A 69,158-nucleotide genomic window follows, 5' to 3' on the forward strand; every position below is an offset into this window, starting at 1 on the left:
GAATTGTGATGATTAAGTGGGTGTTTGCTTTCATTTTGGGGTTTAAGCCAATTCTGTTTTGGCTGCCCTTTATTTCTGTTTTGTGTTTCTTAGTAAGGTTGGTCTTTTGCTTATTTGTACCTGTTATCCTTATGCTATATATATTATATTTCTTTTTTCTAACAAAAGGCTTTAAACTTTTAGCATGGTTTTAAACTTTTTGTATGGTTTTGTTCTCATTTTGTTAGTTGTGTGCTTGAAAATAAAATTGAAACGTTTAGAAATTGAGTTGTTTTTGGTAAAGCATGGAATGCAAGAGTTTGACATTTGATTGGTTAAAAATTTAGTTCATTGCAATGATTTTGTAGTATATTTGAAAGCATATAGACCGTTTACGTGATCTAGCATTCCTTGACGGTGTTTGAACTTGTCGCCAAAGGAAATTAGAAAAGTTGATATAAATGATACAATGTTGAACTAACATCCTCCTCGTCCACCACAGATACACGCCTTTGGCTTGTTTTTGCACCCTTTTGGGAGGCCCCTCTTTGATCCTCTAGCCGACGAAATTTGATTCTTCTTAGGCCGCCCCCTCTTAGGCTTATAGGCTTTGATTATGCCCTAATAATCTCCTCGTCCTCCACAAGTAGGCCCTCCATCGCAAGGGATCCAAGCGGTGTATCTTTTTTTTTTTTTCGCTTTACCTTAGTTTAGTAGCATTTGTTACTGATTCAAATTTCTCAATAGCGACCACTAAGAGCATATTGAAGTGTCTTATGAACTTGCATTGAGGAACAATGTCTCATCCTCGAGTAATCGCTTGATTAGAGAATTACTTTGTTGATTTTTCTCAGCTTTTTTTTTATAAGCCAAAATTGCATTCAACTAGCACAAGGGGTACTAACCCGAATACAGAGGAGGGGAACTAGTCAAAGAAAGACTAGAACCCACAAGAGTACAGTTGATTTTTCTCGGCTGACTCACACAACTACCTAATCCTCTATTTGTTAACCAGTGGTTTGGATATTTTGTTAGATGTTTATTTGTTTTCACTAATAGTTATAAAAGTGCCACAAAGTTATACAAGAGATTGTGGAACACAATAGGAAAATTGTTTTTACATATGGTTTTTATGTAAATCCTGAAATCAAGTAAAAAAACATGTTATTACAATTAGGGTTGGTTAAAACACTAAAACCCAAAGAGAAAATAAATACCCTTTTGTTTTTAGTCGTAGAGGTGCCGAGTTCCTAAGAATAAGAATCTGCAATCCATGTTCCCGAATGATAGTTTAAGTGGTAAGAGTTAGACTATATATGAGTTGAGAATGTAAAGGTCCAAAGATTGATCACTAGAAGTTGTAATTTACTAATTTATCTTTTCGATGTACAAAAGAAAAACTGCAATCCATAAAAAAAAAAACCCAGCCAAGCATTTAGGTTTACTTCACACTAGTATTGAATCTGTGTAATGCAAAGATGGAGAACGAAGGGCACGAATGTATAATTTAAAGATAAATTAACATATATACATCATAAAAACATTGAAAAATAATTAAATCAAATCATACTAAAAAACATCTTTGTAAACTACATTCGTTGTTGTTGAACATGTTTTTTCTTCATTATCAAGTGCAAGAATCTTCAACCATTGTTTGCTTGTCACGCCTTACGACAGTAGTCTTTTTGAAATTGAGTTTATAATTATGCTTTGTAGCCCTATATTGGCCGGTATTTGTACCTATGCCAAAATTTCGAAATTGATAAACATTCTCTTCTTGCAAATATTTGTCAAAAGATTTTACAACGTTATTGTCAATGGAAGCTTGAATTTTATCACCCTAAAAAAATGAAAAAAAAAATATTATAAGGAAATTGAGGAAACTGTAAAAACAATTTTTCTAAGAAAAAATAGAAAAATAACGGAAAGAGTGTCAAAACAACATTTGCATCAAGTAGAACCATGTCTATAATATGAGACATTGAAATTCTTAAATCTTGGAATAGGCCAAAGCCAAATCATTTTTGCTATGAGTTTCACATCTTTTCCAGGTTTGATGCTTTTGATATTTTTACATAAAAAAGCCATTGATAGAAAAACCAAGTTGCAAAAGAACGATAGAATAAATAAACTGATGAAAGAAAACTTGTTTGATAACTATCCTAGTGTACTTGTGTATTTATAATACCTTGATAGCAAAATATTTTTCTTTGTGAAATAGATAGAAAAGTTACTTTTTTTTCTTCTAATCCTAGTTACATTCTAATTCCTTTTTTTTCTAATTTGTTATACTTTTAATCAATATACCAAAATCATTTTAATCTTTTCATATGTATATACGAAAACATAAAATTCAGACTTTTCGAGCTCATTTTTTTCTAATCCTAGTTACATTCTATTTTTTTTTCAAATTTGTTATGCTTTGAATTAATATATCAAAATTATTTTAATCCTCCAGATATATACACGAAAAGTTAAATACAAAATATTTGAGTTAATTTTCAAATCAATCATTTAAAACTATTTGATATCAAATTTTTCTATGTCATTTTGAATGTAAAATGAATACATTTTTTATTTTTTAATATAAAAAATAGGGTTACCCTAAAAAATAATCATAATCAATAAAAAAACTTTGTATCTTTTTTTCTTCATCGAGAAATGAAGATATTATATAATAATAGAAGTCGAGTACAAAATAAGAAGCAGAGTTTGAACCACTACAAAAAAACAGAAAAAAGTCACAATTGACTTTTATTAAATATTATAATATCATTAATAACCATTAAATGCAATATTAATACATCAATTATTTTCAAAAAAAATTACAATTGAATTTTTTTTTTCTAGAAATGAAGATATTATATAATAACAGAAGTCTAATACTCCCTCCGTTCCTTATTATAAGGCAACTTTTGAGTGTTTTTTTTTGTTCGTAAATATAAGTTCATTTACAATATCAATGAAGCATTAATTATTTTTTTTCAAAACTATCATCATTTTTAATATGAAAGAGACAATGAGATTTAGAAATAATAACTTGGAGAGAGAAATTTGTAAGAAATTAAATAAGGGTAATCTAGGAAAGTGAATAAATTCTTTTACAAATTTATTGCTTGTAACTAATTTCCTTAATCTAAGAGAATTAGGTAAAATAGGCTTATATATAGGAATAGAGGGAGTACAAAATAAGAAGCAGAGTTTGAAAAAAGTCACAATTGACTTTTATTAATTATTATAATCTCATTAATAACCATTAAATGCAATATTAATACGTTAATTATTTTTAAAAAAAATTTACAATTGACGTTTGTTAATTATTTTAATATATTTGGTAGCATTAAATGCAATTCTAATACATTAAATATTAGAAAAAAAGTATCTTAATAATAGAAAAGTCACAATTGACTTTTATTAATTATTATAATATCCTTAATAACCATTAAATACAATATTAATACATTAATTATTTTCAAAAAAAATTACAATTGACGTTTGTTAATTATTTTAATATATTTGATAGCATTAAATGCAATTCTAATACATTAAATATTAAAAAAAAAGTATTTTAATAATATAAAAGTCACAATTGACTTTTATTAATTATTATATTGTCATTAATAACCATTAAATGCAATATTAATACATTAATTATTTTCAAAAAATTTATCATTGACTTTTTTAATTATTTTAATGTCAATGATAGCATTAAATGCAATAATAATACATTAATTATTTTTGTAAAACTTCATAATTTACTTTTATTAATTATTCTAATGTCATTAATAACCATTAATTAAAACAATATACAATAATTATTTTTGGAAATAGTCAATTGTGACTTTTGTTAGTTATTCTAATGTCATTAATAACCATTAAATGCAATATTAATATATTAATTATTTTCAAAAATATAAAATTATTTAATATTTAAATTACTGAAAAATAAAAAAATATAAATATGACGTCATCTACCTATTAATTATAGTATGAGAGAAAAAAAACTTATGAAAAAAGACATAAAATAAAGAGGTGACACTTGTCGGGATGACACCTCCAAACCATAAATGGTTCGTCATAATTGTACCATGCAATGGAAACACACACATTCTCGTTCTTCAATTTTTTTTTTGTAAATCAGAAAGATAAATTGCTCCCACCAGGAATTGATCCCTTGACCTCCCTCTACCCGACCCATATGTCCCCCATCTCCTACCACTTGAGCTATTTTTTATCAATTCTTCGTACTTGTTTATAATTAACTACCTTTCTTAATGGTATTCAATTTTCCAATGTAAACAAAAAACAATGTTTATCCGCTTATGCTAAAAATTTATTTGTGCTAAAAATGTATATTCACACAAAAAAAATATACAAATTATGAAATAATGTTTTTTTTTTACACCAGAAAGATAAATTGCACCCTTCAGGATTGATCATTGGACCTCCCCACCCAACTCATATGTCCCTTAGATCTTACCACTTGAGCTATCATTTGAGGATGAAAATAACGCTTTTAAATTATATATATTGAAATTAGTGAAAATAAATATTTTTAAATATCCATCATTACTTGAATTTCTTTTAAGTTCCTTTATTTTGCTCTTTTTGATATATTCGAGAGTTCAAGGTCAATTTTGAATTTAGTGATTAAAAAAGTTATAAAATATTTTGAGCAAAAAATTAAAAAATTTATGATTGGACAAAAATTAGTATTTATAACCCAGTAATACAGAAGCCATTGATTTTATGTAAGCTTCAAGATGATAAATTTATAATTAATTATGATTTAAAATAAAAAGAACTGAGATTAATTGGAATAATAATATCATAGTTATATGTTAAAAAATATTCATAGTAAAATTAAATTTCACTCAAAATAATTGAAAAGAAAGCTGTGGAGATTTGTAAACTCCAAAATTAATCTATCATAAATTTAATTATTTTTAATAGTATATAAAATTAATTAAATTGAAAAAATAGGAGTTTTTTGACAAAAAATTAGGAGATTACAACCGCAAAAAAAAAATTGGAAGGGAAAAAATACAATTAAGCGTAAATCCCATTAATTTTCTTAATAATAAAAATATTACTATTATAATAGTAAAAAAATTTGCTAGACTCATCATTTGACCCAATAATATTGATTAAGTCCAAACAACGCTTTTAAAGATTAATAATTAATGCAATATCTTCTATTATCAAATAACATCATATTTGTTTTAATTTACAATAATATGTTTTAATTTACAATAATATTCTTTTCAAATTTGTTACCATCCTAAGTATATATAAGAGGAGACATGTATCACCTCTAATCCATATCCTCTTTAGACTTCAGCCACATCTAATGAGTTAGAGAAGGAAGGAGAGCCATGGAGAACTCCACTCTCCCTGAGGAGTTGCTGGTAGAAATTCTCTTGAGGTTGCCAGTGAAGTCTGTCGTGCGTCTAAAATGCGTGTGCAAGTTATGGCTCTCCCTAATTTTCGATCCCCAATTCGCTAAATCTCATTTTGACCTAGCCGCTAAACCCACCCATCATGTTCTCACATCATTTAACAATGGATCCCAAATCACATCCCTGTCTTTTGAGGGATCACTAACTGATGTCTCTGACAAATTCCCACCCGCACCCTGTAAACTTGATGTTCCTCTCCCTTCTTACGGTCCTCATGCTCTTCGGCCTGTGGTTTGTTGTAGAGGGTTTGTGCTTTTAGCCAATGAGTACGGTCGTGATGTCACTGTCTGGAATCCAACAACTGGTACTCATAGGAAATTACCAGTCACCTATGATGATCGGACTCTCGTTGGTTTTGGGTATGACAAATCAACAGATGACTACTTGCTAGTTCTTATACGACAATATTATTGTAAGCAGTGCGTGCGCAGGCCTAAGATTATGAATTCGCATGTTCCGCATCCTCAAATTCAGGTTTTCTCATTGAAAGCCAATGCACCATCCTTGATTTCTGGTTTTAAATTTGATTTTAAATACGAACCTCCTAATACGGAGGGGTTGTTCTTGAATCAGTCTATTCACTGGTTGGTTGAATCTAACGCCACAAACATTCCGCTAATTGTTGCCTTTGATTTGATAGATAGAAGTTTAACGGAGATTCCTCTATCAATTGATTGTGTCGAATTGTGGCATTGTAAAGATCATTGTTATCTCAAGGTACTAGGAGGATGTCTCAGTCTCCACTACTTGGGTTTCCAGTACGAGGGTGGAGATGGTATTCGTGATCAGATATGGGTCATGAAAGAATATAAAGTTCCTTCTTCTTGGATTAAATGTTTTGTTCTGCAGGGTAACATTAGTGATAGGAAGAACCACTCGTGGCCCATATGCTTATCAAGAGATGGTGCTCTTCTTGCATCAAGGAGAGATGGAAGAATAATGAAATTGAATGACAATGGAGAAGTGTTAAAGCAACATAGAGATGATGGGCTGAAGAACAATCACTTTCCACATCATCATATGTATAGAGAGAGTTTTCTACCACTCCCTTAATTGGTGGAAGGAAATATCCCAAGAAGCGAACACAAGAGAAAAGTTATTATGCAATCTTCCTTACACTTTGTGGGAAAATTCGCTAACCTTCTATCCTAGTTCCCTGCTGGTTTTTCTGGTTATGTTTGCTGTTGTTGTAGGTTGGTGGAATCATCCCTGCTCTCCTGGGCCCTTTACTGTTGTGCACTGATGCTTCACCTTTCAGACTTGAAGCTTTCCTTGTCTTTGTCCTGCCGAGTTACTGTAGTTGTTGGTTGTGTTTTTATCTGTGTGTTTGTTGTTATTGTTTTTCTTTTGTTGTTTTCCTGCTCTTTTGTTTTTCTGGGCTCACTAGGGAGAGCCTTGTTCCCTAGCGTTTGTTTCATCAATAATATTTCCTTCATTTTCTATTTTTTTTCATAATCCTTTCTCTAGTTTCCACATGCTATTTACCATCCTAGACATTATTATAAATATTAGTTTTAAACGTTTTGTATGGTTTTGTAATCAAACAGGTGGCCTCTTCAGGTGGTTCTCATTTTGTTAGTTGTGTCCTTTGAAAAAAATTTGAAATGTTTAAAACTTAGTTGTTTTGGTAAACTGGGAAATGCAGAGTTTGACATTTGATTGGTTAAATATTTAGTTTTTTGCAAATGATTTTGTAGTATGTTTGAATGCATGTAGAAAGTTTGTGTTCAATTCGGTATATTTGTGGCAATAGTACACTTTTTCTCTACTCTGAGGGAAAATCTCTTGTAAAAGTCTCTTTTACACTTTGTTTGGTAGAATAGAAAGAGATAGAGAAGAGAGAGTAGAGAAGAGAGAAGTTGAGTAGAGAGAAATATGTGAAAAATATAGTAGATTTGTTGATTTTTTGGTATGATAGAGATGGAAGAGAGATGAGAGAAAGAATGAGGTGGATAATATAAAATAAAAAACTAAAAAATTTAATTTTTAGAAAAAAGACTATGATGTCCAGCAAAAGAAAAAAAAATTACAACTTTCAATGGCCTTGGAGAGAGAGAAGACAAGGACAAAATAGGAAACATCATCCACATGCTATCTCTTCTCAAATTGGAGAGAGAAAAAAAAGGAGTGGGGCCCGCGTTAAAAAGCTCTCTCTTCACTAGAGATGTAGCTACCAAACAAGGGTGGTTTGTGCATCTCTTCTCTATCTCTCTCTCCCCTATCTCTCTCTTGCCAAACTCTCTTCAAACAAATATAGTGGGTCAATTACGCACATACCTCACCGGCCGAGGATACAGTTGTGCGAGATTTCTGGTTTGGATCATGGGTCAGGCTGTGGTAGTAGGCTGCTTGTTTCTCTTTAGTGGTTGATCTGGGTCCAATTCAGTTTGAATAATAGTTTGTTTACACACCTTTTTCCACGTCCACCTTCATCAAATAGGAAGAAAATAGAGAAAAATGAGTGATGTGATAGATGATATTATAGAAAAATGTAGAGAAAGATAGGATGAAAAAAGAGTGAAAATGAGATGGAATAAGTAATTGAAGGTTTTATTAGGCATATTTAGTCACACATGTCAAGATCCTAAGTAACCATACTCGATGACAATAGGAGAAAGGTTATCTCAAGTTGGGCTAAGTTATTGGGCTTTGAATTCAGAGGTAGCTTGTTTGGGGATATCACACATATAAAAGATTTCGAAAAGAAATTTGAATTCCAATATTTTAGTTATAAAAGATTTTGATACTAACCGTTTAAAAATTTATGATTGGATAACAATTAATATTTATAATCCAGTAATACATAATCCATTGATTTTATGCAAGCAGGATGATAACATTTATTTATTATAATTTAAAATAAAAAATTGAGATTAGTTGAAATAAATAATATCATTATTATAGTTTCAAAAAATTAATATCATAGTATCGTATCTTATACTATAATTGCTGCCTTATGGCTTCTCTCTTTGAAACTATACAAAACATCAATCCTTAGAAGGATGCGAGTCTCATAGCCAGAGTCATTACACTTTGGTCTATTCCGGGTTGTAAGAATTCTAATGTCCCATATATTCCGTAGATGGTTCTGCTTGATGCAAACGTTGATTTTACTCTTTTTTATTCAAACCGAATCTCCAAACATCTCTTCACAATTCAGAAGTTAGTAGAGAATTAGAAGAAAAAAGTTGAAGAAAGAATGATAATTTATAATTTAAGTAATACTCTATTTTAAAAGAAAATATTTTATCGAATAATAATAATAATAACAATTTATAAAATATTTCATTGGAAAATAAATAAGATAACTTTTTTCTTTCTTAAAATCTCATCTCTTATTTGGTCAAATTTGTATATATAAAAATATTTGATTGATTTTTTTTATCTTATTTAGATAAAAAAATTATTCTTCATGATCATATATTTTTTTATCAAGGCTTATTTACCACAATCAAGACAGGGCTTTCTGTAATTAGGATTGTATAAACATGATTCACACAAGGATTTCTTGATTGGATAGAGATTGAGCAAGTTTGAAACTAAATAATCCCCGAAGCATAGATCATTAGAACCACATGGAGATTTTCAAGTTTCAAAAAAAAAATTTAACGTCTTCAATCTTCATGATCATATTTGATCAATTCTTAAAATTTAAAAATAAAGATAACTTGAAATTAATCATTTATTTCCTTTAAATTTTGATTTATTAAAAACAATGAAGAATAATTGAGGAGCTAACAAATTTATTTAAACCCTACATAATAAGATGAGAGACTATATTCTCAACCCTAATCCTTATTTCTCTTCATGCAATTTAACGGCACTCACCTCACGTGAGAAAGAAAGAAGGAAGAAAAGGATGGAGAACTTCACTCTGCCCCAGGAGTTGGTGCTGGAGATTATGTTGAGGTTGCCGGTTAGATCTCTTGTGCGTTTCAAATGCGTGTGTAAGTCATGGCTCTCCCTAATATCCGATCCTGAATTCGGTAAATCTCATTTTGACCTAGCTGCTGCACCCACTCATCGCCTTCTTCAAACATATAGTACTGGTTCTCAAATCATATCCCTGGCTTTTGAGGAATCACTTACCGACAACTCTGCTATTGTGCATCTCGAATTTCCGCCAACACCACCACAAAGAGATCCTCGTTATACTATAATTCACGTCCCTCACCTCTCTAAGCATGGTCTTCAACCTGTTGGTTATTGTAGAGGGATCATGCTCTTAGCCAATAGGCACAGTGATTTTGTTATATGGAATCCATCAACTGGTATTCATAGGCAAATATCACTCTCTTATAATGAGCTCGATCCATCTCTCCCAAATTATACAAAATATAGTAACAGTGAAGGAGTGTTTGTACTTAATATTCTGCATGGTTTTGGGTATGATGAATCAACTGATGACTACTTGCTAGTTCTTATACGACAATCATATTCGTGTAAGTACATTGCAAAGATGTTTTCTGCCGTGGTTAAGAATCTGCATCCTAGAATTCAGGTTTTCTCATTGAAAACCAATGCGCCCTCCTTTATTTACGACCTTGATTTTAAATATGAGGCTGCTTTTAATACCGGGTTGTTCTTGAATCAGTCTCTTCATTGGTTGGTTGAATCTAAGGCTTCTGGGCTTCCATTGGTTATTGCCTTTGATTTGATAGATAGAAGTTTATCAGAGATTCCTCTATCACTTGATTGTGCCGTATTGTATCTGTCTGAGGCTTATAGAGATCGTTGTCATCTCATGGTACTAGGAGGATGTCTCAGTCTCCATTACTACGGTAGAAGAGATGTTGCTGATGAGATATGGGTCATGAAAGAATATAAAGTGTCCTCTTCTTGGATGAAATCTTCTTTTGTTCTGCCGCGTAACATTAAGAACCGAGTTTCGCCCATATGCTTTACTAAAGATGGTGCACTTGTTGCATCAAGTGTCGATGGAACATTAGTGAAATTGAATGAGAAGGGAGAAGTGTTGGAGCAACACAGAGATGGGCTGAACAACAATTATTTTCCGAAATATCATTATATCTATAGAGAGAGTTTGCTACCACTCCCTTAGTGAAAGGAAATATCCCAAGAAGCAAAATGTAAGAGAAAAGTTATTATGCAATCTCCCCTAATTTTCTTAAGCTTTCTTTCAGATTTGAACTTTTTGTATGGTTTTGTAATCACACGGCACAGGTGGCCTGTTCATTGGTACAAGGAATAGAAGTTGCGATATTTATTTAACTTATTGAATGCCTTTTCACATCGGTTCTCATTTTGTTAGTTGTGTCCTTTGACAAAAAAATTGAAATGTTCAACATTTAGGTGAATTAATATGCAGATTATACTCTTGTTTAAGTATGGATCGCTCTGCAAATTACTCTTTGCAGAACTATCTTGTCCTCAGTCTCTTTTCCTGTTGCATCTTTTGGCCTTAGTCTTCTTTTATTTTGAAATTGATTGTAAATGTAGGTTCCTAATTTCAGTTAAACTCTTGTGGAAGTTGATGGAACAAGTTGATCTTATACCTCCAAGCATCCAACATTCTACATGACACTGGCCGCGTCATTAGCTGCGCACTAGGGAGCAACATCCATGGCTGCATTTCAAGTCTGTCTGCAAAATTTGTTAGCAGTGTCTCTTCTTGCTGATGGTCTTGCTGTTGCAGGACATAAAAGATATGATTGCAATGTCAATTAAACACCTTGTTGTGTTGATTCATGATGGTTTCATGGGATTGTTAATTACTTGTTGGTTTCACATTAGAAATTATCACACTATGCTGAACTCACAGCTTGATGTCTAGAAAACAACATGCTGTATCACATTTTCTTTATCATTGTATGAGATTTACATATTATTATATGCAAGTTGCTTAAGCAGAGAGCTTTCTTCTAACCATGTGCTTTGTATATAATATTGAAAGAAGGAGAGGAAAATCCTGAAAATTATTTCCAACAGCTTCATGCTCTCTTACTTTAACTCTTTTCTTGATTTCCTTCATTGAGTTTAACTCATTCTGCTAATAGAGGAAAATCTAACTTGAAGGAGAGAAATTATTTTGTCATATAACCATACGTTAGTAGTAACACAAATCATTAGACCATAATTAATTTCTCACTGAGAAAAAACAACAATAAAAGAAAACAAAAAATTAAAATAAAAAATACCTATGATAAATCGTACCTACATGTAAAGGAAATCATTCCTGCAAATGTCAATGAGCATAAGAAGCACAAGAAATGTGAGTAACAAAGCAGTAACATACGGCTAAGATTGAAAGGCACGGATGACCAAGATTTAATCATAACTAATCACATTAAGATTTACTGAATTCAATTCAGTGGCGGATCTAGGACCCCGGGGTCAGGGGGTTCAAAATTTTTAAATGAACACATCGATAAAAATATAATTAAAAACAACTTTAATATGTTTATACATCAGAAAGTATACAAGTCATAGTTGATACAAATAAGTAGGTTTTTGGTGCAAATAGGTGCAAAACTTAGTCTACTAGTATAATTTAAAATTTTCAGGGGGTTCAAAAAAAATTATATAGGGAAATAAGGGCAATTTTTTTTTTGTTCAGGGGGTTCAGTTGAACCCCCTCTGAACTCAAGGTAGATCCACCCCTGACTGAATTACTCATAGTGAGAATCTAGTTCATGTACAATGATATATAGAAGTATAAAATCTCCCTTAAGGCTGCAAAAACTTGCCCTTTATATAATATATATAGATAGATTACAGCATATAGAAACAATGTGCACACTATGAAGCCGTGATTGCTTATGTTTCTGGTGCGGTAGGGTGGTGGTGAATCCATTAATGAATTTTTGGTTTGATCCCTCTCTCTCTCTTTAACTCCTCATAAGAGATTCATCAATGGATTCACCACCAACGTACGGCACCATTAAAAATAAGATAAGGACATGTACGCCCGTAAACTTGACTTCATTGTCAAAATATCTTTCACATTCAAAGATAAAATTCATCTCTGGGAAATAGACATATTTATATTAATCTAATGCATGATGCAACAATATATAATCAATTTGTTTGTTTCCATGAGAATCTATTGAATGCTTGAAAGATTACAATTAGGAAAGGGCTGAATTTTTACAACTGAATACACCTGTATGTTAGATAGCTTTATATAAAGGTATCACAGGAAGGTGCTATCTGAAATCAAGGGATTTAAGAGATGATTGCAAGAAATTAGGGATTTGTTAGTACGATTCATAAGGAGAATTTGGAAGAATTCATAATGTTATAACCAGTTTTTTAATTGGTTTCGATTAATCAAAGGTTCAATTGTTCAAAGATGAATGTTAATAGAAGGATCTATTAACATATAAAGTTAGCTTATTAGAAAAATGTAATATAACAATGGAGAAGTGCTGGAGCATCATACATATGGGTTCAAGAACAATAAATTTCCAAAACATCTTTTTATGTATAGAGAGAGTTTACTACCACTTCCTTAGTGGAAGAAAATTTCCCAAGAAACAAGTGAAGACTTATTCTATATCCCATTCATCTTGCTTACCACATGCTAGCCAGAGGAGAATACTATGCAAAGATTCCTAATGTTCTTTTTTTTTTTTTTTTACAATAACTCCTAATGTTTCTGAGGTATTTGCTCTATATATGAATAATCTAATGTCTTATAGTTTTCAAATGTTATAATTCCTGAGGTATTTGCTTTGAGGTATAAGGTAATAAGCATGTTGGTTATCCATATGCATTAGCTCACTTAACTCATCAAAGGCTTCAGAAATATCAGAGTTTTTGTACAAATCAGTAAAACCAACCCCCAAACTAAGTTCTTGTGCTATAGATAAGAATTTTGCATAAAATGAATAAGAAGTCAGATTATATTCTGATGTGTTTCCTCAATGGGTTCAGCTCCACCATTCCATGACTTCCTCAATCAACATATGCATGCATTTTTCAAGTCCAACAAGTTTGAGCAATATAATTAACTAGTCTTTTAGTGCCAACCTATCTCCTCTATAAATATTAAATAGCTTAATTTTTTATGAGGAGATTAATGAAATGTATGGTTCAATCACTACTTTGAAAACAGAAAAACATAGCTTTTTTTTTCAACTCTAATAATCATTGATAATAGCTTCGTTTTCTCACCTTCCTGGGTCAGGCTTGATATTTGCTATTTTCTCTCTACAACTTAGTTAGCCGTGGATCCAAAATAATAACCAGTCATGTTTAGGCTTCATAGTGCATACCATCCTAAATTATATTTTGAAAATATTAAATACTTGTTTGGAAATTCTTCTACAATTGATTCTAAAATCAAAATCAATTCTACAAAGATGCTGCTTCTGAGTGTCTGAATGGATTCTGCGAAAAAATAAGTGGATCCAAGCATGCTATAACAGGGTAGTAAAATTAGATTAGGACTATAACCATAACGTGATCAAACTCCTTGGCACCTTGCTGAGAAAGCCAAGGTTTCCCTCACAGTCATTACACCAATATGAACATCATGTTCACTGATATATGCAGCAGTTCTCTGAGGGACAAACTCGTTCATTTTTCTTGCTAGCTAAGTAATATATGATGATATTGATATTTAAGGGAAATTTTATGCACCTGAAGAGTTTAATCAAGTTTTGCTTCCCACAAGAGCCTCAGCCTCAATATTCAAGTGCTCATATCGATTTTGGGGAGATGCTTTTATTCCTAATGCTTATGCTAATCTGCACTTTCCAGTGAAAGTTAAAAAGAATGTAGACACTAGACAACAACTTTCTTAGTTTATGTTGGATGAATTTCACAACTCTGTTATTTTTAATAAGGCTTCCTGTTGGTTTATTTCATTCTTGGATTGGATTATAACGAGGTTGAATCTTCTGGTTTGACTAGTAAACTTAACTTCAATGAGGTTAGTACTAAGTAAATGTCATCATCTAATCTATTCTCTTCTCAGATGTAACCAGCAATCAGCCTGTCTAAAACAAATTCAAATTTATGATGACTTACTTTATTATACACCCTTCACATATTACATTATATGTTCATATAGTATAAACTAAATTAAATTTTAAAAAATGTCTTACTTGCCATAGGCTTTGAGAACGGAGACCGGTGAAAGCTAAGAGGTTGGCGAACCTAGGTCGTCAATGACTATACACAGCTTTTCAACAAGTATTTATTATTTACTGCTAGATAAATTCGTCTGAAATCTGGCGATCAATTGTCGCGCCAAATTTTTTTTTTGAATTCAATCAAAAAAATAAAATAAAAAACTGTCGGTAATAACGCGTCAAAATTCCCCGCCAAATTATCAACTGTTTTGGTCGTTCATAATGGGCGTGCTAATTTTTCCCGCCAAATTACTGACGGTTTATGCATTTTAGTTTCTTTTTTATTATTTATTTGTGAAAATTCTTTTCCAACGGATTAGCCATCAATAATGGAGTTTCTTACTGACGGTTTTTTGCCATAAGTAAATCACCATATTCTTGCAGTGTAAGAACCAAAATTGTCGTAACGTCTCACTCCGACTTCCAAAGTTTCTTCTCTAGCCTCTTACGCATCTCCTATACTTCTCACCAAGTCTCTTTAAGTGTCTCTCTTAGTTTCTCCTAGTTCTGGTCCATTTTCCACTAAAAAACAACATTGCAACAAATCAGATCACTGAGCTGGTTTTCCTTGGCTCTCATCGCCCTGGCGCTGAGCGGCCCATGTGCCATGTCCTGAGCGCCCCTTAGTTGCATGGTACTGGATCCTTGTGAGGAGAAAAGGGGCTGAGCGCCCAACCACCCCAATATCTCAATTTTCACTTCAAAACTTGGATTTCCTTCAACCTTTTCCCTACGATCTAAAAAGCAGAATATCAGATATTAGCTATGGTTTTAAAATATATTTTTTTGAAACTGTTTTTCACTCTTTGAAATCTTACATTTTATTTCATAGCAAAAATTGAAATGTCTCCATTCCTATAGATAAAAAAAATCAATGAAAAATTCCTAATTTTTTATATGCCTATAATAATAATTGTTACTAATATTTATCTGATGGTGTCTTCAAATGATAGCTAAGTGATAAGAGTTGATGAACATATGAGTTGACCGGTTAAGAATGAGAGATCCAAGGATCAATCCTAACTCTGAAGGACTATAGTTTACCTTTGCGACCGATGTATCAACATGGCTATGATTTCTTTTTTGTTTCTTTCTTAATTTTAAACGAGATTCACGATGGCAAAATGACCCCACCAACACATATGATACGATTGAAGCTTAGCTTTCATGTCCCGTGAAGATTCTCAACCGTTGATCAAACGTTATTCTCATGGCATCACATCTTCTGATTTTAACGTTTCTTCTCTCTTTCTTTTCTCACACACTCACTCTCAGGCTCAGCTTCAGCTAGCTAGATATACATACTACTACGTGTTAACCATTGCTGACGTTTTATTTATTTTTTAATTTTTTATTTAAAGTTTAAACCTTTCTTTCATTTTTCTCTCTCTTTCTTTTGCGAAAATGGAAAATCTCCACAGTGAAGTTTCCGTGAACTGAATCAGGTGCATACTTTCTTCTCCACTCTCAAAATCTCAAACTTTTTCTAATGATATCATTGAAGTTTGTGTCTTTTTGAGGTTTAGTTCGATTTATCTTTGGTTTTGGTTGTCAAATGTTTTTTTTCTTGTCTGAATGTGTCAGAGAGACCCTTTTGTTCTGAACACACTATTGTTACCTAATTGTTTGTCAGACTAGATTTTAGCTCTTAATATCATGTTTTACCTGCTTAATCTGTGAATTTCCATGCTGAATTCAACTTTTTTTTGCATTAGATTCAAGTAGGAACAACAAGTCTTCATGTAATGATACTCAAGAATCAAAGCCTGCCTGCACTGTGAGATTTTAATGTATAGAGTTGTCTGTGTGTGGTTACCTAATCAGGATGGGAAGTTAATCCATTTCGAGGAGCGGTGCGAAGTTCTGCAAAGATCTTGGTTCATTTGTATATTGTAGCAGATTTATGTGTGGTTAGGAATCAAATAAGGAGAAGGTGCAGGTTGTTAGAAACCTTGTTAGTATCAATCTATGCTGTATTGCCATCTAGTTTGGGAATTTAGATGGATGTTACTTCTCTGAGTCCTAATAGCAACGCCCAAACCGACCAGCATCCTTTGCTGATGGAGCAGCCAGAAGCCCGTAGCGGCCGTCAGCATGTAATTGACATTGCAAGGAATGATGAAGCTTTATCCACATCGTCGCATACCGATCAACACTCTGAATTGCATGTACCACAGGACGAGGAACAACCAGCTGGGGGTACCCAAGATTCGACTCATCAAACATTATCGTCTACTGCATCCAGATTAAACTCTAGAAATTCCTCTTCGTTCCGAAGAGGTGAGGGGTACGGTCATCAAAGAAGGAGTCCATTAAATTCTGGACTGTGGATTTCTGTTGAGCTTTTTGTCACTGTGAGTCAGATCATAGCATCTATTGTGGTTTTGTCATTGTCCAGGAATGAAAATCCCCAAGCCCCATTGTTTGCTTGGGTTGTGGGTTATGCAGCTGGTTGTGTTGCCACACTTCCTATTCTATTTTGGCGTTTTCGAAACCGTTATCAAAGCACTGAACAACATACCTCTCAGCCATCTCAAGGATCTTCTGGAAGCAATCCTCCGGAGCGTACTTATACTTCCATCTATGTTTCTCATGAGGAGAATGGTCATGCTGCACAATCAGCAGCAAGAAACACTTTAATTCCCAGAGCCTTTACCTCTAGGTATTTTTTTAACCTTCACTTTTATTTCCTTGTCTTTTCTTTTTTTTTGGGGGGGGGGGGGGGAGGGGGTATTCACCTTTTGTTTTGATGAGTATTACATCTTTTCCCCTATTGATGTTATGATGTCCCTGATATTTTATATAGGATGCTGCATAACGAGGAAAAAGAATAATAGAAAATAAGTTTTCGTTATAGCAGGATGGATGATACATCTACATTATGGATGCGTTTCTTTTTGCCACCATTTTTCTTCTCGTATTCAAAACACTTTTATTTGCAGGTTTATTTGGTTTGTTTGTTGAACTTTTAAATATATTCGACCTTTTTTTTGGGATAAATTTTTTATCTATAATTCTCAAATAATCGCTTCAGGTGTTATTTGTTAATTGTCCATGCTGTGCATGCTTTATTAGTACATTATATTTTCCCAGCAAATAACCTTATTCTTACTCCATAAACATCATGGGTGGCAATGCCAATGGGATTGCCATTGAGCGGGGAAGTAAAATTGTCTTGATTAAAAGTGTCCAATATTTAACTCCAAAGAAGTCATTTGAGTTCATTTGTTTATTTACATTCTGTTTTGGGGTAGAGTGGGGGGTTGTATATGGATGCAAGCAGTACAGAACCCTGGGAAGGGGTAGGAGACGGACAACCACATCATAAGTTTTCCACTCCCATGCCACTAATCACTTTTTTAGACAAGGCTCCCTACATGACCATTGGGCTAACATGGCCTCAATTAATGCATAATATTGAAATATTATCTTCATCTTCTCAATTTTTTTAATTAAAACTCAGGCTCATGTAGTATCCATAACATGTGGCAGTAGACAGTAGTGGTAAAAGTATTATTATGGTTCGTTTTTTTGCGATAAGGTATTAGATTTAAAACAGACTTTCAGTAGTGACATTTCTTTTCACCAATGATGGTATTACCATGAATAGCATGTTTAGTTCCATGTTTGCAAGTGTCAGAATCAGTGTTATCAAATATCTGCCATGGCGGTTTGTTGCCTTTCCGCCATGGCCGATATCCCGCCATTATTTGTCATGTATGGCGGGATTTTGGCTTTCCGCCATCCGCATTTAACAACACTGGTCAGAATTGACTTTTCATTATCAGAATCATTTATAGGTGTTTGGATGTTTCCTTTTGCAATTTATTCTAGGCTTCTAGCTCTAAAATTAATTTTGGGATAAAGCTATAAACCCTATCTTCTGCAGTGGACATTATCAATTGTGGGATTTCATAGTTTGATTTGACTACATAAATGTATTCAAACATAAATCCTATCATAAATATATTCAAACATAAATCATTTCACCTTCAACTCACTTTTACCAAATCAATTATATCCACAATCAATTATGACAATGCTAATCCAAAGTTCCAAATACACACAAGAATTATTATTGCACCAGTTAAAGTACAAGACCTTGTTTCATGAAGTTATTGATGTTGAATTCCAGTCAGTACATAACCTTATCTAATTTTATATACGTTTGATAAATACACTGAGCAGAGGAACTTCTGGTTAAATTACTGGCTTGATTAAATATTTTGTGAGCTTCTTCTTGTTTTTGGTGAATAGGGGAGAAATGAAAACCTCTTGATGTTCAATCTGATTTTATCCTTGTTTATTCCAAAACTAGCACACTGAGCAGAAAAAATGTTTTGCTAAATTGCAGGCTCAATGGAATAGTAGACCATTTCAAGATGGCCTTGGATTGCTTCTTTGCAGTTTGGTTTGTTGTAGGAAATGTTTGGATCTTTGGAGGTCACACTTCTCCTTCTGATGCTCCCCAATTATATAGGTACCTGTCACACTGTTTTTGCACTACGTCTACCAGCATTTTAATTTCTCAAGCTTTTCAAATAATCTAGGCCTCATTGCTTGCAGGTTATGTATTGTGTTTCTTACCTTTAGCTGTATCGGATATGCTATGCCATTTATACTGTGTGCAACTATTTGCTGCTGCCTTCCTTGCATAATTTCTGTTTTGGGCATTCGGGAGGATTTTTCTCAAAATAGAGGAGCAACTGTAGAATCTATTAATGCTCTTCCAATCTACAAGTTCAAATTGAAGAACTATCAAAATGTTGATGATCATGATAACATCAATGCAGCTATAGATGAAGGTGGGATTTTAGCTGCCGGGACAGAAAAGGAGCGGATGATTTCCGGAGATGATGCTGTAAGTTTTATTGATGGCTATATTGTTTTGTAATTATAAACTGAAAATGTTAGCCTCAAGCCTATGCTTACACTCAACCAGAAGAGGAATGAATAATAAGTTATATATAAGGGCTTGTTTGACTTCTATCTTCATTCTCTGTTTTCAGCTTTCATTACAAAATTGTCACTTTGTTTTCAAAGAAGTATAGGAAATGTTGAAAACAAAACATGAAAATAGAAACCGCATGCCTTAAATAAATCTTACATAGTGTTTGATTGGAGGAGATAGGAGTGGAGGGTAAGGGAGGAGAAGGTTTTTTTTCTTTTTCTAATCTTGTTTGGTCAAGTTTTAGGAGGGGAGGGGGAGATGAATGGAAGGGGTCAGAACCCCTAATTCAATTTTGTCTCTCCTCCAAAAGTAGAGTGATTTGGAGGGAAAGTAATATATGACAAAATGTCCTTTCTCTTATTTTGAAATATAGAATTGTGTTTTTAATTATGGGTAGTAATAGTAAATTTGTTTCAAAATTCCCTCACTCTCCTCTTGAACCAAATAAGAAAGGGGTTACTTCCCTGCCTCCCCCCTCCCCTCCTCTTAACCAAACATGATAAGAATTGAAATTTCTCCTCCCTCTCCTATCCATTCCATCCATTAAAATCCCTCCATTTAAATTTATAGCTATAATTATGATTTATGCCCTTCCAAAATTTCTATGTTGCCTCTCTTTCAATGTAATAGCTTTTCTGAAATTTATTCCAGGTTTGTTGCATTTGCTTGGCAAAATATGCAGATGATGATGAGCTTAGGGAGTTACCATGCTCTCATGTCTTTCACGTGGGGTGTGTTGACAAATGGTTAAAGATAAATGCATCCTGCCCTCTTTGTAAAAGTGAAGTTGGTACAAGTATTGAAGAGTCACCTTAAGCCTGGGACTCCTGTCCTCATTAGATGAGGAATGGATTCCAACTCAGACAAAGTTTATCTTTGCTGATTGCACATATCCTTATAAAGCTGCAGCTTGCTTTTCAAGTTTACACCATCAAACCCTTGGATTATGCTTTGAAGGTGGGATCCGAAGAGATCCAAAGTTAGTTTGTGTATCTTAAGCATATCTGATGTACAAGGTGGTGGAAGGTTGAGAATGTGTTTTACCCTCCCTTGTCAAACACCCCCTCCCCTTTTCTCTTTCAACTCTGATATATTCGCATCCACTCACTTTCCCTTCTTATCTTTCTCTTCCTTTTCTATCACACCTCATCATATCTCTTACTTTTCTCTCTTCTATTTCTATCTCTTTCTTTTCTATAACACATCATAACTCTCACTCTTCTCTCCTCTATTTCTATCTCTTTGTAAATGTCAAGGTGGAATGGATGTGACAAAAGGGTTTTGATACATTCACACTCACTTTCTCTTATATCTCATCTTCATTCACTTTCTTCTTTTTCTATCACATTGTTTCTCATTTCTCTCTATTCCTATCTCTAGGTGAGTGGAATTGGGGTGTTAACAAAAATATTTCCAACAAAGATATTTCCTTTCTCTTTTCTACTTGTTTCCCAACCTCCCCACCGGTTCACATGCTCACGAAGTGTTGTTTTGTAGAAAAGGTTGTTTTAGATCTTCTTCGTTTGTGAGTTCTCCATGTGACCATGTGTATATATAACATAATTTAATTAAATGTTGATTTTTCTTGAATTTAAAATCGTAAAATAAGCTGGGAATATCCATAGAAATCAAGAAGTGTTTTTTCAAGCGCAGTTTGCCTTCATTGTAGTAACAATTATTACCTCTATTACTACCATCATCATCATCATGAGCAATACACAACTAGCTTGAACTAGGAGTTTATATTTTAGCATAAATGTCGAGTGTCTTGGTGTTGGACACCGACACTCTTACGAAACCAACACCTTCAATCCATAATGAAACCCCAACTCACCATCATCTCGTTCCAGCCACCAAAATCCTAAGTGAACCACTGCTCCACATTGAGCAGTATCATGACCTCCCCCAATATTGTGACTACCGAAACCACAATTGCAGCCCTTGAGACCTCCATCGTTTGTTTTGAAGCCACCGCAAGGTGATGGCTATGAACCAGGAGGATCTCAATTTGTTGTTGTTCTCGCCATAGGGGTTCATACTGATTAGGGTTTTGGGAGTGGTTAGGATCATATTTACATGTTGTACCCTTTAATCACAAAGTTCAATCATATCAACTGACCTAAAGAATATTCCTAGAGTATTATATTTAACAAATCGTAATTAAGGGTCCATGGCAAACCAAAATGTTATTGGTCCACCTATAATGACCAAGTTCTTAGAAAATACCTTGGCCTTGTCACTAGAAAATATCTTTAAATTCAATAAAAAGTTATTTAAAAAAGTGATTTTAAAGTTATGTAAATAATTAATTTTAAAAAATAGTTATGTAAACAAGTAAATTTTATGTAAAGTATAAGTTATTTTTCCTCGAATATAATCATAAAAGTCCTTTTATTTTAAATGATAGATATGATTTTTATATTATTTTTCAAGTGTAAAAATAACCAGAAAATTCACTTTCTGAATGGTTTTTTTTTTGGTCTCACACTTTCTGAATGTTTGAAATTATGGTTATCAAAACTTTTGTTTTTGGTCAAAAATTCATAGTTATTCTCTTCGACTCAACTTTGGATATCCCATAGAAAGCCCAATTTTACAATAAATTTCAACCCATATATGCGTCCAAAAAAAATTCCATCATACAAAAACACAAAAACGCCGTTGCCGGGGATCGAACCCGGGTCACCCGCGTGACAGGCGGGAATACTTACCACTATACTACAACGACCGTTTGTTGATGATTCAGACTAATAAATATATTTATATTTGACCATTCTAGGAAGTGTTCAACTCCGTACCCCAGTATAATAGAATTCTCTAAGGTCTAGCTTTATTCATTTTATTTTGTTGTGATGATAATAGATACTCTACTCTACCCATTAAAAACTCATTCCAATCACTTGTTTCATGTTTTTCCTCATTGAGAAGCATAAAAGAAATGTGGCTGCAGCACTTTTTTTGTCTACCATTCTTCCATGTTTTTCGTTGAGAAACTACTTGCTTTGTGCTTTTTTATCATATCAGCCATTTTTGTCTGCTTGTTGCATGCAGGTTCATTGGTATATCTTCGGCCACTTTAATTAGGACCTTTTCATGGTTATACCAACTTCACCAAAATGAATCCAAATCAAGATCGGGGAAATAAGTTACAAATTACAATAACCATTTTATTTTACTATCTACAACGTTAGTAACCATTGCACCTTATTTTTGACGTGTTTATAAAGAAACTAGAAGAATTAAGGGTTGAGTATATATATTGACGAGAGGTTAGGTGTGTGCCAGAGTGAACAAGTAACATTACCTATCATTGCAAACTTGAAGGATAAAAAACGAAGCTGGTTACCCTCAGACAACTCATTGGAGAAGTTATAAAAACTTTACTGTGACCAGTTAACATTTCAAGCGATACTTTTTTCCCTTAAGTTTAGTAAGGGAATTAGTTAATACATGTTAAAACTTAATTTACATCTCTTAGAAAAACATGTAATTGAACGATAGTACATTTGCATGTTTCCAGTTACAACAGAAAAATTGGAAAAGCAAAAAGTTAGACACATCATAATTTAATCCTTTTATTATTATAAATTTTAAAGAAAAGGCTTTATTAACTACCCCTAAAGTCCTAAATTAATCAATCTTTGAATTGTTAAACTTTTGTACACTTGTAGTTAAAAACTCTACCGAATTGCGTTCGTTTACAATTGGCTAGAATTCAACCGCAGGATTCACACAATGCATCAAATCTAAAGCAAAATTTTCATAGTTTAATATTTATACATGATAAATAAGCCAACAAGTAAGAGAAGTACAACACGCTCTCTGTGTATATATGCTGGCCACATGCAGTACCAGCAACATAAACTATCTGTAGCTCTCCCGGCTACCTCAATGGTGATGATGCAAATCCATTGAGCCTGCTCTCTAACATCCCTCAAGAAAAAGGGGGTGAACGAACAAAAAATTCAACCCTAAGAGGTAAAATTATACACATTTGCAAAAGGAATACAAATCAGTTTAATGTGGGAAAGAAAAATACATAGTGACTTGTGATTGAATTTTGATATAACCCGCACCAAAACTTAGCATGACCCTTGCTGGGAACTGCAACCTAATTAATTGTTTATACCAGGGAGAGCAGAAGGGAGAGGGGGACCTAAATGCAGCTTAAATTACCAAGCATCCATACACAACTTGCAACAGTTTCTCTAGCTTGTGTTGTACTTGCTCAAATAGTGAGATCTTTAAATGTATCTAGCTTCCCATTTGATGTAATAGATTCCACTTTGCAATTACCTACCGAATGGCTAGAACTTCCATTTTCAAAGCTTTTCTTGCATATCTGATTGAGAGCGGAGTTGGGAGAGGCAGAACTGTGACGACCCTCAAAGTATACAGAGTACGGGAAAATTTCAGCACACCGTACTTTCCATCCTGCAAAAAAGTTTACCGTTTCCAAATTTATTCAACATGAAAAATAATCATCTAACTTTGAGGTTTTTCCCCTAACAGAAGATCCCAATGATACTTACTCAATGCCGCATCCTTATCAACAAGGACGGTTCCAAGAAGTTTATGAACTTCAATACAATCTTCTAGTTTCCAATCCTTGACCAGTCCGATTGTGCCATTTCTATCATTAGAACAAAATATCGCATGATTCAATTAACATTACTCAGATTACAAAGCAAACATTAAGTCTACAAAGCACACTGCCATGAAAACAGATTCTTACACAGAAAATCCAAGATTTACGGGTTAAGCTATTTTTAATATTCTCAGATTTATTGAATTTCATCATTTTTTTTACTTAAGTATCCATTAGTTTGAAGTAGTCTGCATTTTATTTGATAAAGTACTTGTTTCCCTTATGCCTACGGACATTTGTCCTTACCTTCTTCCCTTTACTATGTTCTAATAATAAGGACTTTTTTAAAGAATATAATTAGAAACGTGACAAAGGGTTTGACATTTGCGCAACCAGCTACAGCAAATAAGGGGAAGCTAATTCTTCACTTTTCTCTTCATCTCCAAGACCCAGAATTATTTCACCTATTCGCTCACAATTTCATATCTTCTGAGCAAAGGGGAAGTTGGCACCACTAAAGATAGGCTGGTGGCAGCATCATCCCTCCAATTTCTATTTCCCCTTCGTTATTTCGAAAACATTCTACTGATAAGTCTCTAATCTACATAAGATTCTCTTCTTTCTCATTTCTTTCGTTGTTAGCAAGGCTCAATACAATCTAGGAAAGGCAATGAATTCCATCCAGTAAGCTCTTTCAGTCAGACAGCCAAAATTTGATTAGAAAGCTGAGCCATGCCAACCCATGCTAAAGCTATAAAATATTAAGCTTTACTAATCCAAAATATACACCAATGCATCGCATGCAGCATTACACTAGTTTGGATTGGAGGCACAAGGAATATGTCGTGTCATGCTTAACACGAAACTAGAGATGCTATGAGAACATTACCTTGACACAGGGCTATTGGTTGACCCTTCAATAATCTTGACAGCCTCAGACCTTCTGCTGGGATCTAAAACGTACATCATTTCTCCAAAAGCAGCTCTATGCATCAAAGAATCTGCAACAAGAGGGGAACAGAATAAGAAACCTTCATAATAAAGTTTGAAACATGATTGTCATCAAATGTTCATAGTAATGCTGAGAATGACCTTCATATTTTTCAAGGAATGACTTATTTGTCTCAAACAGAGATTTCCCCTGCAACTGACTGCAAAAAAAAGATTAACCAGAGAAAGTTAGGACTAAATCATAAAATAATGTTTCAAGAAAGTAGATACCAGCCGTCTGGAAGCAAGTAAAAGGAGAAAAATGTAAGAAGTTGCATCAGAGAACCTAATAGTTTGGCGTTCAGCTTCCACGACGCTCCAGACGAGCTTCTCGCTGTCATTCACAGGAGTGTTTAGGGATCCCACTTTATGGAAGAATTTAATCTGCAACGTAAACAGACTTGGAAATAAATAACAGAGAGAACAAATTTATATAATGGAGGACAGGAGTCATCCAAATACTGAGCAAAAAAATCCTAAAAAGGAGAGAAAAACAGGAGGGGAAGGGGGTGAACTGCTGGAACCAAATTCAAGGAATAGTTTTCATTTGATTATCCAAATTATCACATACTAAATATAATCAATTCAAAAAGATGACTACGAGCAGTAGAACATCAGAGTTCAGACATTATTATATATTATTTTGATATTTTAGAAAAACTAATAACCTACACTTTCTAATCCTACTAACATCAAATTGATTTATTTTTCAGAAGAAAACATACCAAGCAGCGATGAGAATCAGGGTGTTCGGCATCCAACCTCAGTAACTGCTTTACAGCCTACATATCCCAAGATAGAAAACACTACACATTAAACCGGCATCATCTTGAAAAATGACAGTGCAGTATAGATAGCCTAACCTTAAGATATGCAAAATAAATAAATATTCAATAAATCGAACAAAGGTTCTAAACTCTTTTAATGAGCTTTAAATGTAAAAGATAACCTTACAAAATCATTTAGCCGGGAATAAGATGCTGGAAAAAAAATATTCTGGCTCCTCATTTAACACATCAATACCTGGAAGGCTAGCAAAATTTTCTGTCTTCTCATATGTAATTCAAAAGAGAGCAAGTGTGTCTCCAATGAATCAGGTGAATTCTTCTGCAGCAACTTCAAGTACTTTGTAGCTTCCAACAGTGGGTCTTCAACCTAAAAGCAGGACAAAATTGATCAATAAACAGGACAATATCAGAGTTTTTAGTGGTTTCAAATGAATTCTTACAGAAAACTTTAAGTGTTGAAATTAGTATTAGATATATCAAATACTTTGTTCACCCATGTTGATGTTAAACATCTTGTTAATCATGACATGCACAGCAACAAAACAATGAAAGCCGTTGTTCTATTTAGCATTTTAACAAGAAAATCTAGTCCATTTCGATATTTTATATAATTTTTGTTTAAGTAAAATAAGACGGGAAAAAAATCCCCAACGAAACATAGAATATTGTTAGTCAAATTAGCATAATCTAACTTCACCTATTTTTACCCTACCAACACTATAGCCAGCAACATAAAGGTATGAGCTTGCAACACTACAGCCACAACACTAACCACCGGAATACTCTCGCTCACACAGACAAGCAAGCCCATACACACACATATCCTGCCAAACAACAGGAATAGTATCCAAACATTGTTTGAAGAAAAAAAAATTGAATTCATTACAAGGTAGAGTAGACATGGTCCTTGTCCACAATGAGTCCAAATAGCTCTTGCCTTAGGAGGCATGTTAGAGACAAAATATAGCCTTTCAAAGCCTTGACGGCTTCACATAACATCTCAAACTTCTGGTGAAGTTGGTTCTAGACAGGTTTCATCCATCTTCTACATGAATTTGTAGATGAAAGATTTATTTTGTATACTAAATGAAATTTAAAACAGGTCTCTATTATTCATGGAATGATATTTCAATAATCATTAAGGCACATATATATTGAAATTTAACCTGCAACAATTTTTCCCCACGTGGATCTGGATCAACAGGTTTTGCCTGTCGTTTCCCAGACTTTGATATCCCACTGGCACTTGATTCTTCATTCTTTTCTTCTGCCTCCTAATGGAAAATCAAATAATAGCATGAATATTTTCCAGCAAGAAGTGACAAAGAAGCTACAGAAATTGTTAATACTTTCTTAGCTCTTGCTTCCGCCTTTCTCTGTTTTTGCCTCAATTTCTTTTTCTGAGATGGAAGCAACTTAGACATATCATCATCTTCCTCAGCTGTAGACTTTGGAGGAGAATCGTGCAATTTTATGTAACATCTGCAGCACAAAACATTACAAGCATGAGATCATAAACACAAGATCAGAAGTAAATTATATTTGCTTATGCAAAATTTATGATGAATTGTTATGGAAGTCCCAAAGGGATGATGTTTTGAACAACATTATAAGATCATACTGGAATAGATGCAAACTTGACATACAAGAACTGTGATGCAGAGTAACAATTGGAGAAAACCCACTGTTCAATTTCCCAATACACTTTGGAACTCAAGTGTAGGAATAAAGGGCTTTGAACTTCATGAATGTGCCACGAAGTACTGCAAAACACTTACTAGCTAACAACTCTGCCGTAGACCAATTAATACGACATGTACTCACCTGATAGCACCAACAGCGGCTTTATGAAAATATACATGTGAATGCAACCGGTCTTGAAATTTAAGCATCTCCACATACGTACGCAATGTCATTTTCCTTAAGCAATATGAATGAAAATCAAATTGATCTTCAGTAATATCTGTATAATGTTTCTCCACTGCTAAAAATTTCTTGAGAGCCAGTCCAAGATCACCTTGGCGGAAATAGCTTTCAGCAGAGGCAAGCTCATACCTTTCAGACATAGATGTTACAATGTGTTACGAAATTAAACATCAAAATCACTAGAACAATACAGAATTCTACACATCATTAGATACAGACCACATGCACTGCATGTCATGCAGGTTGTTGTGCTGATCCCCTTCTTTTGTGAATAACACAGCAGTTTTTTCTGCCAAAACCACCTTGATATGAAAGCAAATCAAAGTCAGAAAAGGCAAAAGAGGAAGCTACACAAATTAAAACACTCGAAGTGAATCAAATTCAATCGTATAGATAGACAAAACCTGATCAGCTTGCAGCATGCGTTTAACGCATTCACTATTAACATAGCGATCTGAAAGATCCATGCATCTAGCTTCATCTGCAAATGCAGCAGCAGCAGCCAAGTCACCAGCATGCTTCAGTATCCTACTCTGTAATTCAAAGACACATAACAATCATTCAACAAGTTTTCCACATGCTATTGACTATCAAGGCATTTTATCAGTCACAACTACATTAATCCCAACTGTATTAAATCATTGTCACCCATCTTCGGTCTGAAACACATGACGTGATCATTTAACTTGCCTCCCTTTTCTCTATAATTATTTACCCTCAAACAGCACAACTTTTTTTGTTTTAAAGTTTTCTACGTTTAGAATCAATTTTATCGCGTATGAACTATCCCCTCCAGACTTCTAAATAATTCACAGTACATGTCAGCTCTCGAATGACCAGGGAAAATATATTCTTGCTGCCTTCATCAATAGTTAGAGTAGACTTTATGATATTATTAGATATCGCGACTTTTTAACAGGAACAGAAAATTAAACATGTTTTTACTGTCGTGTTTGTTTGACATACTAATGAATTGATTTATTGGATAAAAAATATAATATAGTACCTCATTTTGCATCATATTTATATTCAAAAAATAAATACATAACTGGAATTTGAACTTTTTTTATACAAAGCAAGTTCATCATATAATAAACGAGTGAAGCATTTACAAGAAATAGATAGATTAAAGTAATGTTCTATGCTAGAGGGCAAAAATGACAGTTTAGTCCATAGCTTTTTCACAAAGAAATACACACCAAATTGTACGTAATAGTTACTTGTGAATCCTGTTCAAAAAAAAAAATTACTTGTGAATCAAGGCACCAACATGCAATATTTCATGTTAACTGGTGATTTACATATCTCTGTGGTGACTCTGTACATTATTATGCTAATAGCACTTCTCAAAGTTAATTAAGCAAACCAGAGTTAGATGTTATTCCAAACATTCGGTTGAATAGAATACAAATGCACACACATAGCAGAATGACCAGTAGAAATGAAATAATCCTGAAACAAGCAGATAACTAGTAAGAAATAAACCTTGACAGAATATAGATCAATGACGGTAGGTGTGTGTTCAATAGCCTCATTGATTTTAGAAAGAGCAATTTCATATTGACTCCGCCTGTCATAATGCTGTGCCAATAAAATATCACTTATTATTAATAATAATAATAATAATAAAAATAATAAGGAGAAGAAGAAGCAAGGAAACCCACAAAAAATGCATTAACAAATCATCCCAAAATAGCCACAAACCTGAGACAACAAGAACAAAATCCACATAAGAGTTGAAGGGGGCTCTTTTTCCACCCTATATACAAGAAAAACAGCAGTTAGTTTATATCCACTATCCAGTACAAGGTATAAGCTGCAGAGCATCAAATTTTCAATGTAAACTATGAGAACCAACTTTGAATATTCTGGATCCTGACAACGAAAGACTGTTATGGAATCTAGCTTAGTTAGATATGCTATCAATAGTTAGGTCGTGTTCAAATCTTAGAGCAAGAATTGAATCAAACAACTCAGATAACTTTCTCTCGATTTTACCCTGTCTCTCTTTGCTTCTCTCAATATTTCTAGCACAACATAGATGTTAACGTGCATATCTTACCTCCCAGGGTATGTACCAGTAGTCCTAATTGAATTCTCTAACTCAAGAATAAGTTGTTCCAAAATGTCTGCCTGGACAAGAGTAAAAAGGGGGGATAACAGAACCAAGAATCAGAAATAGTATTTTTATAACTCTATAATATACAAAAATAATACATACCAAACTATTTAAGCAGTAAATAACTAAATATATAAGTAATAAAACTTGCCTTCCCAGGGTGATCGTACAAAGAAGAAAGATCAGAGAATAGAGATGGAACTCCCTAGAAAAAACAGACAACAAAATCCCAATTTAATTTTGAAACTAGTAAACCAGGTAGCATATCGCACCAAAAAAGATTTATGTATACCTTAGTAAGGAGAGGTCTCATATAACTATCAGCTGCTTCTCGAAATCTATCACCTTGTAGAAAATCCAGTGGTATTCTCTGACAAAAATTAATAATAAAGGATGAATTTCACTCTAAAATATTAGGCGCTAAAATAGTAATGCTCATGTTTACAAGAGCGAAAAGGCACCCAAATGCCAAACTGTTAGAGGAGGTAATCAAAGTGGGCCTTTGGTACAAGATGACGTAGGACCCAAGGTGTGGAAAGTGTATTCTAGAAGGGAGAAAGGGGGAAAAAGGGAATCTTCTGCTAACTGACTAATCCCTAACAGAATGGCAGATGGCAGAGAGAGAAAGGCTAGATTGTATTTAGATCTTGTATAAGAAGGACGTTGGAGAGGGGTTGAGGGGTTATCTAAATTCATACCTTCTTTAGAGAAATGGATAGGAAGCCATAAGCTTCCAATTAGGAGCTTGCTCTTGTCAGAATTAGGGATCATTCCCCTTCTCTGTAATTCACCCAAGTCAATCAATAAATAATCTGTTTCCTCTGCTATTCCTCTGTTTGTTTGCTTGTTTCATTGTTAGGAAAGAAACGTTTCCTAACAATTTGGTCCGACCTACCGGATCAGTCGCCGGAGCTAGTGAATGCCACCCAGGAAGACCAAGGGTGTAGTCGTTCCAATGGAAGCCAAGATCGATGCGCTGGAGAGTGAGCTGGCTGCTATGCGCACCACACTCACGGCGGTAACTTCCGCAATGAAGGACCTACCTACCACACTGGTAGCGATGGTGGAGAAGGCGGTGGGAAAATCTGTCGCCATTGATGTCGAATCTGGGGAGAAAACCCCTGAGTCAACCGGAGGAAAAGTGGTGGGTTCGAGCCAACCTGTGCTGCATGGCGAGGCTCTGAACGAGTTCCGTCACTCGGTAAAGAAGGTAGAGTTACCGATGTTTGATGGGAAGGACCCAGCTGGATGGATCTCACGCGCTGAGATCTATTTCAAGGTGCAGGAGACGTCGCCGGAAGTCAAAGTAAGCTTGGCTCAACTAAGCATGGAGGGAGGCACCATCCATTTTTACAACTCCCTCCTCGAATTGGAGGAGGAGCTGACGTGGGATCGATTCCGCGATGCGCTACTGGAACGTTACGGCGGCAACGGTGATGGAGACGTCTACGAGCAGCTTTCCGATCTCCGTCAGCGAGGCACGGTGGAGGAATACATAACGGATTTTGAGTACTTGACAGCGCAGATTCCCAAGCTACCGGAAAAGCAGTACCAGGGGTATTTCTTGCACGGGTTGAAGGATGAAATTCGTGGCAAGGTTCGCAGTTTAATAGCCATGGGTGGAGTGAATCGAGCTCGTTTGCTCGTAGTGACGCGAGCGGTGGAGAAGGAGGTTAGGGGTGATGGGGGATCGGGTCAGGCTCGATCTAACCAAATTGGTGGAACGGGTACAAGAACCGGGTTGGGAGGATCCAACAGGGCAGGAGGAGCTGATTGGGTGTGGGTCCGGGGGAATAAAGAAACAAGCCCAACAAGTGCCAGGCCCAAGTCTAATCCACCAAGGGCAGAGCAAACAAAAAATGTTGGAGAGACTCGTCGGGCTGGGCCAAGAGATCGGGGTTTCAATCATTTGTCTTACCCCCAGCTGATGGAGCGTCGCCAAAAGGGCCTTTGTTTCAAGTGTGGCGGATCATACCACCCAAATCACGTTTGCCCCGATAGACACCTACGTCTTCTTATTCTCGAGGATGAAGAAGAAGAGCTCGAGGATAGTAAAATTCTAGCAATGGAGGTCAAGGAAGATGGAGAGGACCCGGAATGCGAGCTTAGTTTGATGAGTTTGGGAGATTTTGGAGGGAAAGCTGGTGACATGCCTCGTACGATGCGCCTTAGAGGTACCATAGCTGGGATTCCGGTGATGGTACTTGTGGACAGTGGGGCTACCCATAACTTCGCCGATTGTCGAGTGGTGCGCAGGATGGGTTGGGAAACGGTGGAGACTCCATTGATGACGGTCAAGCTTGGTGATGGTTACAAAGCACAAGCCCAGGGTCGCTGTGTTGGGTTGCTACTCAACCTCGGTGGCTATCAATTGCAATGCGCACCTCAGTTGTTTGATTTGGGGGGTCCTGACATAGTGCTGGGAATCGAATGGTTGAGGACTTTGGGGGATACACTGGTCAATTGGGATGCTCATAGGATGAGTTTTTGGAGTAATCACAAGTGGGTCACGCTGCAAGGGGTTCGTGCGGAAGATGAGAAAATGGTCGCTTTGCAGAGTATTTTAGCACCAGGAGAGAAGGAGCAAGGTTTTCGGGGAGCAAAGAACTTTAAGCAGGCACCCTCGCAACCTCAGGAGAGTTTAACCCCAAGTCAGTTGAAAGAGCTTGAGCAGTTGCTGCAAGCCTTTGAGGAAGTGTTCCAAGAAAAACAGGGTCTACCTCCAAGCAGGGGCAGAGCACATGGAATCACGATCATGGAGGGGCAAGGACCGGTGAACGTGAGGCCATATCGCTATTCGCATCATCAGAAGAATGAAATCGAAAAGCAAGTGAAGGAGTTGCTCTCAGCAGGTGTTATCAGGCATAGCACAAGCGCTTATTCAAGCCCGGTTATTTTGGTTAAAAAGAAAGACCAAACTTGGCGTATGTGTGTAGATTATAGGGCTTTGAATAGGGTGACTGTGCCCGACAAATTTCCGATTCCGGTGATTGAGGAACTGTTAGATGAACTCCATGGTTCAGTTTTCTTCTCCAAGCTGGATTTAAAGTCAGGGTATCACCAGGTCTTGGTTAGGGAAGAGGACGTCCACAAAACAGCTTTTCGTACTCACGAAGGACACTATGAATACTTGGTCATGCCTTTCGGTTTGATGAATGCCCCTTCGACGTTTCAGAGTCTCATGAATGAGGTGTTTCGACCTATGCTAAGGAAGGGGGTGCTGGTGTTTTTTGACGACATTTTAGTTTATAGCAAAACCTGGGAGGCACACTTGCTGCAATTGGAGAAGGTCTTGAGTCTCTTACAGCAGCACTGCTTGACTGTAAATAAGAAGAAATGTCACTTTGCTACAAAATCAGTGGAGTATTTGGGGCACCTCATTTCTGAGCAGGGAGTGGCTGTTGATCCCAACAAGGTCCTTAGTGTGCAAGCGTGGCCAGTCCCCAAGAATGTGAAGGGAGTTCGTGGATTCTTAGGACTAACGGGGTATTACCGCAAGTTTATTCAGAACTATGGGAAGATCGCGAAGCCATTAACAGAGCTTACCAAGAAGGAAGCTTTCAAGTGGGGGGCACAGGCTCAGGAGGCTTTTGATATCCTCAAGCAAAAGTTGACTTCTGCTCCCGTCCTGGTTTTGCCTGATTTTTCTCAGGAATTTCGCTTGGAATGTGATGCATCTGGAACGGGAATTGGGGCGATTTTACTGCAAGGAAATCATCCTATAGCTTACTTCAGTAAGGCATTAGGACCAAGGAATTTGGCTAAGTCTGCCTAGGAAAAAGAGCTGATGGCTGTTGCTTTAGCGATTCAACACTGGAGGCCATATTTGTTGGGTCGTAAATTTGTGGTATCTACAGATCAAAGGAGCCTTAAGGAGTTCTTACACCAGAAAATTGTGACAGGGGATCAACAAAACTGGGCTGCAAAGCTTCTAGGGTACAACTTCGATATCGTGTACAAGCCTGGGAAAAGCAACCGTGGGGCAGATGCTTTATCTCGCAGGGAAGAAACAGGGGAACTTTGTCCTCTAATTTCGTATCCTCGATGGGAAGAGCAGGGGGTGGTGCATGACGAGGTTCAACGTGATCCTAAGTTGAAGGCTATAATTGAAGCATTGGCTCACAATCCTCAAGCACATCCAGGGTACAGTTTTATTCGAGGGGCCCTGTTTTACCATAATCGCCTTGTCCTGTCCAGAACTTCTTCTTTAATTCCTCAAATGTTACAAGAGTTTCATACATCTCCTCACGGGGGTCATTCTGGTTTCTTGCGTACCTATAGGCGCATAGCTGCTAACATCTACTGGCGTGGCATGACTCGCACGATTCAGGAGTTTGTGCATGCTTGTGATGTGTGCCAGCGTCATAAGTACTTAGCGGCGTCTCCGGCGGGTCTTCTTCAGCCGTTACCCATTCCGGAGCGAGTGTGGGAGGATGTCTCGCTGGATTTCATCACTGGGCTTCCGCGATCCAAAGGCTTTGAGGCCATCTTCGTGGTGGTTGATCGACTCACCAAGTACGCGCATTTCATTCCCCTTCGTCATCCTTATACCGCGCGGAGTGTAGCTGAGCAATTTGCCAGGGAAATCGTTCGTTTGCACGGCGTTCCCTCGTCAATTGTAAGTGATCGCGATCCATTGTTTGTGAGTCATTTCTGGAAGGAGCTTTTCCGTTTACAGGGGACACAGCTCAAGATGAGCTCAGCTTATCATCCCGAGTCGGATGGACAAACGGAAGTTGTTAATCGTTGCTTGGAGACTTATCTTCGTTGTTTCGCTGCCGATCAGCCTCGTTCTTGGGCCAATTGGTTACACTGGGCTGAGTATTGGTTCAACACCTCTTTCCACTCAGCTATCCAACAAACTCCATTCGAGGCGGTGTATGGCCGCAAGCCACCAGTATTGACACGATGGGCTATTGGAGAGACACGCGTGCAAGCAGTAGCGCAGGATTTGCAAGACAGGGATGAGGCTCTTCGTCAGCTCAAACAACATCTCCTTCTCGCGCAAGATCGTATGCGTGCCCAAGCTAATTCGAAACGCAGAGCATCGGAGTTTGAGGTGGGGGAATGGGTCTTTGTGAAGCTTCGTGCTCATCGCCAGTTATCTCTAGCAAATCGCGTCCACGCGAAGCTTGCAGCACGTTATTTTGGGCCTTATCCTATCATAGCTCGTGTTGGGGCAGTCGCGTACCGTTTGAAGCTTCCTGAGAATGCACGCATTCACCCTGTTTTTCACATTTCCCTGCTCAAGAAGGCAGTAGGTACTTATGCAGAGGAGACTGAATTACCAGAGCAGCTGGACGGAGAAGAGTTGTCTTCAATCCAACCTTTTGTGGTTTTGGCTCATAGGGACATTCCTCGGCAAGGTGAGACCATTCCTCAAGTTCTCATTCAGTGGTATGGCAAGACTTCAGAGGAAGCAACTTGGGAAGATTGTGCAACTATTCGTAGTGAGTTCCCTGACTTCAACCTTGAGGACAAGGTTGTGTCTTCTGGAGGGAGTATTGTTAGAGGAGGTAATCAAAGTGGGCCTTTGGTACAAGATGACGTAGGACCCAAGGTGTGGAAAGTGTATTCTAGAAGGGAGAAAGGGGGAAAAAGGGAATCTTCTGCTAACTGACTAATCCCTAACAGAATGGCAGATGGCAGAGAGAGAAAGGCTAGATTGTATTTAGATCTTGTATAAGAAGGACGTTGGAGAGGGGTTGAGGGGTTATCTAAATTCATACCTTCTTTAGAGAAATGGATAGGAAGCCATAAGCTTCCTATTAGGAGCTTGCTCTTGTCAGAATTAGGGATCATTCCCCTTCTCTGTAATTCACCCAAGTCAATCAATAAATAATCTGTTTCCTCTGCTATTCCTCTGTTTGTTTGCTTGTTTCATTGTTAGGAAAGAAACGTTTCCTAACACAAACACTCATCTATAATGCAGTATTGTGGACCACTCATTTAGGAGGGGGTTCGGTATGGAAAAATGATAATAAGTGTTTGATTCAAAGAAGGGGAATGACTTTAACAGAGGATACATAGGGGATTTTAATGGAGGAAGGGAAGTGGAGCAAAACCCACCCACTTTTGGAGAAGCAGAAATTGGGAAGGAGGGATTTTGGCTCCCTAAGTTACCCTCCTCTACTTTTCCAGATTTTTGAACCAAGCGAGTGAATTTAATTGAAATCCCTCCCTCCCTCCCCTCCCCTTTTTTTTATTTTTGAACCAGATGAGGGAACTTGGTTGAAATCCTTCCCCTCCTCTCCATTTCCCTCCAGGTCCAACCAAACACAGTAATCATTGTGATGCCCAAAATGAAAGCAACCTTATGAAGGAAAAGTATAAATAACTACAAGTACTGACTGCATTACCTTAACAGCAGAAGACCACTTAAATTGCTGCCCAAGTGTTTTGTACAAGGCATCTAACCGATCTATCTCATCAGGAGCAAAATGGCCATCTTCTGAATATAACCCAACACACTTTTGGAGGCCTTCATAATAACTGAGCATCAACATGAAATACGAAGTAAGAACAATTGTTTAGCACTCTAGGGTCAGTATTCAATAAGAAAGTAGACAACAAAAATAATGTAATCAGACTACCTGAAAAGGGAGTTATCATACAATTACTACATGTTATTAAAGTGAACTAAACAGTCTCTAAACCAAAATATTTTGTAGGCGTTCATAATATCTAAACAGCAAAACAAAACATGGAAATTTTCTCTAGCTTCTACAAGTCAGTAATATCAAAGACAAAAGCAGATTAAGCCTAAACTTTTATCAACCCAGCAAGAGCCAAATGAAACAAAAATTAAAGCATTTGAACCAAAATCATCATATATCCTATTACAATGGTGGCTAATGCAAATAGGAAAGAATTACAGTGGAAAAACACAAAGAAATACGTCTAGATAGGCTTTGCAGTTATGAAATTCAACCCTAAACTTTGTAGCCCGAAAAATCACCTATAATTGTCAGGATTCATGGCAAGTAATGCCTGGTACAATTTCTCGCCTTCTTCTAAGCGACCAAGGTTCACAAAAAGTGAAACCTCTTGTTCTTTATATCCAAGCTTATCAACCTAAAATGAATAATCAAAAACAAGTAATGAAATCACATTCCCAAGCATAACAAGTTAGATTAACATATTACTAAGTAAATAAAACATACATACAATTTTTGACTCATTCTTCTGCAACTCCTCAAGAGCTCTCTCAAAGAAACCACATTCCTCTAACAAAGAGATCTGGACAAAGATATGTGAAGCAGAAAATCACAACATGAGGCAATATTGATTCCGGCATTTAAACCTTACAGAAGACTTCAAATTCCTAAACATGCAGTAGAAATTACAGAAGAAGAATATTCACATTCAACAAAATACAACTTGACTAGAGCCAAATTCATACATAACATTTAATTACAGATACTAAGAAAGTTTTACATATAATGATCAATAATGATCAACAACAGATAGAGGCTCGGCTATAATCAACATTTACAAAAAAAAAAAAAAAAAACTTACAAAACAAACTCAAAATCCTGTTATGTTATAGCAAAAGCTAACTAAGGCAAAAGTTATGTCAAACAAAAAAAAAGTGAAAGGGCATTGTGCAATATGCATTCAACAAGAAACGACAGGAGAAAATAGGCAGGGGAAAGACCTTATATAAAAGCATTTCCCCATGCTCACACCGTTCATTTTGTGGAGGATAATCATCTTCTACTGTCCCTTCATACGCTTCAAGAATTTCAATAGCCTTTGATGCACTGTTTCATATTTAAAAGGTCAGCACAACCAACCACCAAAACATAAGAATAAAAGTTAGAAACAAGCTCGGAGTTGAATCTCAATTCACTGTGGACCCCATTAAGATATAAAGAAAGGAGAGGATCAAGGTGTCTTTGATATTTTGAGTCGATCCTCTCAAACCAGCTATCACATGTTCTTAGGGCCTACTATTTGACAAAAAAATCTTGCAAACAACCACATAGCCGCCAGTTATATTATCTCAAAAGCATCAACAAATTAAACAGCAGAAACATTGGCAAATTAAAGAAGACACTCTGTAGCACATATACTATTAAGCATAGAGAGCCAGCTCAAGCAGTCATCATTAGGAAAAACCATTAAATTTGATATAAACCAAATACATACTTAGAGTTCAGATGATGTGAAACAGCAAAGCCAATCCAATTCATGCGATGGTTTGGCTTGAGAGTCAGAAGCTGTTGCCGTGTCTCAACAAAGCCAGTTAAATCTCGCATTTGAGCCTGTCATTGAGAAGTAAAAGCAAATTCATAAGTAAGAGATGTACTCCACTGATGAATTCCTCGTCTGTAGATGTATATGCCAACCTATAGAAAGTAAAATATCATTGCAAAACATTTATTAAGCTCCAGAGTCAAATACATGGTGAAAGAATCCTCCCATGATATGGCCTGTGGTTAGGTACAGGAAGATTCCAATGGGAAGAGAATAGGGAGAGGGAGATTTCAATGTCACAAATAATTCTAGAAATACTGCATTGAAGCTTTTTCCCGAATGTGAAAAGGCAACAAAAGGGCAGTAAGCATTCGGATTTCTGACATACGGACAAATGAACTTTACCAAGAGCCATAAACAAAGCTTGGAAAGGAAATTATCATAAAAGGGAAATACCATTATTAGCAATCATGGTAGGTTAAGGAATGCCATAGATGATGTCAGTATAGGAAAACAAACACCCAAGCTAAACCCATTGGCCATTGTGGAGAGAGAAATTAAGAGACTTTCTAAGTTCATATCTTCTGCTTAAATAAAGCAAATAGAAGCAGAGGGAATTAACAAGATACCTGTAAGAGCGACAGGTCTCGTAAGATTTCAATATTGTCTGGATCAATTTTCAGTGCATTACGGTAGCACTTGATCGCTTCCCTATAATCTCTGTCTGACCGATAAAGGAGACCAAAAACATGCCAGCAAACATGACTTTTCAGATCATTCTGTACCAGGACAAAAATTAAGCTTGGATTATCTAACAACAAATGATAGGAAAATTGATAAATGGTGCAAAATCAAAGGCTACATACCTTTAATCCTTGCCGAACCAGTTCATATGCCTCAGGTTTACGATCCATACAATTTAATGTCAAACCCTTCATCGATAAAGTTTCTATCAACCAGAAGGGGAACAGACACATAAATAAGAAAAAGCCAGAGTAAACAAGACAAATAAGAGATGGAGAGAAAAGAACTTCTGAAAAAAAAAGAGATGTTCTAGACAAATCATTCTGTGATAACATATCATTTTATATTACTCACTTAAACAAATAAAAAGGAAATGAAAAACCCACTGACTTATGAGTATAGAAAAACAAGCACCAAAATAGTATACCTCCATGGTCTGGAAATTTCCTCAAAATCGTATCGGCTGCTTTGAGGCCCTTCTTATATTGTTTGGATTCATAGGATTTCTGCAGCATCGTAACAAGAAAAATTAAGCCCGACAAAAAGTAAAACACCACCTAACTCCGACTTCCCCGTCGCCCAACACTGAAAGTATTTCACTTAATCATAAATCTCCCCATAACTACTATGGTTAAATTAAATCACATAAAGTTGTTAGCATACATTTTCTTTTTCATGTTCAAAAAACCAAACCGCAAAACAAGGCTACTAGAGTTAGAACGAGTTCCACACGGATAATCTGAAGTTAAATCATCTAATGCATAGCTATTTATCACCAGAAGCTTAATCCATTCCTTCAACTGGGACAAATATGTAGGAACAAGAATAGTGGCCAACATACTCAAAATAAGGAATTCACTCTTCTACTCCCCCCACCCTCTCAAACTCATTATCTTCATTTATTCTATCGCAGTGCCAAAATATAAGTCATGACGTCCTACTTGCAAATCAATAAAATATATAACCAGAACTCTTAAAATTTGCAGAGTGACAACATTTCAAACATCTTTCCTGCTTCCTAGAGTTGCATTTACAAGAAACAAAACAGCAACAAATAATACAAAAAATGCAATTAACTCAAACTCCCGAGCTCACGAGCTTTCAACCCCGCCCTGATTCCTAGAATAACGGTGGACCTCACCAATCACAGTAAAGCTAACTTAATTACTGGATTGTCGGCAATCAAACAAAGGTGACAAAGTGACCAAAATAAGGAGAGAATCTAGGGTTTTGACATGGGGAAGCAGTCAAGGAAGACATATCAACCTTCCTTCCTGCTTCCAATAGTTGCAATTACAAAAACAACATAGAATAAAACGAATGCAATTAACAGTAACACAACACCAATCAGAGTAACACAACGCTAAAACCACATAGCTAAAACCTCAATGTGTAGAACTGTGTGTTTGTATAAACTAATTAATGGATTGTGAGCGAGCAATGAATCAATCAAACAAAGTGTGAAGAAAGTAGCGAGAATCAGGAGAATCTAGGGTTTTTGAGGGTGAAGCAATCGAAGAAGAGAGAGAGAGAGAGAGAGAGAGGGAATCGGAGCTTACAACAATAAGCTTGAAGAGGTTGGCTTCCTTTGGAGGAAGAGAAGCACCCATTGTCGACGTCGTCGCAGAGAGAGAGAGAGAGAGAGAAGAGGAAGTGTTTAGAGAGAAAGAAAGAAAGAGAAACGAGTTGCGGTGAGTTTATACTAGTTCTACTAGTTCTGGTTGTGTTGTGTTGTGTTGAGTTGTGGATGGATGGCGTTTTTGTTTTGGGTTTTGTTTTTGTGAGCTTCTGTAAGGACAACCCTACTGTCAACTAGAAGAAAGGAATGAATATTTCACAATTGAATTTGTGTGTGCCAAGATTCCATCCATCAATTCCTAACACAATTTCTTTTTTTTGATAATTTGTTGTTACCCATTCCACTCGAGTGTGCTAAAGATTAAAATTCTTCCCAATAATACGATTCCATTGGATTCGATTTTCCATGTAAGGTTCAAATAGTTAGTTTTAACCGCCGACACCATCAACCATTGAGTTTAAATCAGACTCGCGTGTGATAAAGACTAACAAATTTTCCAATAATGCGTCTCTTATAAACTGAATTTCTAACTTAACGATTCTTATATATTGAATTTTTTATATAAGGTTTAAATAGTCATTTTCAAATTCAATCACAGACAACATCAATAATTTGGGTTCAAATCCGACTCACGTGTAGTAATACGACTCTTATAAATTAAATTTTTAACTTAACGATTCAAATATCCACTTTTAACCGTCGGCACTTTAATATAGATATGGAAGTGAAATAACCCTAATTTTATTTTGCTATTAGGTAAATAATGTATCAATAAGTAATTTTCATAACGGTATATATTATTAACTATTGACTTTGAAGGAAATAATTTTTTCCCGGTACAAAATGCTAAAAGAAAAACAAAACCGAAGTCACAACTAGAGCCTCGAGAAGAAAGTGTCATTGTGCTCTTCAGCTAGCAAGTGAGAGCCCCTTGCAAGAGGATAATAATGAAACATACATCTGTACGATGCGCACACCTCATCCTTCGCCGAAAAATCAACAATCGGATTTCATTCACGAAGAGTATGATGCAAAGAAACTCTCTAATCCCACTACAACATACACCGAATTGAGTTTACAATTAAGGCATAGTTAGAAATTAGTAAATTATGCAAAGGAAAAAACTATATGTTACAAACAATAAACTTAAGACACACATAACTATATTACACTTTTCTCTTTTGACTTTTTAATTCCTAAATTTTCTCCTCTTTTTTTTCATATTTGATTTTTTTTTTAATTATATTTGATTTGAACCGTAGATTATTTTTCATTTGTTTCGTTTACAATTAAGTCGTACCAAGTAGTTATACTTGTCCCTAAATGATAGCTCCAGTGGTAAAAGCTATGCGACATATGAGTTGGGGTGGAGGAGGTCCATATGAATCAATCCCTGAAATATGCAATTTATTTTTCTGATTTATAAAAAAACCAAATAGTTATGCTCACAACAAAAATGTTAAAAATATTTACACAAAAGTTTAATAGGTATATGTTATCACGCCATAAATAAGTTGAAAGACAAATATCAAAATAAAAACACTGCAATATATGGTTATATTGTGTGTTGCCAGCAATTCTCATTTTACATATTGTGTGACAAATACTGCGAACTACATATGTTAAATCAATATCATATCAATTATTATTTTTTGATATTTCTTACTTTTTAAATAGCTATCAAATAAAAAATATTGCGAGTTTTTTAATTATTTTAATCAATACTTAAATAGTTTAAATTAATAACTTTTTTTACATCTTATACAAATATCCATGAAATGCTTGTAAGTAATTTTTTTTCTTACCAACCTAAATTGTCATAAGGCTCAACAGTATCTCAGTCAGCTTAATGACCTTACAATTGAGTACCAAGATGGAGTCATCCAATGACTAGGTTAAGGAACATTGCGTCTTAGCCTTGAAAGAGTGGTTTGTCCGGACAAAATTAATGGAACATTGCATTGTTACTTATCCTGAAATACCCTCATCAAGGCTTTACAGACCTACAACCACATAAACTATGGTCATCATGTCTATAAGTACAAGTTTGGTCGTACATCATGCAAGCTCTTAGTTTTTCTTATGCTTTGAGATTCTCTCTTTGATCTAGAAGGTGAATTGAGTGTCACATTGACTTTTAAAGGTATACCCCCGTCGTTCTTCACTGTGCTGAGTCGTGGACATATCCATCACATGTAGAGCATTCAACCTACTACCACCACGCAAAGATCATTGGAACATAGTTCAATTTATGTAAGAACGTTTGGTGCCATATATTCAATTGTCATCACCAAACAATTTCGATACGATAATTCATCCTCTGTATCCTTTGAAATTTGGAGGTGCCATCTACGCACCTTTTGATAAAGAAATTTGAGTTTAGAACCTGCTAGTAGGTTTGCTTGAGAAAATTGATGTATACTCATTTCCCGGGAAGGCTAATCAAGTGGAGCACGTGACTACCTTGATCTCGTGCATGGAAGCCATGAGAATTATGGACATCAATGACATAAGCACGTTAGCTTGCAAAGCTTTCTTGTGAACTTTGAAGGGAAATACCTTACTTTGGTTCAAATCTCTTCCATTGTGAGAGTAGGAGACAAAATGGTCTGAGGTTTATTGACAAACACGTAAAACAAAGAGAAACTTCTACAAGTAGCGAACTTCAATAAATAGCTTCGGACTGTCCGAATTGATTCTGAAGAAAAATAAATTGATTCCAACATGATAAAAACTAAACAACAAAGAAAAGCGGTGTGGGAAGAATGCCTTGTAAAAGAATACAAACATAAAAGCAAAAGGAAGAACCTTCCTAAATTATTGTTCCTTTTGTGTTTATGAAAGAAAAGTTAAATACAGTCAAAATTCCATACCTAAGGTTCACTGTCTTCTGATTCTTCTTGGTAAGTACACATGAAAAGGAGGACAAAAAGAGGTTCCATGGAAGATAACAAAAAGCATTGAACTCAGCATATTTCCATATCCATTACAATAGATACTTCTCAACCACAGTCCGGCCAAACTTCTCTTGGACATCCCTTGGCGTTTCAATCTGGAACAAACAAGCGATGTCACATAAAACATCAAAGGGAGAAGTTATTTGGAATACTAGAATTGCAACATCAGCATTCAGCGAGATGAGTTACTAACCGCATTAAGCGCTTTGAAGACAGCCTTAACAGTGTTATGAGGGTTTCTGGAACCAACAACCTATCAAGACAACAGAAGATTAGAGCAGATACTAAAATTGCAGGACCATCTTCAATTTCATTGGGCAGACAGTTACCTTCGACTTGACATTCTTAAAACCAGCTAAATGCAGTATGGTTTGGACTATTCTGCCAGCTTTCATGCCAGTTGCAGTGGGGGCAGGCCAGAGATACACCTGGGGAATAATGCAGACGGCAAGAATTCTATAAGACAGACAGTGATACAGGATATATACACGTAGTATAAACTCAATCATTAATCATTGAAGACAATTGCAGTAAAACATTGTTACAGCTTTCTATAGAAGAGCGTAATTGATTGGATTAATGGGAGATGTACTAGAAGAAAGATGGGGAATTGATTACCTTGGTCTTTTTAAAAGAGGTTTGTATTGCGTGTGCAATTGTATGCTCCTCATGACGCTCAACAAAATGCAAATTCTGAAAGCACTTCTCATATGCCTGATCGTAGTCAAATCAATCAACCATTAACACAACATTCTATCAAAAGCCTAAAACATCCAACTACATTATCCATAATGTACGTAGGTATTTTTTTGGAGGGGGTTTGGTGATACTTATTACTTAGTGTTTCAGCACAGTTTTACAATAATCAACCAATATGTTACTTGAATAAGATTGAAGCTAGCTTGTTCAAATAAAGAAATCCGAAAGAATTTGTCTGTAACGAACAAGGCATGAAAAAGCTTTGTTGAATGATAACACACAGGTTTTCTATTTAACATTCCTAATGATGGAATGGGAGTCACAGTAACCAATCCCAGGTCTTCCCACCAATTATGAACCAAATAACTCGAGGACTAACTATCAACCATGTCAATCTAAGTCTAAGACCACACTGTTGGCCAGAGAACAGTGCAACAATAACTGCTAACAGAAAAACTCACAAAAGACAAGTCAACAATCAGCTCAAAACTACTAGAAATTGAAACAAAAGTGGATTCATATCTCTTGAGGTGGGAAATGAAGAAGTGAACTTTTCTACATCGAGCACAGAAGCGTGGGATAAAATACACTGCCGAATCATTTTAGGAAAACATGAAAGGCCTAGTAAGATATTTTCGTACCTTCTGGAGGGCAACTGGAACTGCAGGGCCTTTGGCTTTTGCAAAACCCACAACACCATTATAGTTGCCACAAGCCAGCATAGCAGTGTACTTAACGACTTGTCCACCCTAGTTCATGAGGTTAAAAAAACATGAGAGAGAGAGAGAGAGTGAGTGGGGAAACCATAGAAAGAGGGACAGCTTTGTAGGTTACCTTTGTGACTTTACAAGTTCGGTTCACGTTTATCAATTTTACATCAAAACCCTGAAACCATATACAACAGCCAAAACAAAAACAAAAATGGTATGTCAGCTATATTAAATTTAAAAAAATCATTATAGGGGAGAAATAACAAAATGTACAGAAAACTAAGGTGAGCCTTACTCCAGGGATAGGCTTACTCTAGAAGAACTGTACTCTATATAAACTAAGGTGAGTATGATCTTAATACGGTAAAGCATGATATGATGCAAAATACCAAGACAATCAGAAAATTAAGCTTGTAATATGGAACTACCTTCCGGTAAAGAGGCCTTCTTTTCTTCTCGGTTAACTCATTTCTCTCCTCTGCAAGATCTCTGATCTCTTCTTCTAGAACCTTGCCCTTCTTTCCAAATGTATACTCAAGTTCTGCTAGTTTCTCCTCAAGTTTCTTGTCAATGGCGTCAAGTTTAGCCAGTATTATGTTGTCTTTTTCTTTCATGTCATCAAACTCTTGTTCATCATCGTCATCAGCAGCGTCTCCTTGTCCTTGTATGGTTTGCTTCTCCTTTTCAAAGCCAGCATTTTGCAGGGCATCTGAAGTAGGTCCCAGCTGTTCATGTTGAATGACACCATAATTGTCAGGGTTATCAGGATCAAAAGCCTCCTTCCACTGCACCAATCTCAAGGCCCTATTAAGCTTGTTCTGCAGAATGAACTTATCCTTCTGGTCAGTTACTACTTTGAGGCGATTCATGAGCTCCCCAATAACCCTGTATTCAGGACGGAGCCTAAAATGCTTGTCTTCAAACTTGTCAATTCTGTTCATCCACTTGAAAGCATCGTCGAGTGTGTCAGCGTCAGTGAAGTTCTTAAGTAAATCTTGGTGCCTCTTGAACTTCCTCTCGAAATCATCAAACTTCTTCTGGCTGGCCTCATACTCATCTTCATCACTGTCAGAGTCCGTCGGCTCTTCATAGCGCATCAATTCAGGACACTCCTTGAGCTTCTCCTTTTCAAGCTTCTCAATGAGAGGGCCCACGCCCATGTAGTCCTCTTCACCCTCGGCATCAATGTCAGCCGTGTCCAAGCCCGCCCTCATTCTCTCATTTTTCTCTCTCAGCCTATCCTTCTCCACCTGAGCAAGAAGGTCCTGCACTATCCTGGCATCAGAAGACGTCGAATAAAGACTCTTCCCGGAGTACGACGATGATAACGCAGTGCCTTCACACCCGAGTTGCGATCTCACGGAGTTTCTGACCACATTGCCAGCACTTGTACTACATCTTAATATTTGCCTAAAAGTTTGTCTACCATATTGAAGATAACCCCCCATTCAGACCAACACCGCCTCTGCGTCAAACCAAACCAATTGCATTTGTGAAACACAACACTTGAAATCAATCAGAAAGAATTTTCCATTTCATTTCAAGAGTAGTATAGTTACAAACAACATTTTCAGTTCACACAAAAAATGCAATTCAATGCAATGATTATCTATTTTCTCAAGTTCAATCATTCATCTACAGAGCATGTGATTCACATTTCACGACAATTAGAGCATGTGTATTCAAAAATCATGAGACGAATCTGCAAAACCACTGGAAAATTTTGAAAGGATGCAGTGATACACAGCCTCACGGCTTACCTCGTGCGGCGGCCGGTGGCGAGAGCTAGAGGAGTGGATCGAACGAAGGCGTGGCAGGGAGCTTCCGAGATGGCCGGAAAGCAGCTGTATGCGGCGGCGGAAGGCAAGTAGCAACCAAGTTCGCGTTATATCCCCATTGTGGTTCAACTTCGTAAGCATAGAAAATCAGAGGTTCACCAAAACCACGTCGTTTTGCAACTTTATTTTAAAAGCTTAACTAAAAAAAAAGCTTAACTATTTTTTAATTTAGTCCTTGTAAAGAAAGTTTCATATTCAACTGATGATCGATCGATTCCCTAACAAGGTGTTTGTCTAATGGTAGACAAGTTGATTTTCGTAAGGTTAGGGTAACAATATCAAACCCTGATAAAATCGTTTGCTGAAAGGGATCGACACCAAAATAGTTGATCGATTCACTAATTTAATGTCTAATCCGATAGAGTTGAATTGATTAAGTGATTTTAGTGCATGATCTATCCAATATGCAACTTAGAACGACCAAATAATTGGTTCCTAGTTGGACCTGACCGTCCGAGTCAAGTTTAAGGGCTTAGATTACTACATTTATTGATGAAATCCAAGATCAAAACTTTTTATACTTTTCCTTCTACAATTCTACTTGTTATTATTTTAATGTTGAATAAGATTTTAGCTCATGTAAATTTTAAGTTTAGCTCTTCGTAAAAAAATAGTTGCATTTTCATCTAAAAAATTAGACAAATTATAAACATGAACTCAGTCATATACTCATATTGACTGTTTGTAAAAAGTGAAGTGTATTAAACCCAACAGATGATGACCACAAGCACTACAAAATTAACTATTTAGAAATTTTCAAATAATGATGACCAGAAAACAGTAAATTCAGGTGTTCCCCTCCAACATTGAGAAAAAATGGTATGTTGAGAAAAGTAATATGCATGGGTTGAAACCTAAGTGCCTGTTTGGTTTTCCGTCCGTTTGTGTTTTGCATCACACAAAAAGAGAAGTGAGATTTCACCACATTAATTCAAATGTGGATCTGTATCGAGTTCAACGAAATCCAAATATTGGCTAACAAAGACCGAGTGAAGAAAGTAGTTTAAAAAACATGCCAATCTAACAAACTCGGGCCTTTTCCTTCATTGTTACCATAGAAAGATCTAATGAAAATCTACTGTAAACCAAAATAACTGCTTTTCATCTCTTAATGAACAAGTTCAAGCAGCATTCACTGATTACATATGTTAGAGGACAAAGTCTTATATGCAAGGTCTATCTCTTGTTCCGTCATCTCAATTGTCTCATCACTATCATACTCCATTCCACCAGAAGACATAGCATTGGTTCTTCCAGTTTTGCTTGTCTGTTCTTCAGTTTTCTTGGAATTCTTTGTCCATTCATGATCTGACCTATTCAGCTCCACTTCATATATACGTTTACAGTCCAGAGCCTGTCTGTGAAGATCTTCCTTTGACATTGAGGCCGAGTTGTTTCCTACAACATCCAACTTCGCAAGCTCCTCAACAACACGAGGTAAGAATTTCCAGTCCTCTGTTCCTTTCCGGATGTCCTGGTTAGAGTTAACGAGACAAACACAATCAGCTGTCAAATCATGCACTTGATTTAATCCTTAAGATAATAGCAGTGCATTGAAACTAAAACCAAGAATATATGTGCTAGGCTAAATAAAATGGAACTTACAAGGACTCCAAAACTTGAGAAAGAATTCAACAAGTCTAATGCAAACTGTTTCACCTTGAAGGAATGTTTTACTATAGAAGCATTTCATTCATTCAATCTAATGATCAGACAATTTTTATCCAAGCGAAGGGTGCGTTTGGGAAAATAGCATAATTAAGTGCTTATGGTCATAATCGCATAAACGCTTATTCATAAGCTAATTTGAGAAATTTATTGAAAAAATTTAAAAAATAGGTTATAAATAAGCATAAGCTTTTATTCATAAGCTATTCTGAACAGCTTATGAAAATAAGCTCAAAACAACTTATAGGTAGGCTATAAGCTATTTACATAAAGTCTCTCAAACACTTGCATAAGCGCTAATGCTATAAGATAAACTCAAATAAAGGTACTTAGGCATTTTCAATATGCACATTACCTTCTTTTCCTCAAGAGAACAAATTACATCTTGCAAACAAGTCAGAATCCCTTCTGCAGCTATTTTTGTTGTCTCACTTGGATCTGGCTGAAATGATTACGGTAGAATTTAGATTCACCTTGGATATAACTTAACCTCAAACAAAAATGAGTGGAAACAATAGATAGCTACAGCTTTCAAGCATTTGTGAGCAGTGAAATACAATGTTTATCCAACAAGCAATATGGGTTCCAATGCAAGATATGAATGCTTAATAGAATGTCATGACCTCTAGAATGAACAGAAACAGTTTTTTACACTGGAAATGAAATATCATAACCTTGTCTTCTTGACTTTCCAACCACTGAATTGTTTTATTCAAATCATCAACAGCCCACTTTTTCACTTCAGAAGGCTCAAAACATTTCCTAGCTTGGTTAGTGCCTTTCCCCTGGAAGCAGTATGCATAAAAGTAGGAAATTCAATTGTCAACAGGTAAAATAAAAGGTTAATAAGTCATATTCAATATTCTCAAATCTAGTAACTAATAAAACATCTTGTCAGCTATGACCTTTGATTTTATGGAGGCAGTTTCCTTTGAAGGTAGTTCTCTTTCAACATGCTTTGCTGGTTTTTTGGATACAGATGGTTTTGGTTCTGCACTCACCAATATAATTCACAAGGACTTATCAGATGTGAAATTCAATGGAGATAATGGTGTGGGAGTGGGGATTGGAGGTCGGTAAGAACCACCTCGTAATCTGAGATAACATGTTTAGGCTATTAGCTAATTTAGCCTCACCATTAGTCCATTACATTTTAGCACCTATTTAAAAACAATTTTATTGAAGACTGAAGAAGATGGTTGGAAAGGAGGCTTTTAAAAACAAGAAGTATGGGTTACTTTTCAGAAATAATTAAACATAAATAATCTCAAAATACTTGAGTAAAAAAGACAAGAATTAAATACTCAGTAGTAATAGAGATATCAATTAGGAAATTTGAATTTTATTCCAAAAGCATGTCTTTTCCAGTCAAAAAAGAGAGAGAAAAGATTAATTTGAAATGTAAGATCTAAGATGCAATACTGCAAGTCACTAGAACACACGATCATATTTGGCTACTTTAAAGCTCAAATTTCATGTCAGAAGTTACAAATAAGGCGCAAGTGGTAATCAGTAATATAGCAATCATTAGATGCCAGAAAGAGCTTAAAATTTATGTCCTATCATATTTACATTTACACAATTATATCACCTTCTTTGACTTCCTGTGATCTACCTCCTTTACGCCATGGTTTCCCAGCATGCATAAGGTAACTTTCAATTTCAACCAGCTTCTTCTGGGTGTAACACTCTAATATCCAATCCTAACACCGAAAAGGAAAAGAATGTATCACATTACAATTACAATCTAGACTACTCTATTCACAAAATATATAGACAATGATACAACCAAAACATATACATAGCATTACTAAGTGTTCCCTACCAAAATACAAAAGGTGGTAAAGCTTGATACCCAATAATATTTGAAAGATCAAAATTGCCAATACTATTAAATAAAGGCATGTTGTGGATTATGCAATAGCCAATGATAGCATTCTCCTTAGCATAATGCTTCTATGAGCACTTTATACATAGGGAAGAAAAGCCTATAATCTTCAAACTTTGTAATGAAGTTTAACATGGTACAAGGAATTAATACAGGATCATCCTTTCCTTAAGCGAAAAACTACGTCTGAGTGTCAACCACGACAAAATGTGTTGCTTTATCCAGGAAATATGTATCAGCCAAACTCTATCTATCACAATAAATTAGGGATAGTACAGAAGTTGACATCAAATTGCTCGTAGAGCTCAAAGATTGAAACAAAGGCTAACAAAGAAAACTATTCCACAGACAAAGAAGAATGAATTTGAACATATAGAAACCCTTGTGTCTTCCTACCTATTAGCAAGTTCATGACTATAGCATTACTTATAGATTTCTAGTTCTGTGGGTGTGAGCCTATCAATAATGGATCAACACCAGAAATTGATTTTTTCTATGAAAATAATTATAAACTCCAAACATGAGGCATCAATAAAATGACACCTAGAATGTATTTATCTATGCTACTAGATGAGAGAATAACACAAAATTCAATATAGATTCCATTGTTATGCATATATAGAGAGATCATATACATAATACATGTAAGCAAAACAAGCAAAAAAAGAATAAGAAAAGAAAAACCTTTGATACAATGGTTCCACAATCAGCTTCAACTTGTCGAAACTTGGGGGTATTTGGAAATGCACAAATCAAGAGAGTGCACTCAGAGTTCCAGTCAGGCTTATACTCCGCTCCCATTTCCATGGCTCGTGATCTCAACATGCCGCGCTCCGGATTGACAAAGCCTGACAACACAAAAACCACTCCTTCCTGTCCATAAACCAGTACAATGAGTCAATAAACTCAATCAACAACAATGCAACAAAAACCAAAAATCAATAAGGGCTGCTTAATTATACCATTAGGTTGTTGAAACTTTTAGATTCCAAACCAGAAGCAGAAGATTTTCCACCACTACCCTTTTCAGTTTGAACCTTGCTCTTCTTATGGGTCACACTTCCAGTTCCACTGGATTTTTCACCATCATCATCCAAAGTTGGTTTGTTTGCACTACTTTCATCCTCATTCCCCCCTGAAGTCCCCAACCATGATGGCAGGTTTCGCTTGGAACCATTGTTACTAGCACTTCCAGTTCCAGACATGGCAAGAAGTAGACAGAGACAAGGGATACCCAAGTAACAAACTTGATGAACACCCAAGTTTCAGAAATGGAACCTGCATTTTGGGTCCAATGTGAATTCGCAAATTGTATCAAATTTTCATCGATCAAGAAAATTGGAGGATTGGTTTAGCATAAAATTAATAAATAAATATAGTAAATGGAAGTGAAATTCATCAATAAAAAGAAGAAGAAGAAAACCTCTCTCTCTCTCTCTCTGCTTCTTCTCCTTCTTCCGATGCTGCGCTTGTGATGGTTTCACAGTTTTTACTTCTGTTCTTCTCAGTCAGACTCAGTTCTGTGTTGGTAGCAAACACCAAACGGTGGTAAAATAGGAACTAGTAATATTTGTTTGTTAACTATATCAACAAGGTGGACGTGCCGGAGTGGTTATCGGGCATGACTAGAAATCATGTGGGCTTTGCCCGCGCAGGTTCGAATCCTGCCGTCCACGCTTTTTCATTTTTCACTTGTTTTCTCATTACATTTTTTTTTAATTTTTGGTATATATATATATATATATATATATATGTTTTAAATTCAGGATTCTTTTTTTTTTTTTAAAGTAAATTCAGGATTCTAAAACCCGCATGTTTTATTCTTGAAGTATAATATAAATCTCCAAATGTTGTACTAGGAATAAGAACACGAAAGCAATTATATCTTTTAATACATTGAGTTTTTTTTTTCAATGTTCGTAATTCATTCAATATCAAGAGGATTTGTCTAACGTTACTTGCAACTGATCATTCATACATGGAAGAAAGAAATTTGGACCAAAAACAACTTATAAGGAAGTTCATTTACACTTAAACTCATGACTTCTTAATACACCTAAATAGAGTTAGAAGTATGGCAGATTAAGACAAAACTACTTGCAAGAACACCCTAAGCAGGATTAGCCTTTGGGGTCTCCAAACCACAAAGCATGAAGGTGTATTGGGTTTTAGAACCCCTGAACATTGAAGCAGAGCATATGTCAAAATTGCTACTCATAGAGGTGAACCTTTTTTTTTTTGGTCAATGAGGTGAGCCTAATCAACTGAATTCAAAATCAACAACAGGCCCAAGTTGTCAAAAAAATCAGCAGGCCCAGAGTGTCAGTGTCATCACCACTCTCTCTCAAGTCTCAACTGCAAACCACGAGAAGAAGCAAAATTCACTAGCTCCCGCTCAGTTTTTCGTTTTCAATTTTGAACTGAACTCAACAACCACGAAAATAAACAAACCAATTCACATTAGGGTTGGATTGCAATGGATGAATCACCAAGAATGCAGTAAATGGAGAAGAACAAAATTGACGAAACCGTAGCAGAACAACAACAACCACTCGATCCTCTCTCTAACTACCGAGGTCTCTCTCTCTTCCCCTCAACCTCTTCCGCTCTTCCACTCTCCGTCGCCGACGACCTCGACGCCATCCACAACCACCTCCGATCCATGGTAATCAAAACCCTAATTCAAAATTTCAGAACTCGTTGTTCATTTCAACCAATTAGGGTTTGTTTTCGTTTTCAATTTGAATGATTGTAGTTGAATTGAATTTAATACTACTTTGCTTGCATTGTAATGTACAGGCGTTGCGAAGTCCCGCGAAACTTGTGGAGCAGACGAAAGCCATACTCGAGGAGAATCCAGGACTGTTCAACTCTCAAGATGATGAGAGAAATGATGTTGTTGATGTTGATGTTGCTGAAGATGGTCAGGATTTTCCTCGGAAACGGAGACCGGGCTTGGGTCTCAAGCGTGCGCGATTCTCTTTGAAGCCAAGCACAAGGTGAAATGAAGTGAAGCTTGTTGTTATCAATATTGTAACTCTCTGTGTGTATATTTGATTTGGTAACTGATTCTCATGTATTGGTGTGTGACAGTGTTTCTCTTGAGAGTTTGCTGCCAAATCTGGACATTGAAAACCTGAAAGATCCGGTGGAATTCTTCAAGGCTCACGAGCGGATGGAAAGTAAGTTGTCACTGTTTGTTGTTGCTCTTCCTGATTCTGGGCTGCATGGTTTGTTTTTAATTTTCTAAATGGATTTGCATTTGATGGGTAGATGCGAGAAGAGAAATACAGAAGCAGATGGGTGTGTCCGTTGAGCAAAATCAGGATGATGTGTCCACTAGACCACGACAACGTCGACCGGGGCTTCGCGGGAATGATCAGAGGTACTGTCGAAGATACTATCATAGATACCTGCTACGTTTCCATTGCTGTGTTTATGAGAATTGAGATTCTTTAATTTGTTGTTTAAGATCATCTTGAATGTTATATGGTACAGGTCAATCAAATACAGGCATCGGTATAGCACAGAAATCTCTGACAAAAATGATCATGCCATGGCCTCTCAAGAGGCATTTGGATCCGACAGTTTAGATCCTGACACTGAGAAGATTGAGAACGGTGAAGCTTGTCTTACATCATTGGAAAATGAAGTAACTGGTGAGTTAACTGCTCAATATTACAGCATGGTTAGGCTTGATTGCATCCTCATCTTGTCTTTTCCTCCTGATACCAGTAACTTTTTTTTGTCCTCTTATTTTTTGTACTTAAGACATTCATGTTACCTATTTTCTGGTAGATTCATCAGCTACTGAGGGGAACAAGATTTGTGAAATTTTGGATGGATTGCTGCGTTGCAATTCTGAAGATCTAGAGGGGGATGGAGCAATGGATCTTTTGCAGGAGAGGCTACAAATTAAACCCGTTGTTTTAGAGAAAGTATCTGTTCCAGACTTCCCAGATAACCAACCGATTGATCTGAAATCTTTACGAGGAAGCTTATCAAAGCCAAGGAAGGCTCTATCCAACATAGATAATCTATTGAACGGAAGGAAAAATAAGACACCTCTTAGACAGGATGCAGGGTCCCCTGCTGAGCAATTAGCTTCACCCACACCACCAAGGAGTCCATTTGCTCCATTGTCATCATTGCTGAACCACATTTCACGGTTAAAGCCATCAGTGGATCCATTTTCAGCTCATGATATTGATCATTTATCCACAACAAAGTATTCTCCAGTTCATAAGATGAACCAGGAACTCAATGTTGTAGGTTCTGCAAAGCCGTCAAATGAACTGAATGATCATATAACCAAAGATGCTGTTGCTATTGGTGAAACAAATGCAGTTCCGGATACACTCAGAAATTGTGCCAGTGCCTCTGAAAATTCCAAGGAAGACAATTCTGGAAAGTCATCAAATAAATTAGATGCCCCCTTAATTGAAGATATACTTGCAGTAAGTGAGTCATGTTTGATTGAGGACGCTGTCATGAATTCTACCAGTACTTCTCAAATGCCGATGGAGGATAATTCAATGGAACCAGAGTTTGATGCTAATGTTGACCGGAATGAACCACATGCTGACATGGATGTAGATAATGGCGGCAGTGGTATGGGTGAAACAGTTATGGATGACACAGTAGCCAAGCCAAATATTGAGGTAAATGAGCAATGCCAGTTTGAGGGCAAAGTACGTTTCATGAGCATTTTAGTTTTATCATCTTATGTTGTTAGAACTCTGAAGTCTAAATGAACTTTTGTCTTATTATAGATACTGACAGAAAATACAGACGCGTTTACAGCTTCTATGCCAACAGATGATACTGATATTGACGTGGTGAACCCGCTAGGTATGTATCTATTAATAATAGGCTTCTGAGATATATCAATAATGCATGTAACTGAAAACAGAATGGCTAACCACTATATCAATGGATGTTTAATAAATGGCTGACCTCAAACAATGTCTTTAAGATGTTTCACTGTTATAATTGTTTGCTAGGCATATTAATTTATTGAGTATTAACTGCTCATGCAACCTGATACCATGAAGGGCGACTTTATGCCTAAAGCTCTTGCCATGGCAGGGTTTAGAGAAGGGTTGGACTCATTGTGAGTCTGCTGTAGAAATCCTTATCTTGCATTTGCAAGAAGTTGATTCCATGACTCATACTTGTAATCACATAGTCATATGTTTGCAACTCCGACCATATTGCCAAAGCTCCTCTTCTCATGAAACCTGCTCCCATAATATCTGAACTAATTCACTGGAAAAGCTCTGTGCATTTTATTTTCAACAGTTGGGTAGGAGGAGCATAAACTTCTTGATTAATCCCTTATTGGCAGGAGAATAATTTGGATACATGTCATTACCATTTTCCATGCGCTTTTAAAGATGATTTCTTTTATAGATGCAAGGACTTGATTTGTTTATAGGTTACCCAACTTGTTATTGTTGTGTTATCCATTAATTCACTTTTAACAGAGCACAAGGATTGTGAGTTGCATTAGCTCATGAATGTTTGCAACAAACGGGCATTAACTCATTAACTCATGAATGTATGCCAACTACCGGTTACGCTTGTCTGTAATGCATTTCTCCATAAAATTTAAAGTATCAGTTACACTACTAAAAACTGGCTACTAATATTTGCACGAGTTCTGCTGGCATTTGCAATTGAAGTTTATTCCATTTAAAATCCTTTGTCTCAAGCGAAGCCTTTTTTTCTATAAGGCTATGCAGAATACTTAGAACCAGAAGCACTGAGTAGATTTTGTGCTTGCATTAGTGCTTCTTAGCTAAAGCTATACTATGATCCTTGTTGCCAATATGATATCATGCTCAAGCTGAGAGTACTTTTTTCTTGAACATTGGTTAATAAATATGATATTGTTCATGACATTTAGCTGCATGTGGATCTGTGGATAGAAACCAACACTAGAATTTCATTAGCATACATGTTGATAAAAGACCTTGTATAGTGTATCTATTGAAAAGATCAATGGTGTCTTTACTTCCATGTAGTTGATCCTCCTTAGTGGAATAAGCCTTGACTACTGTTTTTTATGATAACTTGTTACTTATAACAATGTAATCAACTCCCTGTCCCCGTATAAGTTGCCCTTTGATCTGAAATCTATGAAGAATCTTGTTTTAAATTAGTGTTTATGTACCTTTTGATGGTGCTAACTCTGTTGTGGTATGCATTAGCTGATCAATCAAGCCCAGGTGTGATTCAAGCCAATTATATAGACAAACGCACCACATGTACCAATGAGGGTTCAGAACAGTGTTTACAGGTTACTAGCTTTGCTGATTTTTTTTAGTTCTCTTGGTTTTTGGGCTATTTGTATCCAACAATTAAATCATTTTATTATGTATTAGGAAGTTAGCATATTTAAATAAGAAATGTCATCGAACAGCATATTACACTGTATATGTTTGCTTTCTAATTTATTTTTTATATTTTCCATTGTCTAAAATTTTACCCTAATGTGATCATTATTATTAAATTATTGATGCTAATAAATGCTAGATAGTGGTCATTTATATGTGTCCAGGGGCTCTAATCTTTAGGATGCTTACCAATAGCCATCATAGAATACTAGAAATTTTTAAGTGGTGGAATGGATAATGTAACAATAGCCATCTAGGTGTTTTGGACATGCGATGCAAGGAACTAGGGTGTCTTACTTTTGAATGTGATTAAGGGTAATTTGTTACAGCACTTGGGGGAAGAATCATGGTTTACTTAGCAATCCCAGACCTTTTAAGTTTTTTCCATTCTGTCCCTTTTGAAAGGAAAAACAAAATCGTTCTATACAATTCAGTTTGACAATAGTTCAAAGTTGAACAGTCATTATTTAATAACAAACGTTATAGTTTTAAGTTTGTTTATAATTTAATCTTATCCAAATAATTATGTATAACCTATGGCACATTTTTCGACATGTTATCTGGTTGATAACACTTTTTAATGGATTGCTGCTTTTAGAATTGAATCTCTCTGTTTTGGTACAGGAAGAGAGAGATGGTTCTAGGGCACCTGTTGAACAAAAGAGAGTTAAATCACGCTCACAAAAAGATACCAAGAGCAAGAGACTTGCAAAGAGGCAGAGCCTTGCAGGTTTCTACTTCTCATTTTCCCATCCATTGTTTTCAGGATCTCTTTTTGTTGTTTTCATGCTGTTTTCTATTTTCCCAGCTGCTGGTACATCATGGACGTCAGGAATTAGGAGAAGCACCAGGATCAGGACAAGGCCTTTGGAATACTGGAAAGGGGAAAGATTGGTCTATGGTCGCATACACCAAAGTAAGTCCAATCATAATCTGTTTGAATAGTTATTGCATCATTTTCAGCCAATCCACCAAGTGACCTCTGTCAGCTGAATGTGCCTTGGAAATTATGAATCCTGCCTGGAATAGCATTGTAACGGAATACAACAAAAAAACTAACACTCTTTATCATAGGCACACACTTGGTATTTTTAGTAATTTGGCCTAATCCTTTATCTGTTAATGTGGGGGAGGTGTGTCCCTAGGCTAGATCATTGGCTTAACCGTGACTGCTACATCTAGACAACTATCCCCACATCGACACACGTTTTAAAGCCTTTCTTGTGGACTCGGATTCCCTGCCTGATTTCAGTGAAATTAGGGGTTTGTTGTTGTGCTACTATACTTCAAATCAGTTTTTTAAATCTGTGCCGTCTTGATCAGACAGCTGTAGTCCCCTGCCCTCACTGAATTTAGAATAATTATATCTTCACAACTCATCTTTGAGGTGTGGGGAGGTGGAAGATGAGAGAGATAGGAAGAAAGGAGAGAGAAAATATAGATGTGATAGTTGATTTGATTGATAAAGAAGAAAGAAATATATAGAAATTAAGGTGGAAAAGTGGTGGAGAGGTGTGTGTATATCATAACTCCTGAATTTATGATCCCTGAGTGCCTAGAATCCAAATTTCTTCCTTGTTTACAACAAGCATTATTCTATGTTGGTAACTTTTTGCAGTGTGATAGTAATAGAAGTGCTGCTAATTCAATTTCAAAGATATCAACATAGAATAGCTGAGTTACGTTTAATTAGTTATGTTAACATTACACTAACTAGTTATAGTGGAAAAGCCAGCGGGTAAGATACTCTTCAACATAGGTAGAAGGCAAGAGTTGCTTGTTTTGTTTTATCAATTTGGCTTTTGATTGAAATTCTAATGTTGTTGATATGTGTCATATCCATGGGATTAAAAGAAATTGGTCTGTGCAGGCTTGGTTACTGTCCTTGGGGTGAAGTGTATGTCTCCGGGAAGTAATGGCAAACCGACCATGAAGGTGAAATCTTTCGTACAAGATAAACACAAAGAGCTCTTTGATCTGGCTTCTCGATATTGACTGTTAAATGAACTTGTCGAGTTATGTTCTGGAACGTTCTATCTTGGTCCTAAGAGCTGCGTAGATAGTGTGGAATTCTGGTGATTGATGTTTCAAGGCTTCAAGCCGCTTATAAACATTATTGTTAGATTAGTACTAGCTAGTGTTATTAGTTATTAGAGTACGGATTAAACCAACAAGTAGTTGGTTTAAGTGGTAAAAATACTTAAACTTTCTTAAGCCAAGTCTCAAATTTGTGCATTGTGTACCAAATTTTCTTTGAGAGACTACCTATAAAACCAACTTGTGGTTCAAAAAAAAAAGTGGTAAATACCTGATTTTCCTCCATTGGGAGAGTTAGTTTTACTAAAATGTCAATGTTCTTTAACTCAGAAGAAGATTGACAGTAGTGAAGAAACTGTGGTTAAATGAAAAAGTGTTGCTGATAAAAGATATAAAAGTGAAAAAAGTATTTAATGGAAGGGAAGTATATCTATATATCTATATACTATTAAAAGTTTGTACCTATCTAATATTTACTTTAAAGTGATTAGAAATATGAATAAAATGTATTAAATATCCTAAACTATTGTCATTAAAAGTTTACAACGTTCTTTAACAGGAGACAATTGAAGAAATTTGATAAACCTCCGCGACACGTAACTCAATCACTTTCCCTTGTGATTTTCGTGGGGTCTAGATTTGGCCTTTCAGAATTTTCATGTTATATTGTTCCTGAGTTGACTTGATAATAGAAGAAGATGAAGCGGGTTTCTCATGACATTTGCACCCATTTTTAAGGTGATAATAACGTAGTAATTTAATGATCAATCCAGATCAGGAAGCTATCCAAAAATTTTAGGTACATGTAAGACAAGACTTGGTTAAATACATGACAAGGTAATAACATAGGTTGATGTGTATGTATTGTATATATGTGTATTTATAAAGTTCATTTGTACAATAATCAAAAGAAACAATTTGACACAACAATTAGATATTGCCAAAGAATGAGTCGAGTTGATTTATATTTAATCAAAGATAAAATCATGTTGAGTGTAGTCGTTATTCAAACAGCAACCTAGTCGGTTCTGCATAATCTAGAAATTATCAATTCAAACTACTAGAAGAACTTTACGTGTCAGGTTTAGAGTTCAACCCCATGAAAATTGAGAGGTCTTGAGAACTTGTTTTCTTTCAAGTTTTCAAATCGAAAAAGCCAAAAGATTGAACGTGACTGGGCACTCACTCACCGGAAGCCAAAAGATGGAACGTAACTTGTTTTCTACACATGATATCAAATAAAAGAATTATTTTTAAATACAACTCATGTTTGTGAATTTTGTGTTTAGATAAATATAACTCATGTAAATTTCCAACTTGAGATAGGTTTTTGTTTTTAATTTCTAGACCCTTCTTACCATTTTTTTTTTATGAAGTTATGAGATAAAAATGTAGGTATCGTTTCCGCTCAGGAAGATACGGTGGTTTGTGTCTGTTCTTAATTTACGTTTTTAGATTTGTTTAGGAAGAAGAAAAAAACGAGCAAGGAAGGGGGAGATGGTCACGATGTCACGTGACAGCTATTAAGTATAAATCTCAGTTGTTATTTTTATTGAATTCAATCAATACTTCTTATTTTCACCTTAATTACACGTTTATCAATTTAATTAATTTAAAGTAGTTGATGAGCGAAATTGTATCCTCTCTCAACTGTAACGCACAATTTCCTTCAGCTCTCACCCTCAAGCTCTCTCAAGTGCAGGTTGATTTCATACTCTTTTAACCGTTCCTTTCAATTTTTATTTATCATTGTTTTGTTCATGATAAAAATAACTAAAAGTTTTATATATTACTTGATTGTTATATATTCTACACTCTTTCAAATTTCAATATCATCATCATGAAGCTTTGGCACGTAAGTTATTTTTATACTAAATTTTGGCACTAAGTTCTTTTATTTTCTGAATGTATCGTAAATGGCGGATTAAGAGTGATAAATCTTGATCCGAGAAACCCGAGCTTATTGTACCTTCAACACAAACACTTTTGAGCTTTGTTTGAAACCAACACGAATGAAATATTAATGTGAGAAAATGTCAGAATTTTCAACATGGTGTTCCTGAGGCAATTGAAAGTCACTTTCATCAAGCCAACTTTTACGAGGTCGCCTTAGCTAGAAGCCTAGAACTATCAAACTAGACAAAGTTTTGATATCAGGTATGGTGGAGCGATGGAGGCTGGAGACTCACACATTTCATATGTCATCCGAAGAGTGCATCATCACTCTGGAGGATGATGCACGCTGTTCATCTTGGCCTACCCATTGATGGTCATCCTGCCATTAGGGTTCCGTAGTGTGATTGGTCCGAGCTCGTAGAGGAATTGTTGAGAGTGGTCACTGCCACCTTGTGCTCCCCCTCCACATAATTCACAATTTTAACTGTGAATTGACCATGAGTCCCTGAAAAAGGGTACATGTCATAGAAACTAGCAGAATCTATCTGTTCAGGATTCCCTTTCAATTCGTAAAACAAATTGCAAATTCAAACCAACCCAACCACGTCAGATCTTGCATGTCAAATGTCAAGAATTAACCTAATTTGCTAAATTTATGTTTTTACACCCTCTTTGCTAATATTTTTTTCACATTATTAAAAAATACCCTAATCTTACAAAATGCATATAATTTCAGTGAGTATTATCTTAGTAGTAGTAACTAATATTTCTTTAATTTATCTTTATTGAATAAAATAACAACATTGACAGTTGTTAGTTAATGTTTAGCTAAAAACAAATAATTTTTTAAGGAAAACAAATTATTCAGAAGCTAATTAAAACACCGCTTTTGATAAAATAAAAATAAAAACCGTTACCAACTTGAATTATTGTATTCATCATTACCTTTTTTTACTTTTTGCAGATTCCTTCTTTAATTTATTATATTAAGCTAAATGACTGATAAGATCCAGGTGTTCTTGTACTATACGTAAAAGCATAAGCAATAGCATGCATCTAGCATGTGGTCGGCTTAATTATATTCTCACAGACCTGTTTTGTTTGTTTAATTTCATTAGAATAATAAGTATAATTACTCATGTAACGTGACCATCCCAACTTCTGTTTCTGTATTAGATACTTTAACCTTATATAATACTATGGTTTAAATATATGTCCATCTATAAGTAATGGGTTATGATACTACATATTTGATTCTTCTTGAACAACGATTTTCGAGTCTAATAAATAAGTTAGAAAACTTCTTTTAATAGAGTTAATCCTATCATAATATGAGACTATTTTTTGCTCGAACAAGATTTTCTGTTGTAGAGAATAGCGCACCAAAAAATACATGTACTTTATAAAGGTATCAGCTTCACTGCAATTGAAAATTAAGGGCCGGAAAACAGGTCGTTATCGTTATTAAGAATGTTTTTGGTAGAAGCTCCCAGCTAAGTCGTTATTAAAAATATTTTGGGCATAGATTTTGAGTAGGGATATACTCACTCCAAGAGTAAGTCATCTAAGACACTCCAAATCTTTAACCGTTAATTATATTACAATCTAAAGGCTCATATTCATCACTAATTCCCTCACGTGATTTCACAAAACCTGGCACAGGGAAAAACGTCGATAAAATTTTCTCATCCTTGCAGCGCTAAACCAAGCTGTCGAGAGGGTTGATCGATGGCGGAGGTGAATCCTATTTCTCTGCTGCCGCAACCTCCTTCGCCAAGGACTACTATCTCAATCACTCATTCTATGGCTTCAGGTTCCGTTGATGAAACAAAGGTATTCTTATGTAATTTTGGGAAATTGGTATCATTACGTTGATAAATCATCTCTCAAGAATTGTCCTATCATCTTGTTTGATTCTCCTTGGCTGGGCACCATTGTGCAGCGTTACATATCAATATCGTTTTGGGTGTCATGCATTAGGATTTCTCCTTGGCTGGTTTTCGTTTTTTATATCTGTACTGGGAGGGAGATGGTGTTTTGTTGCTAAACATATACTATTTCTAGCCACCACTACTATTTCCAAACTCAAACTAATATTTGTTTTTCTTTTAAATTCAGGGACAACAACTAATGGATGATAATGGTATTGGTTCATCTAGTAAGGATTTTACAACTAGTATACTGGATACTTCAGATATAGGTGGGGAATTGAATAGCAAACCTGAAATTGGGATGGAATTTGAGTCCATTGAAAAGGTTAGAGAATTTTATAATTCTTTTGATAAGAAGAATGGTTTTGGAGTACGTGTTCGTTCAAGTAAACCAAAGAGAGCAGTTTTGGTATGTTGCAATGAAGGTCAACATAAAGTGAAGATCTCAAGAACTGAAGAAATTCAAGATAGCACTAATCAAACTAAAAGAAAGTGCTCAACTATCCGAAGTGGTTGTGAGGTGTAACACCCCGGTTTCTCAACTGGGGAGTCACATTAGTAACCTAACAAGTCTAAGGACTATTTCTTAATCCTGAGAAAACACAATATATTTTTTTTTTCCTTTTCGAAACAGCTGAACATAATTGAATATATAACATAGACTTTATTCAACAACCCATTCCCAACATAATAATAATAGTGTCATACATCATCATGAACAAGTTTCCAAAGTAAGTACGCTCACTTAGACAAGTGGCGAATATAAGGTTTAAACAACAGAGTTTTCAGAAGGAAAAAGAAACTCAGACATAGTCCACCAAAAAGGGAGAAGCAACTGCTTCATCCACCTCTACTCGACCGCCCACGGTCACGGTCTCCAACTTGAACAGCTAAGCTTCAGCGGAAGGCTCTCCATCGCCTAATAGCGTTAAGCGCCCAAACAACAAGTAGCAAATAGAAAGGGTTAACTCCATACAATTACCATGTATGAAAGAGAAAATCATGTTATTCAAATTTAACTACCTATCATGGTAAATAAACCAACAACATAACTAAACTCATATATCAACTATATAACATCAATTCAGATATCGACAACCTAACATATAACATCAATTCAAATATCGACAACCTAACATATAACATCAAATCAGATATCAATAAACTAATAACTAAAATCCAACAACATAGGGTTAGGTGTTAGTTCCCTATAATGCAACTATATGCTTCTACCAAAATGGATCGATCAGCAACGTCTCTCAAGACGGGACAATCACGCGGGACCACACCCACCTCATTGCCACTTAACGCCACTCCGGACGGGACAATCGCGTGGGACCACACCCACCTCATCGCCACTTTAGAACATCTCGAAAGATGGGACAATCCCGCGGGACCACACCCACCTCATTGCCACTTTATAACGCCTCGAAAGACGGGACAATCACGTGGGACCACACCCACCTCATCGCCACTTAAGGACCAAAGCCTATATGCCAAGTCAGTCAACAACAATCCCCAAACCAATGATTAATTCGGAGTAACCACATGTTATTCCTATTATCAGCGAACATAACTCAATTCAATTGCATACCAACTCAGTTTAATGACAGAAACCAGTAAACGGCCGAAGCCTCTCAGAAAACGGAGACACACGTCTCAATAAGTTTACTCGGCCGAAGCCTTCAGAAAACGTTTGGCACAAACCTCAGAAACAGTCAATATAAGCGAGCATACAACATTGCAAGCATAATAATCATAATCCAATGTCAATCAATATAAACATCTTCATCTCAAACGCAGGCAGTGCGATAAAAGCATGCAAGACTCAAAGACGCGCTAAAACCGAGTTACCCTTACCTTCGTGAGTAGAAGTTGGGCATGGAAGTTGTGAACCTAGAACAAGGAAACACAATCATCAACACAAGCCCTACTAGAAGTAACACTATCTAATAACGCTAATCGAAACCGGAAAGAAAGCTTTTAAAGCTTCAGAGTTCCTCTTAAGGCACGAATTGACAACAGAACTTCGTTCGCTAAAACGAGCATAACTCGAGCTACAGAACTCGGAATGACACGAAACCAGCGCCAAAATTTCGACAATCAAAAGATCTACGTAATGGCTCAGGTCATAGAGACCCAAAAATTATTTTTGGACACGGTACCCTAAGCAATAGGTTTCGGCCACTATGTAAAATAGGGTTTCCGAACTTTTTCTTCGATCTAAATCAATTCCTAGGTATTCTTAGGCGATATCTAGGCCAGGGAAACTCTCAGAAAAATTATCGAATCGAAAACTGTCGCAGGGGTATTTTGGTCAATATTTTTAGCTCAGAAACTCAAAAATCAGAATTTCGAAAAATAAATTTGATGGGGTTGATACCAACGACGATTATGACGACTAATCCTACTAACGCTAAGCTTAGTCGAGAGTTTTAAGCCCAAAGGACGGAACTTTAGCCAAAAATGGGTATTTTCTACATAAATGAATTTCGGCAGCATTTCGGCGACATTCGGCAAAATGAAATCCGCTAGAAGTACTCTTGGGTACGAAGAGAATATATTTAGACACTAAAATCAACCTATTTGGACAGTTTTACAAAAAGCTCAAAACTTGGAGCACAGAAAGACATAACAAAAAGCGATGGAATTTAAAGATCAGAAGAAAGAAATAACATCAGTACCTCGAGGCCTACGCGTAGCAACGAACAGAGCAACGATCAGGCAAGAACCGGAAAAAAACTCTTCCTCCTTTCTCCCTCAAGCTCACCCACAACCAACAAGAAAATGAAAAGAAAAAGAAAAGAAAGACAGAACGTGGTCTGCAGAAGGAGAAGAAAGAAAAGGAAGGTGTGATTTTTTTTTTTGAGTTTTTGAAGTCCTATATATAGGAAATTGAAAACGCGAGAAAATGATTATTTCGCGATTCCGATTTTTCCTACTAATTCCAACGTATTTTAGACACGATATTCTTCCCGCTGAATCTTCTAATTCTTCAAAGAAATATCAGTATGATTTTTGGTTTTCGAGGCTTGTTTTTAATGTTTACTGGCTTAAAATGCACTTTATGCACTTTTTGATTTTGACCTCGGATGCAGAAACTTCCTTCTGAAGAAAGATTTGGAACGTCGATTAGAGTGGGAGTACGCGTGTGGAATCTTCGTTTGAAGCTCCGAATAGAAAAAGTCTTCATCGTAGGTTAATTTAATAGCTCTAGAAAAACCAGGGATTCAGTTTCGGCAAACCTCCCGGTATCGGAAATGAGTGTTCGTAAATTCCAGGGTTTCGTATCGAAACGCTTATTATGGAAGGATTAAGAGAAGTTCTAACATTTCTCTGAAGATTTTTGGAATTAGTTTCCCATCGTGTCTTTAAGTGCAAATTAGTCGTTTACTAACGGTTTTGCCCTAAGGCAGAAATGAATGAAACTCGTGCCGTAGCCTATAACGAATATGTTACTATTCTTAGTCATTTCCTGAACTTTCCTCTTCTTAATATTAATCCAAACATTAAACACGAGTCAAGTTCCTCTCACGCTTACACAGAATCCTATGCGTGAGCTGGAAATCATTTATCTATTTAATTCTAAAATTTTGGGTCTTACATGAGGCTTCACTTATTGTTTCAAGAGGCACAACCAAAAGTAAGTGGATGATAAAGTCTTTTAACAATGATCATAATCATGTCATGGTTAGTCCCAAAAGTGTGTCCTATATGAGGTGCCATAAAAAGATGAGTGTAGCAGCAAAGAGTCTTGTTGAAAAATTTGAAGAAGAAGGCATACCGACTGGAAAGGTTGCTGCAATTTTTAATGATGGTGACTCAACTTTCACTAATAGGGATTGTTGGAATTACATTAGAAATGTTCGGAGAAAGAATTTAGATGTTGGAGATGCTCAAGCTGTTTTCGATTATTGTAAACGGAAACAAGTAGAAAATTCTAACTTTTTCTATGCAATCCAATGTGATGAAGATTCTCGGATGGTGAACTTGTTTTGGGTGGATGCTAGATCACGATTATCTTACCAACTCTTTGGGGATGTCATCACTTTTGATACCACTTATAAAACTAATAAGTATAGTATGCCGTTTGCTCCATTTGTTGGGTTGAATAATCACTCTCAGTCTATTTTATATGGTTGTGCTTTACTACAAGATGAATCAGAGGCTTCTTTTGTGTGGTTGTTTAAAACATGGCTTCAAGCAATGGGTGGAAAAAAACCTATATCTATCATAACTGATCAAGATTTAGCTATGAAAGCTGCTTTGGCAAAAGTCTTTCCAGAAAGCCGTCACCGCCTGTGTTTGTGGCATATTATAAAGAAGTTTCCTGAGAAGTTAGCTCACATATATCACAAACAATCTATTTTCAAGCGAGATATGAAAAGATGCATTCGAGGTTCACATAGCATTCAAAGTTTTGAAGAAGAATGGATGCGCATAATGGTCGAGTATAACTTGAAGGAAAATGAATGGCTTCAAGGGTTATATAAGATTAGAGAATCTTGGATACCAATTTATAACAGGAGTACATTCTTTGCTGGAATGAATACTACTCAAAGAAGTGAAAGTATTAATGCTTTCTTTGATTCTTTTGTTGATGCATCAACAACATTACAAGAATTTGTGTTGAAGTTTGAGAAAGCTGTTGAAAGTCGCTTAGAGGCAGAACGAAAGGAAAATTATGAATCAAGGCATAAGTCTCGTATTTTGAGTACCGGGTCAAAACTTGAGGAACATGCGGGGCATCTATATACACCAGAAATATTTTTGCTAAATTTAAAGGTGAGCTAGAGAAAATCAACCGATTCACTAGACATAAGATTAGAAGAGATGGGCCTAAATATGTGTATCAGGTGTCCAATTGCTATGATGCTCGAGATACTTTCACTGTTGATATAGACTTAGACTCACAGATTGCTAAATGTGGCTGTGAACTATATGAATTTATGGGGATATTGTGCCGACACATACTAGTAATTTTCCAAGCAAAGGGAGTTGTTCAGATTCCTAGTCATTTTATTATGGAACGATGGACTAAGGATGCTAACAGAGGTCTTGAAGACACTTATAATGATAATGATTTGGGTGAAAAATCTGATACATTAAAGATTTTAAGAAGGGTGCATGTGCAACGAGAAGCAAGTTTTTTAGCTGGTCTAGCAGAAGAGTCTGAGGAAGCATACAATTTCATTATTTCAGAAATGAAGCAAACTCATAAGTCAGCTGCTGCAATGAAAACAAGTGAAGGAGTAGCACTTTTGGAGTCAAGCGAGAAGAATGTAAATCAAGTTTGCTCATCTGAGCAAGTGAGTGAACCACCACAACTGACTATTGGAAACCCGCATGTATCACAAACAAAGGGGAGAAAGAAGGATGGAGGAAAAATGACTCAAAATGGCAGATTTAAGAGTGGACTTGAAGTGTCACTTAATAAATCAGTTGTCAAAAGGAAAGCATGTCATGAATGCGGGGAGCACGGTCACAATAGCAGAACTTGCAAGAAAAGAAATCAAAATGATTAATGGATACATGTAAGTATTCTCACTTTTAAATATTTTCCCTGAACTTATAGTTAAACTTACAGTTATCATAACAAACTAATATTGCATTTGTGACTATGCAGAACTGTTGGAGGATTTTGGCTATCTGTTTTGTCTTTGACAGACAAGTAAAAACCAGCAAGTTTCTTTTTTGGCAAAACCTTGCAACGAGAAGTGCTGCGTGGATCTGTTTAGTTGGCTCTTAGTGAGCATTTGAAGTGTAGTGTGCTGTTTTTTGTGCTCTCTTTCAGAGGGATGGAGGGTTGGATTAGAATTATGTATTAGGCTTCACTCTGTAGCAGTTAATTATGTTACTATGTTAGAATTATGGCAAATTGCAATGAATAATTAGCAGGCTGTGTTCCTTATCTTGTAAACTCTTACTATATCGTGTTTGTCAGTTTGGTACTTTTCTTTTGGCAAGTGGTAATGAACATGCTGTTTTGGCTCTTTTAGTACTAGTAACTTGTACAATTGTTCAATCAAATGACAATTAAAGAAATAGTTGTCGTATAATATTAATAATGTAAAAATCTCTTACAATGCAAAAAATAAAACAGATTCAATTTTTTTATGAACTAATTCTCTAGCTAAATACAAAAATAGTAGCAAAATACAAAAGTGTTGCTGTCATTAGCTTTCACAATGCAGCACTGTTTCACACATCTAAGTACATAAGCATTGAATTTCTTATGGTCTCTTAATGTCAGTTTGTTGTCTTAATGGAAGTTCTACTCTTTCCTTGCTGGTTCTTCAAGTGGGATTTACTTATTTTGTAATTGATAGCAGCAAATCCAGCAACTTTGCTTCTGTGTTTTAAGCTAAGTCGGTCTCAGCTTCTGTGTTTTATCCTGCACATTCAAAACACAAGAATGAGAGTGTGAATAACTTGTGTATAACTTGATTTATCAATATCATGCAGACTGGAATTTGGGTAAAATTTCAGCTTCAACAGTAACTAATATGTGGAGATACAAAGTACAAACCATCCAATTCCTGAAATGCATGATGGAATTAAAGCTGCTTCCAGACTAATCAGTTTTAATTAGTTTTGAAACAGCAGCCCTGCAATGATTTTTTTGGTACTAATAACTACAATTTCTCATTATTCCCCCTTAAAGTGAACTCCTCATCCGAGAGGAATCAAGTCCAATAAGTGCTGCACAGTTAATC

The 69,158-nt window shown here is 36.0% G+C and overlaps 10 protein-coding genes, 1 long non-coding RNA gene and 2 other non-coding genes across 14 annotated transcripts; 8 read left to right on the forward strand and 5 right to left on the reverse strand.

Annotated features, from left to right (window-relative positions):
• The first annotated feature begins 5,354 nt into the window (after positions 1-5,354).
• LOC130749868 (F-box/kelch-repeat protein At3g06240-like) lies at positions 5,355-6,491 on the forward strand. The gene has a single exon (XM_057603230.1). It carries the CDS (start codon positions 5,355-5,357, stop codon positions 6,489-6,491), a length of 1,137 nt encoding a protein of 378 aa, XP_057459213.1.
• A 2,713-nt stretch (positions 6,492-9,204) lies between these two features.
• On the forward strand, positions 9,205-10,500 carry LOC130749871 (F-box/kelch-repeat protein At3g23880-like). Its single transcript, XM_057603234.1, has one exon. It carries the CDS (start codon positions 9,205-9,207, stop codon positions 10,498-10,500), a length of 1,296 nt encoding a protein of 431 aa, XP_057459217.1.
• A 5,295-nt stretch (positions 10,501-15,795) lies between these two features.
• On the forward strand, positions 15,796-21,077 carry LOC130748026 (E3 ubiquitin-protein ligase At1g63170-like). 2 transcript variants are annotated; one of them, XM_057601113.1, is made up of 5 exons: positions 15,796-15,981; positions 16,252-17,198; positions 18,891-19,016; positions 19,103-19,397; positions 20,139-21,077. In XM_057601113.1, exons 2-5 carry the CDS (start codon positions 16,537-16,539, stop codon positions 20,301-20,303), a joined length of 1,248 nt encoding a protein of 415 aa, XP_057457096.1. In that variant the 5' UTR covers positions 15,796-15,981; positions 16,252-16,536; the 3' UTR covers positions 20,304-21,077. The 2 variants fall into 2 exon arrangements, with proteins under 2 accessions (XP_057457096.1, XP_057457097.1); XM_057601114.1 differs by having other exon boundaries at positions 16,361-17,198.
• A 1,066-nt stretch (positions 21,078-22,143) lies between these two features.
• TRNAD-GUC (transfer RNA aspartic acid (anticodon GUC)) lies at positions 22,144-22,215 on the reverse strand. The gene has a single exon. It is a non-coding gene; the product is annotated as a tRNA-Asp (tRNA).
• Positions 22,216-23,223: 1,008 nt separating this feature from the next.
• On the reverse strand, positions 23,224-40,648 carry LOC130743183 (N-terminal acetyltransferase A complex auxiliary subunit NAA15-like). Its single transcript, XM_057595322.1, has 26 exons — positions 40,401-40,648; positions 39,269-39,347; positions 38,964-39,046; positions 38,727-38,876; positions 38,050-38,165; positions 37,556-37,661; positions 37,066-37,137; positions 36,857-36,972; positions 36,258-36,390; positions 30,191-30,268; positions 30,046-30,103; positions 29,842-29,908; positions 29,484-29,538; positions 29,265-29,360; positions 28,184-28,312; positions 27,999-28,081; positions 27,678-27,908; positions 27,203-27,335; positions 27,020-27,127; positions 26,089-26,220; positions 25,791-25,847; positions 25,352-25,449; positions 25,168-25,226; positions 24,965-25,076; positions 24,020-24,120; positions 23,224-23,921 (listed from the first exon to the last, which is right to left on the reverse strand). The coding sequence occupies exons 1-26, from the start codon at positions 40,449-40,451 to the stop codon at positions 23,716-23,718; spliced, it is 2,709 nt and encodes a 902-aa protein (XP_057451305.1). The 5' UTR covers positions 40,452-40,648; the 3' UTR covers positions 23,224-23,715.
• A 2,561-nt stretch (positions 40,649-43,209) lies between these two features.
• Positions 43,210-46,722, reverse strand: LOC130748409 (uncharacterized). The gene is made up of 8 exons (XM_057601631.1): positions 46,547-46,722; positions 45,215-46,251; positions 44,911-44,961; positions 44,718-44,825; positions 43,996-44,091; positions 43,707-43,805; positions 43,571-43,630; positions 43,210-43,472 (listed from the first exon to the last, which is right to left on the reverse strand). The coding sequence occupies exons 2-8, from the start codon at positions 46,232-46,234 to the stop codon at positions 43,407-43,409; spliced, it is 1,500 nt and encodes a 499-aa protein (XP_057457614.1). The 5' UTR covers positions 46,235-46,251; positions 46,547-46,722; the 3' UTR covers positions 43,210-43,406.
• Positions 46,723-47,577: 855 nt separating this feature from the next.
• LOC130749475 (DNA-repair protein XRCC1) lies at positions 47,578-51,715 on the reverse strand. The gene is made up of 8 exons (XM_057602843.1): positions 51,604-51,715; positions 51,143-51,458; positions 50,865-51,053; positions 49,884-49,995; positions 49,198-49,283; positions 48,967-49,077; positions 48,648-48,734; positions 47,578-48,098 (listed from the first exon to the last, which is right to left on the reverse strand). Exons 2-8 carry the CDS (start codon positions 51,383-51,385, stop codon positions 47,757-47,759), a joined length of 1,170 nt encoding a protein of 389 aa, XP_057458826.1. The 5' UTR covers positions 51,386-51,458; positions 51,604-51,715; the 3' UTR covers positions 47,578-47,756.
• A 59-nt stretch (positions 51,716-51,774) lies between these two features.
• On the forward strand, positions 51,775-51,856 carry TRNAS-AGA (transfer RNA serine (anticodon AGA)). Its single transcript has one exon. It is a non-coding gene; the product is annotated as a tRNA-Ser (tRNA).
• Positions 51,857-52,520: 664 nt separating this feature from the next.
• Positions 52,521-58,792, forward strand: LOC130748763 (centromere protein C). Its single transcript, XM_057602005.1, has 11 exons — positions 52,521-52,845; positions 52,980-53,179; positions 53,274-53,362; positions 53,454-53,565; positions 53,679-53,839; positions 53,979-54,841; positions 54,953-55,031; positions 56,393-56,481; positions 57,203-57,308; positions 57,387-57,494; positions 58,449-58,792. The coding sequence occupies exons 1-11, from the start codon at positions 52,684-52,686 to the stop codon at positions 58,571-58,573; spliced, it is 2,094 nt and encodes a 697-aa protein (XP_057457988.1). The 5' UTR covers positions 52,521-52,683; the 3' UTR covers positions 58,574-58,792.
• Positions 58,793-62,239: 3,447 nt separating this feature from the next.
• LOC130749879 (protein FAR1-RELATED SEQUENCE 5-like) lies at positions 62,240-62,968 on the forward strand. Its single transcript, XM_057558824.1, has 2 exons — positions 62,240-62,344; positions 62,630-62,968. The coding sequence occupies exons 1-2, from the start codon at positions 62,240-62,242 to the stop codon at positions 62,966-62,968; spliced, it is 444 nt and encodes a 147-aa protein (XP_057414807.1).
• A 115-nt stretch (positions 62,969-63,083) lies between these two features.
• On the reverse strand, positions 63,084-65,291 carry LOC130709545 (uncharacterized). Its single transcript, XR_009010034.1, has 2 exons — positions 65,127-65,291; positions 63,084-63,361 (listed from the first exon to the last, which is right to left on the reverse strand). It is a non-coding gene; the product is annotated as an uncharacterized LOC130709545 (long non-coding RNA).
• Positions 65,292-66,174: 883 nt separating this feature from the next.
• Positions 66,175-67,236, forward strand: LOC130709457 (protein FAR1-RELATED SEQUENCE 5-like). The gene has a single exon (XM_057558828.1). The coding sequence runs from the start codon at positions 66,175-66,177 to the stop codon at positions 67,234-67,236; it is 1,062 nt and encodes a 353-aa protein (XP_057414811.1).
• Positions 67,237-67,334: 98 nt separating this feature from the next.
• Positions 67,335-67,967, forward strand: LOC130742821 (protein FAR1-RELATED SEQUENCE 3-like). The gene has a single exon (XM_057594922.1). The coding sequence runs from the start codon at positions 67,392-67,394 to the stop codon at positions 67,965-67,967; it is 576 nt and encodes a 191-aa protein (XP_057450905.1). The 5' UTR covers positions 67,335-67,391.
• The last annotated feature ends 1,191 nt before the right edge of the window (positions 67,968-69,158 follow it).

This window comes from Lotus japonicus, chromosome 3 (assembly GCF_012489685.1).
Source record: "Lotus japonicus ecotype B-129 chromosome 3, LjGifu_v1.2".
Lineage (NCBI taxonomy): Eukaryota > Viridiplantae > Streptophyta > Magnoliopsida > Fabales > Fabaceae > Lotus > Lotus japonicus.

What these genes read in the sequence shown, in the direction of transcription:
- LOC130749868 (XM_057603230.1), top strand. Translation starts at nt 5,355, where the DNA reads ATGGAGAACTCCACTCTCCCTGAGGAGTTGCTGGTAGAAATTCTCTTG.
- LOC130749871 (XM_057603234.1), top strand. Translation starts at nt 9,205, where the DNA reads ATGAGAGACTATATTCTCAACCCTAATCCTTATTTCTCTTCATGCAAT.
- LOC130748026 (XM_057601113.1), top strand. Translation starts at nt 16,537, where the DNA reads ATGGATGTTACTTCTCTGAGTCCTAATAGCAACGCCCAAACCGACCAG. An exon ending in GATGCTCCCCAATTATATAG is followed by an intron (nt 19,017 to 19,102) that starts GTACCTGTCACA and finishes CATTGCTTGCAG; the next exon opens with GTTATGTATTGTGTTTCTTA. An exon ending in TGATTTCCGGAGATGATGCT is followed by an intron (nt 19,398 to 20,138) that starts GTAAGTTTTATT and finishes AATTTATTCCAG; the next exon opens with GTTTGTTGCATTTGCTTGGC.
- LOC130743183 (XM_057595322.1), bottom strand. Translation starts at nt 40,451, where the DNA reads ATGGGTGCTTCTCTTCCTCCAAAGGAAGCCAACCTCTTCAAGCTTATT. An exon ending in GAGACCTGTCGCTCTTACAG is followed by an intron (nt 38,166 to 38,726) that starts GTATCTTGTTAA and finishes TCTCAATGACAG; the next exon opens with GCTCAAATGCGAGATTTAAC. An exon ending in CTGATTCTCATCGCTGCTTG is followed by an intron (nt 25,450 to 25,790) that starts GTATGTTTTCTT and finishes TTTACGTTGCAG; the next exon opens with ATTAAATTCTTCCATAAAGT.
- LOC130748409 (XM_057601631.1), bottom strand. Translation starts at nt 46,234, where the DNA reads ATGGGGGGTTATCTTCAATATGGTAGACAAACTTTTAGGCAAATATTA. An exon ending in TTCCAGTTGCCCTCCAGAAG is followed by an intron (nt 44,092 to 44,717) that starts GTACGAAAATAT and finishes GACTACGATCAG; the next exon opens with GCATATGAGAAGTGCTTTCA. An exon ending in TTAAGAATGTCAAGTCGAAG is followed by an intron (nt 43,631 to 43,706) that starts GTAACTGTCTGC and finishes TTGTCTTGATAG; the next exon opens with GTTGTTGGTTCCAGAAACCC.
- LOC130749475 (XM_057602843.1), bottom strand. Translation starts at nt 51,385, where the DNA reads ATGTCTGGAACTGGAAGTGCTAGTAACAATGGTTCCAAGCGAAACCTG. An exon ending in CTGCCTCCATAAAATCAAAG is followed by an intron (nt 49,078 to 49,197) that starts GTCATAGCTGAC and finishes TACTGCTTCCAG; the next exon opens with GGGAAAGGCACTAACCAAGC. An exon ending in GTTCTCTTGAGGAAAAGAAG is followed by an intron (nt 48,099 to 48,647) that starts GTAATGTGCATA and finishes AACTCTAACCAG; the next exon opens with GACATCCGGAAAGGAACAGA.
- LOC130748763 (XM_057602005.1), top strand. Translation starts at nt 52,684, where the DNA reads ATGGAGAAGAACAAAATTGACGAAACCGTAGCAGAACAACAACAACCA. An exon ending in ACAACCACCTCCGATCCATG is followed by an intron (nt 52,846 to 52,979) that starts GTAATCAAAACC and finishes TGTAATGTACAG; the next exon opens with GCGTTGCGAAGTCCCGCGAA. An exon ending in CTATGGTCGCATACACCAAA is followed by an intron (nt 57,495 to 58,448) that starts GTAAGTCCAATC and finishes TGGTCTGTGCAG; the next exon opens with GCTTGGTTACTGTCCTTGGG.
- LOC130749879 (XM_057558824.1), top strand. Translation starts at nt 62,240, where the DNA reads ATGGCGGAGGTGAATCCTATTTCTCTGCTGCCGCAACCTCCTTCGCCA. An exon ending in GTTCCGTTGATGAAACAAAG is followed by an intron (nt 62,345 to 62,629) that starts GTATTCTTATGT and finishes TTTTAAATTCAG; the next exon opens with GGACAACAACTAATGGATGA.
- LOC130709457 (XM_057558828.1), top strand. Translation starts at nt 66,175, where the DNA reads ATGAGTGTAGCAGCAAAGAGTCTTGTTGAAAAATTTGAAGAAGAAGGC.
- LOC130742821 (XM_057594922.1), top strand. Translation starts at nt 67,392, where the DNA reads ATGGGGATATTGTGCCGACACATACTAGTAATTTTCCAAGCAAAGGGA.